The 72,089-nt window shown below is 28.7% G+C and overlaps 2 protein-coding genes across 2 annotated transcripts in view; both read left to right on the top strand.

Moving 5' to 3' along the window:
- LOC123291311 overlaps positions 1 to 6,757 on the top strand; it is a 7,834-nt gene extending 1,077 nt beyond the window's left edge. Inside the window, exons 3-4 of the mRNA XM_044871617.1 lie at positions 1 to 161; positions 6,539 to 6,757. The exon at positions 1 to 161 is cut by the window's left edge and continues 64 nt beyond it. Coding sequence (XP_044727552.1) covers positions 1 to 161; positions 6,539 to 6,757 — 380 coding nt within the window. The remainder of the gene's footprint in view (positions 162 to 6,538) is intronic.
- A 38,094-nt stretch (positions 6,758 to 44,851) lies between these two features.
- On the top strand, positions 44,852 to 66,220 carry LOC123291295. Its single transcript, XM_044871615.1, has 6 exons — positions 44,852 to 44,882; positions 46,798 to 46,931; positions 46,992 to 47,263; positions 57,196 to 57,569; positions 57,736 to 57,860; positions 65,895 to 66,220. The coding sequence occupies exons 1-6, from the start codon at positions 44,852 to 44,854 to the stop codon at positions 66,090 to 66,092; spliced, it is 1,134 nt and encodes a 377-aa protein (XP_044727550.1). The 3' UTR covers positions 66,093 to 66,220.
- The last annotated feature ends 5,869 nt before the right edge of the window (positions 66,221 to 72,089 follow it).

Genomic DNA, 72,089 nt, shown 5'->3' with positions numbered 1-72,089 from the left:
TTGGCTTATCAATCAAAGCTGCACAAGCTTTAGAAGGTAGAGGTAAAAAAAATAATATGGGACCATTATTGGCTGCTGGTATGATGAAAGTTGGTTTAATTGGTGCTCTTGCATTCAAAGCTTTAGTATTACTTGTTGGAAAGGCTTTGATCGTCAGCAAGGTAAATTAATTTTTTAATGAAATAATCCATCAATTTTTTTCAGATTTTAATTCTTTTTGAGATAAATTATAGCTGCTTTTAACTTAATTTTAAAGACTTAATGAGAATAAATAAATTTTTACACTCGAAATACAATAAAGACAGTCGACGATCATTTAAGCATATTCTAAAATGTATAATGGGATATTTGATGCTTATAACCTTTAAGGTTTTGATTTAACTCTATCGAAATTTATCAAATCACTTTAAAAATGAACAAGCTAGGCGATTTCAAAAGCTATCATAAAAAATTTTCTATTTAAATAATTCATAAATTGATAAAATAATATCATTTTAATGATTTTCGTCATGTTTAAAGATTTTTGATTTAAAACACAGAAAATATTTGAAATACTATTTTAATTTAGTTAAATTTCCTAAACCAAACTACTTAAATAGGCCTGGTTTGCTTGTGAGATGGGTTGAGAGTATGGATGTCACAATTTAAAACATTTATACTTCTTTTATATAGATAACTTTTTGCGTATGTGGAAATTAAAATTAAAATTTTGATTTAGATAATAAGAAAAAGTTCTTCATTAACCTGCAAAGGTAGTTTTTACAAACAAAAAGCAGAGAAATACTTTTAGACAATTTATTATTTCAAAATTTTTATTGAATTTTTTATTCTTTAATTATGGTATATCTTTTCATTCATAGTTAAAAAAAAAAAATAAATAAATAAATAAACTTAAAAAAACTTTTACATAATAGAGAACAGAGGGAGAGACCTTTTTTTATGTCTAATAATAATTTGTTTGTATAAAAACTGTATAGAATATTAATTACGTTGTATTGCGTATCTTTCTGATGCTATTAGAAAACATAGAAGGTGCTTAATGAAACTGTTTTGGGTTCCGTACCCGAAGGGTAGCCATTGGAACCCTATTGCTTGGATTCCGTTGTCCGCCTGAATTTTTATACATGGTTTTTCACTCTATTTGTCCATTGTTGACGTTTGAGAGTTATCCATTCTGAATTCAGAATACTTGCCGGGAAACGATAAAATTTCACTCTTTTATTTTGGTTTTTGTTTTTATATATGGCATATTGAAACAGCCACGGAAAAAGCAAGATACTTTTAAAGAAGACCCTGAGAAAAATTATTTCAAAAATATTAAAAAACAAGTGAAAAGAAACAATTGACTGAGTTAATTGCTGAAATACCATGCATTGTCAGTGTTGATTTCTTTATCACACAACACATACATACATGTCACACAAACATAACTGATATTCATACTATAAAATTTCCGCCTAATTGGCGCCCTCACGGGTAAACAGTGATGTTTACAAAAAAAATCTCTAACGGTTTACAAGATGGGTCCTACAGACCCAAGACCCAATTGGCCTATGATGCTCATTTACGAACTCGACCTCACTTTTTACGTCCTGAATACGCTCTAAAAATTTTCATTTAATTTTTTCATTCAATTTCAGGTCGATATCTTTTTTCGCTTTTGAGTTATCGTGTCCACAAACGGTCGGACGGACGAACAACCGGAAATGGACTAATTAGGTGATTCTATGAACACCTATAGCAAAATTTCGTGCATGGCATCAATATTTTTAAGCGTTACAAACTTGGGACTAAACTTAGTATACCTTGCATATTACATATATGCATGGTATAATAATTAATTTAACAAATTAGTTATTGTCTTGTATACCACTTATCAGCACTTTGTTTTACATTTTTCTTGGCAGGTGGCATCAAAGTCATTTTTCTTAATCTCTATAGTACTTAGTTTTATATCTTGTATAATGGTACGGAACCCTTCGTGTGCTAGTCCGACTCGCAACCGTTTTTTTAAGGACATACAATTACAAAGTTTTGTTGGAATAAACAATTCTGATTCATTCATTGAATAAATAAATGAATGATTACTTGTTCCGTAAATATGGAAATGAATTAAAATACTAATGATAAAAAAAATTACATGTATTGAAAAAAGTGAATATTTTAATTTTTTAAATGCCTGTAATTTAAACAACAGATCAAGCTTGTTGTAAGTTTGGAAAATAAGATTGAAATTGCTCTGCTATGGGTAAAGTACGGAAGCCTGAATGGTTCATGATCAATTTATGAAAAAGTGGCGCTACACTAGCTTTTTTTTAAATGTGAATGTGATAATTATTTGCCCGGATTTTAAAATACATAATATGATAATGTTTATAATTTGTATTATGTAGTTAGTTAAAAAAATTTATAAGTATTATTTAAAAAATATATTGTTTTAATTAGCATTTTTGCTAAGAAGATTAAAATAAGATTCGCTAGATGGCAGAACTAAGGAGACACAAATATTTTGGTTTCCTATATTTTGATTTCCTGCCATCTAGCGGATCTTTTTTTAATCTTCTGAGGAAAAAAGCTAATTAAAGTATTATATTTTTTAAATAATACCACATTTGTTTCCATAACCACAAGTCACAATTGCACTTTTTGAAAGTTGGTTTTATACTTGTGGGTAGTACACATTTAAAAAAAAGCTAGTGTAGCACCACTTTTTACCACCGTAATAAAGAGCTGATACTAAAACTTTTCTAATAAAATTTAATAAACCTGCAATTTTTTTGAATTAGTAACCCGTAAAAATGAGAAAACATTGCTTATGAAAGCAGCTTAAAAGTTCATTATTTGACCACTTGATTCAGTATGTAATAGACGAACTGGACTAATTGCCTGTTCTCTTTTTTTTCGAATATGGAATAAGTTCTATATCGTTTACGTTTGTATGCGTAACAACGAAAATTTAATTGCCATTTGAGTACGGCTAATTCACTTGTCCTAAATAGTTGTTAATCCGTAATAAAACATATAAACTAAAATATTAAGTTTTAGTGTTGTCAAGAAGGACCCAATTTTAAGGATTCCACGAAGATTGGTTATTCCTAAAATGACTTCTTAATCAAATCTTGTTTGTTGAAAAATAATTAATTTAGCTTACGGAAACACTTTGAGCTGATTCTGCTCATTTTTCTTAACTAAATGTTTGGAGGAGATAAAGAATTACGAAAACCAGTGGTTGTTTGCATCAATCAGTATCGAATAAAATGGTCATAATATAGTATAATTATGTCTTTTTTTTATCTCTTCTAAGACTCATACCTACCATTGATGACGTTCTGTTTTTTAATTGACCAACATTTAGAGGAAGATATTTCTAAAAATCATGATGTTCCAACATCAATGGAACATTTAGTGGTTAAATGAATTGAACCTATGTATTATGCTCATTATTTAGGCTGGTTGCCAAAAAAACTCTTTGTCGATCCTTATAGATTCCCTAATTTGCATGACAAAAAAAACTCTATATCTTTGATGCCAATTTTGAACATTGGCAGTGGATAATCCATTTACTACCAGCGCTATTTGAAAAAATTTTACTGGGTTTTTTAAAGCTTAGCATCTACATCCTCAATAAAATCGGAGGTAGTAACATTCCAACACTACTTTGGAAAAGTACAACTTATTAACAAAGCATAGGGAGTTGGTATTGACTGTGATTTTTTTAAATTTATTCAATTAATGAATTTATAATTTTTTACAATATTTGCTAACCATTATTTACTTTTCACAACAAAATTAGAAACGGGTGTGTTCTAATGGATAAATTATTTTTTAATTTGTCCTATATGAATATGTTTATGTCAAGGGTAAGGGGTCATGGCTCCAATGTACGCTTCATACAAATCAATATATTTCTTCAACAAAATTAGAGTTGTTATAATTTAGAATAATACTCGAATAAAATTGAAAATAAATGTTCTCAAAAAAATAAAATTTTCTTAAATAAAAATTCAATAGTAATAAAGTGTAGTTAATAGTTATAGTATACTACAAAAATTAATTAATGATCGAAAATACAGAGTGAGTTTTTAAAAAGTTTTCAACCTTATATTTCGAAAACGGAATGAAAAATAATTAAAAGCAAGAACACGTATTGGTTTATTTTTAAGGAATACGAAAATACAGTATTCAGTATTTTTGTACAGGAACGCCTTGGAAAAATTTGTTTTTTTAAACTGAACAAAGAATTTTTTTCATGCAAAAAAGGAATTTATTTAAACATTTTTTCTCATAGTTCTCAACTTTTGGCATCTGATTTCAGATATTTTCAGGTTAAAAAGGCTCCACCAACACAATTTTTAAACATCAAACTCTCAAATAAGAATTTTTTACGGATTCTTATTTTTTATTGAAAAACAAATAACTTTTGGTTGAAAAATTTTGGTTAAATACTATTATTACAGTTTTTTACCTTAAAAAACCGTAAAAGTTTTTTTTTTTTGCAGCAAAGAACATGAATCGAAAAAAGTTGATCCCTAATGGCCATGAAGGCGTCCTGAGTAAAAAAAACTATTTGCTGTATTTTGATTTCCTCTAAAAAGAGATATGATACATTTTTTCAAGTTTTTTGATTTACAATTTCTTTTCGAAATAAAAGGCGGTAATATATTAAAAAATTAAATGCGTGCCAAATAAACAGGATTTTTGCAATGAATAGAATAAATACGGTTTTCGTTTTAGAAAATATAATTGGCGTTCATTTCAAGCCTAAACCAAAAATCATTCTTTTGAAAACTATTGTTTAGTTTCAAATGATAAAGAAACGCCACTTGCAGCCAAATTATATCGATTATATTCATTTCTCACTAAAGACGATTCCTAGAAAGGTTCGCTAGGGACACTCATCTGTCTCTCCCTAATATCTCGAAAAAGGATGTTAGTCATTTATTGGCCAATGTATTATTCCTGCCCGAAATATCGAATTGCGTAAAGCCGGAAAAAAGGCTGTCGTAAAGAACCATTTTTCAGATCCGTAAATATTTGAATTTCGATTTTTCAAATTTTTTAACTTTAGATATTTTACATTTCACATTAACTAAAATTTTATTTTCATACCATCCTGCCCCAACCAAAACTTATTTTACACCGATTATTTAGTGCTAAATACCAAATGGGTGTAGTAATCATTAATTTTATGCCTTTCTATATTGTCCATGAAGAATTTAATTAAATTTTGTAATTATTTTACTATAACTTGCTACAACAAGAAATATTACATTAAATATTAATCTACTAATACTTAGTTGAAGTTTACCAAAAGTTATTTGATCTTTCGGCAAGGTCACGTCAAAATAGAAATAATTTCTGTTGAATGCTTCAATTCATAGTTCAAATTTTACTCGAAACTAATAAAATCTTTTACTATAAACTAGTTTTCCAATTTCAATAGAGTCAACTATTTGCGTAAAGACGACAGCTTACATATTATTTCTGTTACGTGGGTTGCCGTTGTAAAGAAAGTGTGAACATATATACATACATACCAACATAAATTCTTTGAAATGTCTAACAGAAATAGGAATACATATTAATATTTCAATGAAATATAGAGAACGGTGGAAAAGATGAATTTGAGTAGGTATATAATGATTTTAGCACACTGAATATGAAAATTTGTAGGTGTCTCAGGATATATTAGTCATTATCACTTTATTATACCATGTATATGAAATATACCAAGGTATACGAAGCTTAGTCCCAAGTTTGTAACGCTTAAAAATATTGATACTATGAACAAAATTTTGATATGTGTTCATAAAGTCACCTAATTAGTCCATTTCCGGTTATCTATCTGTCTGTCTGTCTGTCGTCTGTCGTCTGTACGTCTGTCATCACGTTAACTCAAAAACGAAAAGAGATATCAAGCTGAAATTTTTATAACGTGCTGAGGACGTAAAAAGTGAGGTCGAATTCGTAAATGAGCAACATAGGTCAATTGAGTCTTGGGTCGATAGGACCCATCTTGTAAACCGTTAGAGATAGTACAAAAGTTTAAATATAAAAAAATGTTCCTTATCAAAAAATAAACAATTTTTGTTTGAAACATTTTTTCTCGTAAACACCACTGTTTACCCGTGAGAGCGCAAATTATGCGCAAATTGTATAGTATGTATTATATGAGAATATCAGTTATGTATGTGTAATGTGATAGAGTAATCAACACTGCCTATACTTGGTATTTCAACAATTAACTCAGTCAATTGTTTGTTTTCACTTGTTTTTATTCAATTCAGTCTCATTTATACATCTAATAAATAAAAATAGACAGCTTTTAGATCTGCCCTTTGAATCTACCATGGCATAGTTAGCTCTTAAAAAACATTAACAGAAACAACTTTGCTCCAAAAATTCATTGAAATATTTTACACATTTTTGTCAAAGTCGATAAAATTATATATGTGTAGTGTATATATATATAAATATTTGCTGAAACAAAGACTCTTACATAAATAAAAAAGAAATAAAATGTGTTTTTTTTTTTCAGATCGCTTTATTATTGGCAACAATCATTGGATTGAAAAAACTTTTCTCCCAAGAGAAGAAACATGTGACCTATGAAGTAGTATCACATCCACATCACACTCATTCCCACGTCGAATCAAGTGGACATGATAGCTATGGTGGTGGTTGGGGTAGAAGTTTATCAGAAAATGCACAAGATATGGCATATAAAGCACAAAAACCACAAACTGTTTCAGCGTAAATAACTAAAAAAATTTTGCTTTAAATTATTAAAATATTTATTTATCTCTTAATTAATAATTTATTTAAAATGTCGTCTTTTTTTATTTATTACGAAAAATATTTAAAATCAAAGCTTAAAATCTTTTTTTGTCCGTGTGTACAAAGAATTTGGACACTGATCTCAAATCATTTAACACAAAGTTTTTTCGTTTTCCAAACCAACAATACAGTAACAATTTAGTTTTTTAATATAATAGCAGTCAATAATTTTATGGGTTTTAGAATGTTTAAGCTTGTGTAGTTTGGGGAAATCTTGCCTTAATTAATTTTCGAATTACCCATATTGTATTAACCGAATTTATTAACCGAAATAAGACTGTGATATTTTTAAGGAGAGCTTTCTTCCAAAAAAATAATCACTGGTAAGTCAAAATGTTTTAAAATTTATAATTTAAATGTACAAATACACATATGAATGGCTCCTTAAATACAAGCCTCAATTAGTTTTTCCTTACTAACCGTAGTTAATTCTTTAAGGATATTGTAAATATAAGACGTATTTACTATTCTGATCTCTTCTCCAAAATTAAAAATTTTACCTTCGATTTTAACTGGCAATGCTAGTTTCTGAACTAATTTTACCTATTTTAACACTATGACGACATGACATACACAGAACTTTACGAACAAAACTCAGGGCTGTAATAATAAAATTATTTTATAAATAATATTATGTAATTTTCTTACTGAAAAACTTAAAAATCATTATATTTTCTCATGTACTAAGTATGTATAAGTTGTTTTTGTTAACTTTTTTGTATCTTATAAGTGCTGTAAGAATATCGCTTTAATAAATAAAAAACACCATTTATAGAAATGAATTTTGTAAATTTGTCATTTTTGCTTTATTTTTAAGTTTTATTTACTATAGTATTATTTTTTCGATATGCCAATTTCGAAGCTTGAATTTTCAATTGTCGTATAAACTTAATGCCTGATTCAGGTCCAGATAACATAACAGTCCAGAGAGTTAAAATCGGTCGAGTTAAAATTTTTATAATACTTATTTACGATACTAGTGAAATAATAGTATTATTAACGTAGGCCTGCGAAATTTGCACGACGAGTGCGTAGCACGAGCGAAGACAATCGCAGATGTACGTTAGTAATGCATTTTCACTCGTTTGTCGTACAAAACTTTATCTACGCCTCTAAAATGTGAAAATAAACTTAATTATTATTTAAAATTTGTCTTAAGTTTTTGAAAAAATAGAACATTAAGTTTCTATAAACTTGTTGTTAGTTTAGATTTTGACAGTAATTTGGAGTGTGGAAATGAATTTATAACTGCACTTGTATCGTAATGAATTAATTACCACACTCCAAATTACTGTCAAAATGTAAACTAACAAGTTAAGCAAATTAAACTAACATTACTGCACTATGGCGATAATGAACTATTTTTCCCACTCATACTGAGAACTGAAAAATAGTTCTTATCTCACGGGCGTAGATAAAACTATTTATACATGCCAATAAAATTTACTTTTTAATTGCCTACAAACCTTGAAAATTGAAAAAATTGTAAAAGTTTCATCTACACCCTAAGGTAAAAAATTACTAGTAAGAAATTCGTTATATGTTTATATTTTCAATTATAGAAAATTATACTTTGGTATTGTATATTAGAATATTGGTACAATTCTATTATTTGGACCTGAAGTTATTGTATCGAAATTTTTCCGAGTATTGCACCAGATTGCATTATTTTAAATTTTATAATTGGTGAGTTGACAGGGTTATATTAAAACGTCTTAGATCGGGTAAATAATTCTTCTTGGTAAGATTCGATTGATTGATTGTATAGCATAACATGGTCCAATTTAACTTATTAACAATATTTTTAGATTTAAGGTAGTTGCCCTGCTATAGGCAAAGTTCTTCGCAATCTCAATTTTTTCTTTCGCCAAGCACAACACAATTCTCGCCACCCATTTCTATTCTCGGCTAGATGTATCCAACTTTCGATTCCCTGTTCTCTGAAATATTTTTTTGCAAATCTTACCTTCATTGGCCTTCCTACAGTATTCACTATAATCAGCCCTTTTTTTTCAATTTTTGTAGCGACCTAGTTATTCTTATTTATCATTGATCTTATACAAATTCAATTATATCCATGGATACCATCTGCATATACTACTCTAAATGTTTTTGCATTTTTCCAAGAAAGTGGTGGCAGTAACTGGACTACTTTTAAAATTGGCAACATGAATATTTATACACTTGGATGATTCTATGAGTAAAGATCATGCAAATTTTTTGCAACCGGGCTGCGTTTAGCTCTGCTTTGATAACACTATGTAAATACATATGAATTTTTCAAATTACATGCTAAAGGGTTAGTATCACCTACCACAATTAGACTTTGTTCTTACACTGTAAATGTGGATGTTAACACGAGATAAAGAAAGTCGTATAAATTATTAAAGCCATAAAATGATTTATCTCTCATTCAGACGATCCATCTTTCGAAGTTTATCGCTATTCCAGTAAAAATAATAAATCATTTTGAAAACAATAATAATGAATTTATTGTGTTAAAATATAATTTTATTATAAAATCAAGTTCAAAAATTTACTACATAAATTTATCCAAATAAATAAATAACAAAAATAAATAAATAAATAAATAATTTTCAATACAAAATTTCAATAACTTATTTGTGACTAGGAATGTAATTTACTAATAATAATTACGGAAGAGAAAAAAATAATAGTAACGAATATTTCTAAGTATGAAACGTAGGTAGAAAGTGTCCCATTTTAATTTTCTCGAATTAATATTTCTTCAATAAAGCGTTTTTGAAAAAAATGACCCGAATAAAAGTTCTACTTGGATGAGGAAATCTTAAAGAGTTATTCTTCTTTAAAACTGTATTGCTTTTGCAAAAGTTGAATGTACGAAGTAAAACATAAAACAAACTAACAACTTCTACTTTAAATTTATTTTTAATAGCCACCTAGACTATGCAGGATATCGAATGAGAATACAAGTAACGATAATTTTTCTTTATCTCCTGTGATTTTGACAAATGTGTTGCATTCTAAACACAGCTATGAAAGTCAAGGTCAAATTTAAGGTTTTCGTAAAATGTCCTCCTCAATGTAGAGCTACTTTTATTAGACTCATTTTTCGTAAAAACAGTAGAAGAAACGCTCAGCGGAGATTGAATTATAATAACTACATTATAGAATCTTTGTTTTATGTCCGCAAATCTTTCCGATAATTGTATACTGGATGCGACTTAGGAACAAACGGTCGGCGGCGTATGTTATCTCTACGTTTTGCAGCGGCCGCTACAGCCGATGCACTCGCTGATGTATTTTGTGCGACAGCATCATATGCTGCCTGACCACTTGAAAATTGACCACTTAAATCGGAGCTGGCTGCCTCTTGTCCACTTAAGCCGTAGTTAGCATATGCGTCGTAAGCTGTTGTTCCATGACTGTAGGCTGCTGAAAATTATAATATATATATTTTAGACATTTCAAGTACTTAACGAGTATTTATCGCCATTTCTTCTCCTATTTATTATATATGTGAAAGTATGTTTGTTTGTTTGTTTGTAACGCTTTTACGCAAAAACTTTTGAATGAATTTGATTGAAACTGTAAATCACTCTATTGTAATGAAACTCGAATATAGCTCATACATCAGAGTAAGGCATAATCTTGTCTTGATAGCTTCGGTGTCTAGATACACAAAAATTTTTAAGATTTTCTTCTACTGTACTAGAGCCTTAGGCACTATCAAAAAAAAAAATTGGATTCCAACTTGCAGTTATTTTGATCGGCAAAGTGTATTGATACAACTATTTACCATATGAAAATAAACGTACGCAGCCACATTTTAAGGATCCAGAGGTGGACACAGACTTAATAAAATATCTAAATTATAACTAGTTATATGGTAAAGTGTACCAATCACATAAATTCAAATAAATACAATACATACATTACATACTATAAAATTAAAAAACAAAAAACCCGTCGAGTAAAAAATCGCAATTTAAAAAGGATGAAACAAGAAAATGTTATCATCTGACATATTAACCCATACCTATAACTTTCCACATAGCTTTTAACCTACTTATCAAAATTAGACAAATGAGGCATCGTTAGGAGCGTCTTGATCGTCCGCTGGTTATAAGCTATGTACGACACATTAAATTAAATGTGGCGCCATCTAGAGGTCATAAAGTCATGAACTCAAATTAATTTAATAATACCGTGTTGAGTATATATCGTTATACTTTATCGCGAAAGCAATTTGCAATACATAGGAATATTTCCTTTTTCCGCAAGTAAAAAATCGCAATTTAAAAAGGATGAAACAAGAAAATGTTATCATCTGACATATTAACCCATACCTATAACTTTCCACATAGCTTTTAACCTACTTATCAAAATTAGACAAATGAGGCATCGTTAGGAGCGTCTTGATCGTCCGCTGGTTATAAGCTATGTACGACACATTAAATTAAATGTGGCGCCATCTAGAGGTCATAAAGTCATGAACTCAAATTAATTTAATAATACCGTGTTGAGTATATATCGTGATACTTTATCGCGAAAGCAATTTGCAATACATAGGAATATTTCCTTTTTCCGCAAGTATGGCTGACTTTGTTATCCTTTCCGTACATAGAAGTTAATATATCAACTGTAACCATTTAAAACATGTCAAATCCACTAAGATCAGAGGTTGTGGTAACTGCTGTTGACATTTTCCAATTCGAATTAGATAAATTGAACTTCAAAATATTATATAACTCATCAATGTAATACGTCTCAGTTTATAGATTTTCATAAAATATTTCTAAGGTTAGGTTAGAATTGACAACACAATAATTTAAAAATAGGTTCTGTTATAAATCCATTACATCGTGGAGAAAAGCCATGTCATGAGATGTTTATATTTTTCTATACTATTTATATTGGCACATATATATTTCTGTTCTCAGTAGCGTATGTTCTTTACATAGAAGAAAAACATAGTAACAAGCTTATAGACAGTAAACGGATAATGAAGCTAAATTTTTTTGGCAGTTATTTGGACGGTTGTTAAGGACGGTTGTAAGGGCTATTTGGTAATGAAGAAAATTCAGCTTTTAAACGTATTAACGAAACTTATGCTAAATCAAAAATGGTTTTATGGAAGTTTTGATAATGCTGATCAAAAGTTCTTATGGACTCAACCTTCAAAAACACTCTCCTTCCGAGCTTTGGCCTTTATGTGCAAGAAATTTTTCAAACGAGAAAAATAGTTATCAAAAGACACATAACATTCATGACTCGACTATGTTGAAAATAGGGAAATATAGAATTTTGGCCCTTTGAAAGGCTCTCTCTCGGAAAAGGTTCTCAGAGGATCGGAAGGGAAGGGTTTTTGAAGGTTGAGTCCATAAAAACTTTTGATCAGTATGATCAAAACTACCTTAATCCAAATTTTTCAAAAAATTTTAACTGAAACCAAAAATATATGTATTGTGTTTTTTTTTTATTAATTATTGAAATTTATTATTTATTATTGTTACGCCATGGAGCTAATTAAAGAACATTGCAGACTTAATATAAAGGGATGAGATACAAAAATAGCAACATTAATAGGATCCCAACTTAAATAAAACCCCTAATAAGCTTATAAATTGTAAAAGTTGGGTATTCAGTCGCTGTGAAAAACTTGTTTCTTTTTTTTCAGATTTTATTTAACGCAGCCGGGTTTTCGATTTTTTAAGTTTTTTGCTTTTTATTGATTTTTTTTTGTTAATACTAGATAGATCTTTTTAGATTAGATTAAATTTTTGTCCTAAATAATTTTTCAATTCCACGATACGTTTTCATTTTACGCCACTGTTTGGCATGTATTTCTATTTTTATGTTAGTCTATTACATTTTTTATAATATTTGATATTATTGACTTTGAATGTTTTCTATTCATTTGTGCGACTAACTTTTATGATGCCGAAGAATGAGAAACTTGGTTTCGCTCTGTTGTGGATATAATGAAAAAAGCGATACTTATACCATCATATAACAATAATATATACAGGATGGTGGTATAGTTAGTAAATAAGCTCTTCAAATAATTGTATTGTAAGCCGGAAAATGTTCTATTTTTGAATGTATACCCTGCGTCACAAAATATGTACGTGTTTTACTGTTCTAAGTGATATTACTATATGATATGTTATATAGCTATATCACTTAGAATAGAAAAACTCGTGTACATTGGAATTGGATTGGAACGCAGAGTATAGTAGAGATAACCCGAGATAAAGTTTTTTTTTTGAAATGAGGGAACACTTCTTTAGGCACGTTGAGCATTTTTTGGCTGAACAAAAACCATGGAACTCGCGTTATCGTTACCCACACATACTACATTGAAAACAACGGTTATTACCAGAGATTAACCTTGGATGATTGACCTTTTGAAAAAAGTAAGTGTTGTTGCTTTTTTTTTATTAAAAATAGTTTTTTATACACACGTTAATAATTTCAACAGAAATTTTCATAATTGAATTATGTAGTTGCTCAGTTTAATGTGTACAACTTCATATTTTTAGTTATACGTCCAAGCAAAATAAATGTACCACACATAATTTTGTCTCCATGATTTCTTCCAAAGTAGATCAACTACAATCATTATCACCCTGTACGTACCTTCCTAAAGTATATAAATATAGCAAACAGAAAACACTACATAAAGTCTTATAAAGTCAAAATAAAAAATAAAAAATTTACATAGAATAATGAGTTAGTAATATTATTTTTTTCTGGAAGAAATATTATTCGAAAAGAAGAAAATGATGTTTGATATAGAAAAAAACAAACGTGTTTTACATTACTAATATTACTTTTTTATTTAAATTTTTATGTTTGTTTTGTCGCGTTTTTGTGAAAAAAATGTTTAAATGTTTTGTGTTCAACTCATTTGGAGTTTTGAACGAACATATATATATATATATATATATATATATATATATATATATATATATATAAATATATATATATATATATATATATATATATATATATATATATATATATATATATATATGTATATGTATATACAGAGCTAATTTACTAGGCGGCTGAAAGTTAGGGTTTTGGACAAAGTCATTCATTTTTTTACGTGCCATATCCAAGAATATGAACTTTTGTTGGAAAAATTGATTTGAAAGTTGATTAGAATCCGTAGATATATAATAGAAAAACAAGCACCATAAAATTTACGTGAGATTCTATTAAAGTTTTTCTCTACCTCTTAGTAGGAGATAATGTGATGTGCTCCACTTCGTTTATAGCTAGCTTTTCCATGTGGGACACCTGGTATATGCAGGATGTTTCATATCTTAATGCCCTAATCAAAATTGATTATTTCTTAGAGCACTCTAAATGAAAAAGTCGATGCACACATGGCCTTAATTCAATCATTGTAAGGTTATAGAGAACACTCAATAACAACGCTTAATTCCATGAAATAAAACTCAAATTTGTGTAACAAATGTTTTAATCACCATTTTTCTTCTAATGAGCTTATTTTTTTAATGTTTTAAACGTTGTTATACAAAAGTTATACAATGTTCTTAATTTGTTAGATTACTAGGATAAAAGAATCTCAAAAAGTTGATGGCCGGGAAAGAACTTTTCAAACAATATGTTCACATCATAAGAAAGGATTGTAAGGATTTCTACTTAAACAATCGAGTGACCCTCGCTTGACTAGAAAACCGTCCACTTATATAAACCCTGATTTCGGAAATGAATTTGTCCCTCCAAATGATTAAACTTTTGAGCGAAGCCTTAAAAAAAATTCTTGGCACATTTAAAAAGGAACACTCTGTAGATTCAAAGATTGGAACTATTAATTCCTTTCACCAAGCTTTAACCTTTTGTTGCAATCAAAGAGAGTACCTTCGCCAGATTTATCTATAATACCCACTTGAAAAGATTTTAACTATCACAATAAAATAAATAATAAAACAGAGATATAATTCAATACAATTTGTGTATTCTAATAAATACACAAACCTAAAATATTATTCTATTGTAATGTTATAAGCCTGTAGAAGTGTAGAGTGTAAGCCATGCATGGGCAAACGTGGCTTAGAGAAGTCCCTCAGACTTCTGTAACTAACAGACGACAACATTTTTGTTCTACCTATCTCACTACTATTAGAGAAAATGAGGTACGTAGAAGAGTCATATACCCGCCTCGCTTCCTCCTCTATGACCAATGCGGACTTGGATAAAGAGACCCACAATAAAGTTTATGGCACACAATAAAGTTATAACAATGGTGACTTCGACTTACAATAACTCGCCCATGCCTGGTAAACTGTAGAGTTTAGACCATGCATGGGCAAATGTGACTTAGAGAAGTTCCTAACACTTCTGTAACTAAATAACGAGCAAGACAGCGACAACCTAACCAGTGTCAACCAATAATACGACTAAGACAGGGAGACAACATTTTTTTTTCTACCTATCCCATTACAATTAGAGAAACTGAGATATGTAGAAGGTTCGTATACCCATCTCGCTTCCTCCTCTATGAGCAATGCGGTCTTGGATAAAGGAACATTCAATAAAGTTTATGGCACTCAATAAAATTATAACAATGGTGACTTTGACTTAAAATAACTCGCCCATACCTGGTGTAGACGGTAGAGCAGTATAAATTGTTGTAACCGCAAGGATAATAGTTATTTATTAACCATTATTATTCATATAAATGTTGTCTAATCATACAATCCTTTTCATATTTCACCAATATTTTATGAGTGGCATTAAATTATTATTTTATTAAGTAGAATTGAAGACAAAAGATTCATTTATAAACTTAAAGATGCTACCAAGAAACTTCGTTTCGTGTTTAAATGCTTATAAATTAAATCAAATGTCTATAAATAAAATATTGTAGTATTAAAATCCCCAAAGATTTTGTACCCTATGTATAGTGCGTTTTGTTAACTTCATCTAAATTTTGTAAAATTTAGACCCAGGATTTCAAACGAAGTTGAAACTCAATAAAACTATAAACTAAAGGTTAGTCTGAAACTGTTTACTGTAAGCAAGAGTTTGAACAGTTACTAGGGGTATTTCATATTTGAAGTAAAATTTTTACCCCCTGTATACACGAAAATTATCAGAGAATATTAAGTAGTCCCAAGTTTGTAACGCTTAGAAATATTATAACCGTTTCTAAGCCATTAACAAAATTTTGGTATAGCATATATCATCATAAAATCATATTCATAAAATCACCTAATAAGTCTATTCCCATTTATCCATCTGCCCGTGAACACGATAAATCTAAAATGAAAAGAGATATCGGGATGAAATTTTTAAAGCACGCTTAGATCGTAAAAAGAACTTTGAGTTTATGTTAATGAGCGATAAATGTATTCAATTTGAGTCATAGGTTCGACGAACTCATCTTGTAAACCATAATAGATAGAAAAGTTAAAGGTTAAAAATCTGCCATACACTTTTACTCTTTCAGATATGGTTGATTATTTATTTATAGAATTTTTGTATCGCGTATTTTTTTATACTATTTTCTAAATCGCAAAAAGTGTTATTTTTGAAGATAATAATTTTTAAATAGATTTACCCATCGAATGAAATAAAATTCCTAAATCGGTTTTCTAACTGAAACAAATAAATGTTCTAAGGGGCTGTTCACAAAATAAGTCACGCAACAATTCGCCTTTTACTCCCTGTCCTCCTCCCTTTTTATCACGGTACACCATATTTCTTGTAGGCCCCAGCAAATACAATGTTTACAATTTCTAGACCACCCTATAAATAATAAAATAATTTTACCACAAAGAAAGCTTTGCCAAAAATTTAAAAGAAAATGGAACCGAACTGCGAACAATATTTTTTCTTGAAGCTCTCCTGGCTTCTATTTCGTACTCCATTACGGTATGCAATAACCCTTATTTTCCTTGTTGTGTGAAATATTTTATGAATCGTCCCTTAATATAAAAAAAATATATAATTACCAGCAGCCTCCGGTGCCATATCCAAATTATAACTGGACATCAAATAATTTGATGCATGTTGACCACTATGCTTCATTACCACTTTATGTTCTAACAATTTTTTCAAAGCAAATGCACCAGTTACTAAAAGTGCTATTTTAGCTGCCAGCAATGCTTTAAATGTTAACAATGCAACAGAAGCAATGGCTACCACTAGTGTACTTGCAGCTTTGAAACCTAATATCATTGGTAATAAAATTTTTGCACTCTTTCGATCACGTGCTGTAAAATAAAAGATAATTTTTGTTGATTCAATTAAATTTTCATTTAACACCATTATTTGGGACAGTACAGAGAATTTGATAATTATTTTTAATTTAATTGAATGATACGGTTAACGTAGCGTGACCAAGTCATAGAAAAATATTTATTTTAGATTAAATACACGACGTAGTAATTGAATTATTGTGCTGCAAAGTTAAAAAAAAAGTTTATGGGATATTAGGTACCATAATTTGTCACTAAAATAATATATGTGGCTTGTATTATTTTAAACTAATTCGAATTAAATTTGTTTTTTGCTTTTAAATCAAAATTTGTCAAAAAGAAAGTTTATTAAATTGAGTCGAATTTAGAAATCAGGATATAATGCTCAACGCTATAATGCTCAATGGTATTACAATTGGTACACAATGAGTGTTTTGGATTTAGCATACAAATAATATTCCAGGTAAATCGTCACAGAGAAAATACAATAAGTTTGTACAGAATGATTTTCGGCATGTATTCCAAATATACGAAAAATCTTAAAGCTCTTCATAAAAGTGTTCCAAGAATACACAGTAAGCCATGGGCGTACCAAAATGAGATCAAGGTCGCTTTCTTGGTAAGTTGTAGGAGTATATATCACCCTCCCGTTTATTTTATTCTCCCTATAATTTTTAGGCCGAGATTTGCCGATTTTTCCCCCTCAAAGCCTAAATTTTGAGTTCTCCTGAGGTCAAAAGCTGGGTACATCCATACAAAATTCTATCTGCTTAAATCTAGGTACTAAACTTTCATCTGTTGCAGTTGAATTAGCAAGCATTCTTTAGTTCAAAAAGGATGCAATTTAAAATCTGATTTGATATTTACAGGTCAAAATTATGAGTGATAATGACTACTGCAGAGAAAAGGGCGTTTTATAAAAACGTAGAAACACAAAAGTAGAAATTGCTCGGTATAGTATAATCGTATTATTTATTATTAGCCTGGTCAATAATTTCAAATTGGTGAAATATAGTAATAATAGTCGTAAAAATACGTGCGATAGCTTGTGGCATTCAAAATTATGTCTAGACAACAGTGCCAGAAGCGTTTTTCAGCAAATTGAAAAGTTACAAACAACTAAAGATGAAAAACAGATATCTTGTTTTTCGCCAATAATTCGTAAACTATTAATATGAAATGTTTATTATCCTTCACAAGATCACGTCAAAAAAGTTAGTTATAGCCAAAAGAGCCAAATAATTTTACGCCAATTTTTAATTTTTTTTTTTTTTTTTTTACAATAAAAACGAAAATTCGATAAAATTTTTATATTATTCAATTAAATTTTTATATTATATTATTCGAAAAATTAACTTTAAGACAAATTTCCAACACTACTACATAATTTTTTCAAATTTTTATATTAATAATTAATATCTAAAAAAATTATTTAGTGTGAGATAATCGTTTTTGATGTTATTACAACAATCTAAATATGACGCAAAAATACCTATTTTCAGTGTTAAATTAAAATTAAAAATAATGGAGATAGACTTCCGAGAGTCGGAGTTTTTTATTGGAAATTTCTTCTTCTTAAATAATTTTTTTTTCGATTTCATAAATATTAATAAAGTTTATGAGATTATGGCAAAAAACGAAATATCTTTTTTCCATCTTTAATTGCTTAAAGCTTTTGTAATATTTGATGGGCTGAAAAACGCTTTTGGCATATTTTTCTAGATAATATTCCGAATTCAACGAGCTATCGCAGGTATTTTTACTTCCCTTATGTCTATATTTCACCAATTTGAACTTGTTGACCAGACTGTATAAACGAATACCTGGAAACAATCAACTTTATCATTTATGTCGTATATTTAATATATTTTAGACTCTAGAATTTTTTGGTAAATAAACGGAAGAAGACCGAATAAGAGAAATATCCTACTAAATGTAAATTAAATACTAACTGATCGAATAATACATCAATTAGTATCTAGATTTTCTTATAAACTTAAAAATTCGTTACATAGATTATATCTGACTTAGTTTTGTAAATTTTTATAATTAAAAATCTTAAATTTTCATGATTACGTATCGTAAAAAATTTTTGAATGTCTACTCATCAGGCAAAATAAAATAGCCCTTTTACTTAAAGCACAAGATGATATTTAAATTCAAACTAAATCTCTAAACAACTAGATTACGTACATGAACTAAGTTTCTCAGAGCGATATCGATTAAACTTTTTTTAAGTAAAACTTACAGCGTCCGTTATGAACTTCGGGCATAAACACTGCTAATTCCATTTTATCCGGTTCCTCATCACTGCGACCAAAACGTAATTTCATCAAACCAAAATCTAATTTTAATGCATGCGAGGATAAATAATCTGATACACCAAACATTCGTCCAGTTTGATTTAATTCTGAATCATTTTGATGCTTTGGGGAAGTAGTTTCGTATGATGTGGAAGACGATGGTGCTGGTATTTGTGTTTTTTCCACTTGTACACTTAGACCATTTAATATTTCCACTGGTTTAAATTGTTCTAAATCTGATAACATTGAATTAAAATTTTGATCACTTTGTTTTTCACTAATATGTGCCGCTACTAAATTAATTACTGCCATCAAATAAATCGTGGATTTTATTGAAAAATACATCGTTAAATTAATTTTCAAAATTTACGAAATAAAAAAATTATATTTGCTTTTTAAGATTAGTGAGATTTATAAAATGAGTTTTTTTATTGGTAATTTAATTTAATTGCCGTCCATACATTTTTCGAACAAATAAAACTTTTTTGATACTTTATTTTAGAAAAAAAATTGATGCTGAACCAAAGAATATATAGTATGAACTGATAAAATTTTCAATGGAAGTACGATTTTTATCCCCTTAACTATGATTGCTTCTTGTTTCATTTGGATGGTTAACCCTGAACACGCTTCGAATGTTTACAATATCTAATTCTCTTCAAAAGTGTAAATCACATGCAATGTGCAATTTTAGAGTATTTAAGTTTTATAGTCGATGCCAGTTAAAAATAATTTTCAATTTTCATGGTTTGAATGGCAATTGCTCAATCATAATAAAAATTATTAGTTAGTAAATTTTTACTGATACCGTTCGTTCCTAATCGAAGAAAAACCTGCCGTACATTATTTTAAATCAATAAAGTAAAGATATATTAATATTTTATGATGTATTAATGTTTTAAATAATCGAAAAAAGGTCAATTCTTGTGTCGCCATGTCCGATCAAAGGCTCTTGGTCTTCATGGCAATTTTTCGAGACAGTTGGGAAGAGCTTTTCAATAGGAAACACATCAAACGTCTAGATCAGGAAGAAACAATGTCTAATGTTGCTTATGATGAGTTGCGGGTCTCAAACTCAAGTTGACCTAGCGAATTATTTAAGGTCTTTTGCGGTAATAATATGAATACTTGATAATTGTTAATTCAAAGCTATAGATTAAGTATTTCGATATTTTAAATGAATTGTAAGTTAGCTGAAGTGTTATTATTTGTTTTTGGATACTTTGAATGCCTAAGGCCTGTCAAATGATATAATATTTAATTAAAATTCAGGAACTCCTTTTTTCCCACAAGTTTAATCGCTTGTAAAATTGATGGAAAATGTATATTTCACTTGCTTTTAAAGAAACTATAATCCCTCACACGGAGTCGATCTAAATGTATGCTCACTGAAATTAACGCTAGGTATGCACAAATTTATAAAAGATACCATTTTAATTAACACAGAGTATAGAAAATATTTTCTAACAAAACATAATGTAGGTACTTTATAAAATGTTGAATGAATAAGTTAGACGAGCGGAATAATTGATTTAATTCTACATGTACTGTGTATACAAGGCACGGTACACAGATAGCACTATACAAGCTCCTATAATATAAACCGCATATTTATTATAGGGAAACTGGGAACAATGGTAACAATAATCATTTTTATTGGACTATTATTCTTGCGGATAACTGAAAGTACGGATAACTGAATTATAAATATATACTTATTTTATTTTTAAAGTATTTATCGTTTTTTGTGACACTTTTTTATTCAAGCCTTATGAAAGTTAACCAAATGGGATTCATCAAATGTATACAATTTCCAAATATTAAGCAAATAAGCCAGCCATCGACAGACTTGCGGTGTATCCTGTACATGAAATTAATACTCATTCTTAGATGGTGGCAAGAAACCTATTGCGTAACAAAAGCGTTAAACTTCGTCCGTTGTATTAACAAAGCCATCACTTGAATATTCCTGATATTGTTTATTCATTATTTGTTTTAATTGATCATCATAATGCCAGCATAACGTTAAAATTTATAATAGGCAAGAAATATATTTATGAAGTTTTCGGGTATCTTACTATCCAGAACGTTTCTGTTAGAGCGATTTTCTAGGGACTATACGACTATGATATTTATAGGCTATTATCAAAAATGGAAGTGCTTACAAACAAACGAGCATAAAATGACTTACTGAAATTGAGAGATACTATAGAGAGAAAAATTATCATATTTTATTACCTGGTTTACCCTATGATATGCATTTACTAAGTACAGATCTGAAGTATTATTATCAAGGACCTTATGCCAGAAAGTAACATCTGAAAATTTGATGATTTTGATATTTTTTTACAATATAGTGCATTTGATTTGTTAAAGAGTACATTATGTAAAAATTTGTATAGACATAGTAGAAATATTTACTGAGATATCGAATGTCAAACAATTTAATGGTATATATTAGTCGTATTTAGAGGTATACATACCTTTTGATTCCGACACTAAATGCTATTTAAATCACCAAACATCCCCGTGAGCCGTTCCTCTTAAAGAACAACATTTTTCTGATATTGCTTAAATTGTTTTATGTATTAAACTGATAAACCATCTAAATGCTATCTATATCAGCAAACATCCTTTGGAGCCGCACCTCTTAAAGAACAAAATTTTTCTGAATCTATTGCTTAAGTTTTCAAATTTTGTTTTATGAATTAAAGTGATATTTTCCTGGTAGTCAAAATCACGCCCGTTTCAAAAGACATTGCGAATTGTTGAACGTACCTTTTTTAGGAGTAATTTTGTGCGCTGATTACGATTTTTTTTGGTCATTTTGCTTCCAGAACTGAGGGAAAAAAGATATGGCCATTTTTAAGCATGGAATTTGAATTAAACATGGAAATTTCGGTTTTCTTGAGCCTATATTTTAACAGAGGGCTCAGTTCAAGGCGATTTTTTTTATGCCGAGTGAAAAAGTAGGAAATTTATACAGATCTTCAAAGTTGTTACATACTTGCTCTTCTGGCATGAGGCCCTAGATTCGCATCTGTTATACGATAGTCAATTCTTAAGCAAAGAAACTTTTGTTTCTATACACAAACATGTGTTATCTCTTTACATATTTCAAACGTCTATATGTGTCTATTCATTTTCGAGAAAAAGCGACTGTATCATGCATGTGTAGTTAGAAAACTTACAGTACATTGTATGTCTAGTATTAACTTTTGCAATTGTAGATAAGAAAATAAACAGTAGAAGTTAAACATACAATGCAAAATATTTAATTATATAGATTGTCCCCATAGGCATAGTAACTCTAAAAAACGGAAGATACAAGTAGAAAAAGAGAGGTGTTGTGGAACACCCGGTAGGAACTCTGTTTCTTTCGTACAAATAACTATCAGTAATTGATTATAGAAGATATTGGTTTTCTGGCACGTTACCTTTCTCTCTCAATACTTTGCATTTCTGTGCGTTCGTAATTCTGAAAATTTAAATTATTATTTTCAGAAGTCAAATACTTCTTTTATTGTTTAAATAATTAAAAATTATAGCTATAGCTATGAGACATTTGCAGTTAACCTGTATAATTACCGTATATATTTATCCCTGTTTAAGAATTATTCTCGTTTTATTATTGTCGTAACTTTTCGTAAACATTTTATATGAATATATGTATGTGCTTCAAACGCAAACAAATATCGTATATAATCATTCTTATCGTGTTGGTTGAATTTTAATTTGATATTTTATATCAAATAAACAGAAACTTAATAAGAGATTACTTTTTGAGCCAACAATAATAAATTAGGGTTGTATAAATAAAGGTATGTATTTCCATTGAGACAATCTTAGAAACTTTTTGATAATAAAAATCAATTTAAGTCTCTTTAAATATATATTTGCAATGAATTAAACAATTATTACAAATTGAATTTTGTGATTTATTACTTGAAAAACAACTATAATTCTAAATTATTCTTAGAACATACACGATAAATTTAATTTACTTATACTCCAAACTATTTATTTTTAACATGGTATTGGGGATATCATAAATGCGAGACCTATATAAACATGATTATTATGGAATATTTTGTGTTAGTAAGGGGCAAGACGAAAATTTTCTACTAATCGATCCGGTAATGTCTAACCTGATACTGGAGCTATGGGGTCGGATAATAAGACTAACTGTTGGGCATAAGTGACCAGAATTAAAAAAATTGTCAATTTTCAAGGCTAAATATCTTGTAAAAGACGGATTCACTAGCTTGATGCAGGAAAAAAATTTTTATCTAGTTCCCAGCTATAAAGCCTAACTGTCGAGGTTGGAAATCAAACTAGAATGGTGTATAAAATTCACCACCTACTATAAGTAATTTTTTCCAGAACTGAGCAAGAAGATTCAAACAGCACTTCGATAAGTACACAGTTCAATCTTTAACCATCGACACAATAATGTATTGCGATGAAAGGGTTTAATTAAGAAATAATATAATTTCATTGGATTATTTTCTATTAGAGATAAAATATTTTGATTCGTAATCTGAATGTAAACTTTTGTGCTCTTTATAGTTCCGTAGTTAAAACTATGGATATATCCCTTTGAGTTCAAAATTAAGGTCGGGAGTTTTAAGTTTTTCTTTTAAATACAACTTTTGTATGTGTTAATTTTTCATGCCCTCCAATGTTAATTGTGAATTGACTTTGATATGATTTCCTAATTTAAAAATGTTTCTCTAATAAAGAATACTTAATAAATTTTTATAAAGAAAAGCTACTGATTAACCGAAGAGCCCGTTCCCAACACTTTTCATTCGCATTCCTTTCAAGGCATATGTTGACATAATTATATTTATAATATTTATAATAGGTAGGTATGTTGAGCACCTACTTAGAAGATTACTTAAAAACTAATAAGACTTTAAGAAGTAAAATTAATGGAATTTTAATGAGCTAGATGTACAATATATGTTGTTGTTACTGGAAGTAATTACACTTCTATACTGTAAGGATAATCAGTCTATAGTCTATACACTACAAGAATTACTTCATTGTAAAAATAATATGTCCCTACCAACAAGTAGCAAGAGTTTTTAAAAGCAAAGAGATGATATTTTTAAATAGAACATTTAATTTTACACATAGCAAAAGTTTTTCTCTACGTGTTTAAAGTTTTATAGAAAGCTTAAAAGCTTTAATATTACTCGAGAGACATTATAAATTTTTTGTTATTGTTATATGTACGAAATATATAATATGGTGCATAAACTAAAAATTATTGTTGGATTTAGTTGAAAGGAAAGAAAAATATCTGTTTACATTTTACCTTTGTGTACACGAAAAATACAGGAATTTTCAGTTAAAAAATATGTTAAAGTTTAAAATGGAGAGGCACGCTGCCCAAAAACATTTTATTTTATTTTAGAACATAAATGCGAAACGTGTATTCAGAACCTAATATAAGTGTAATATACAGCTTGTTCTATTGTTGACTGCAGAAATCCAGCTTACCAAAATAAGCTCATCAAGAGCTACAAAAAACTCTTTTCAATTTTGTATCTGAGGCCTAATTAAGGAGACACGGGTATGGCAAAAATTGATAAATTTGTTCATTCCCTGACTATCATTCGATAACCAGTAGCCAATGATAATCAATAGAGCTTAGTAATTTCATTTAATAATAATAAACTATGGAAGGGATTCTAAAAAAAAATATAAAATGATTTATTTGGATTTGGTCAAATTATCCCACTTTTTATATTTTTGTTATATTATTATGAGTATAAACATTATAATATTGTACGTCAAAATCAAACTACGCCACAATAAGCTTGGTTAATAATTACGTCCAATTATACAATGTTTACTTAGAGTAATTTTTTTTTCTTACAAAAATATAATAAAAAACTACTAAGGTAATTTTTCATGTATTCGAAACGTCCACTTCTAACACCAAGAAAATAGATACAATATTTTACAAAATCTGGTTCTCATTTCAAACCTATGACTCTTGCAACGCTTATGCCTATCGTTTTCGGATGGTTTTTTATTCCAATTTTAGTTTAAATAGATATGCCGTTCAACTTTCTCTGAGAAAATAAATCATTTTGATATACCCTTATCATACAGTCTATTGTACAAAATTCATAAATAATATATTTTGTGAGCAGTACTAGAAGTCTGGCATATTTTTAAGTTTTTATGAATTTATTTATTCAATATATACTTAAACATAATTACAGGAAAATAAATAACATTTTATTTACTTATAAAAAATTCATGATTATCACGTTTGTTTTACCATTTTGTTGGACAATGAATGTTTCAAGTTTATTCCTTGGTGATTTCAATATTATGTGAAGTTTTTAACAATAAATAATTATTACACCATGCTAGAGAAACCTGAGGTTTATCAAAAACCTATCTACTGGATATCATAAAGTATGTTTCAGGTGATTAATAGATTTTTTCAGTCATATATTATAGTAATGTGCAGGAATATTTTAATAACATTTGTCGAAAACATTCGAAAAAATTTTTACAAAATATTTTTTGCTGTCGAATATTTAATTAAGTTGTATTTTGATCCAAGTGTTGTCGAATCGCATTCTCTTTTATTTTATTTATCTTTTTTACGACGCTTGTATAGAATTATTTTAAACTTAAGACCAATAAGTATTTTTTTTTACTTAATAGAGGTTTTATTATGATTTGGGTATTTACAAAATTTTTATACCATGTATATGAAATATACCAAGGTGTACTAAGTTTAGTCCCAAGTTTGTAACACTTAAAAATATTGATGCTGTGAACAAAATTTTGGTATAGGTGTTCATAAATTCACCTAATTAGTCCATTTCCGGTTGTCTGTGTGTCTGTCGTCTGCCTGTCATCACAATTACTCAAAACCGAAAAGATATATCAAAATGAAATTTTCATAGCGTGCTTAGGACGTAAAAAGTAAGGTCGAGTTCTTAAATGAGCAACATAGATCAATTGATTAAAGAAAGAACAAAAGTTAAAATGTAAAAAATGTATCTTATAAAAAAATTAACAAATTTTATTTGAAGCATTTTTCGTAAGCACTTTTCGGTTCTCACTGTTTACCCGTGACATGTATGAGTGTGTAATGTGACAGAGTAATCAACACTGTCTATGCATAGTATTTCAACAATTAACTCAGTCAATTGTTTGTTATTACTTGTTAAATTAATTTTATGTTTATTGTTTTGATAATGATGAATATGAATATAAAAAAATTCGCTTTGGCTAAGCAGTTTTAGTATAGCTTTCAATTTATATCAATAAAGAAGAAATTAAAAGCATATATTAAATTTTTATACAAACAAATTATGGAGGTTCGCTATTGGCTTTCAAAATAATACCATTTTTTTGAAAATCATTATAATGACATATTGATACGTAAAATGATCACTGTTATAATTTCAAATCGATATACTACACCGTTTATGAGAAATATTTTCAAGGTTTGTTCTTATTTTAAATGGGTTTCAATTTTTAAATAACTTAATCAATTGATCAAATGATTTTCAAATACTAACTTAATCATTATTTCTGAATTATTTTGCAGTTGTATATGTGTGAATTGAATATATGTATTGCAAAAATGCTTTAGTATAGTCAGTCCTACACTATTGATCACATAGTGCATGAATATAGCAGCATGTTTTTATGGACTTGAATAGAGATAGTGTACTCCCTTAATTAAAACACAGGATCACAGAACAAAGTATCAATTTTCAGTCAGATATGATTAAACATGTAAAGACTTGTAATGAAGTACCTATCCCTTGAGTGCACTTTTATTTTAATTTACAAGTTTTAAATACTGGTATGTTATAAACTAAAATAACAAAATGTAAGTAAAGCTTGTGCTTTTATCACGTGCATGAGATGAAATAAATAAAAATTTTCACTCAGTGCTTATTACCAATTGACAAGCGTAATTGAATTTTCTATTTACCCAGAGAATAAAATATAAAAAAATTTGTGAAAAGTGGAGATTTGCCTCTACTACTGTGGGTCCCGTTCTATGTGGAGACTCAGGCTGTAATACTGAACAGTAGTTCCACATTGACAACTATAACTGTCACACTTTTCTGAAATGGCATTTGTAAGAAATTATCAACTATCTCCGCAGTATAATTTATCTATCTACGTATTTATTCAATTCGGTTTTTACTATTTACAAAAGATCCCGTAAAAACCACACTATTTGCAAAGTAAATTACGCAAACACGATCAAATTTTGATTTTGTATTGTCCTTTTACGTAATGGATCATTAGAAGGTATTCTGATAACCATAGATCAATGATTAATTATATATTTATTAACTTTGATCCTAAAAGTTGGCACGAATACTTTTTTTCATATGTTCACTAGTTGTTCTGAACTTTTTAAGAACTGAGTTTAATTTCATGAAAATTCAGCAAGCAATTCGCGTTGTTCTAATAATGCAGCAGTACCTAAACTGTAACAGATTTGTATCTTTATTATAATTTAAAATGAAAGCAAATATTTTGGTACGGCACCCTCAAAATCATGATGAGGAAAAAAAACGTGGTTTAGTATATAATAAAACGAGTACAACGTATGTGGTTTTTCCTCTTGTTTAAGGTTTCCCTGTATATGTTCATACGAAGAATTACATCATACATAATTTATAAGAAATGGCGTCAAGGGAATATTCAAATGAAAGGAATTTAATTCGTTGCTAAAATGCGCAATGCTAATGGTGTTCTATTGAAAAAGTTGTATTAACACAAAACATTAGGAAACAATTCAAAACTAAGCTAAAAGTTAATCCAATATTTTAATGGATACAAAATTTCAAAACGAACTTAAAATATGTTTGGTACCTTAAGTTTTCAGGAATATCGTTACAAACTCTGGAATTTGAAAGTATAATGAAATAGTTGCCGCTAACTGTTGAACTTGTTTCTTTCTTTTAAAATTTTATTTAACGCAGTCGGGTTTTTTATTTTTTTAATTATTTATTTTATTTTAAAATTTTTGGTGTAACAGCACTAAAAAAATCCTCTTATTATACTATATTAAAACTTAAAAAAGCCAATTTATTATTCCTAATGAAATTCAACCGTATAACTTATTTAAATTTTTGTAATCCCCTTCAAATTTCTTTTATTTTGATTCCATGCTCAAAAGGTAGGTTTAGATAATATTTATATTATCACATTACTATTTGGTCTTAAAATCCGCCTTTTTTTTCAAGCACTTGTCTAAGAACACTTAGAGTTTTGAGACAAATAAAATGATACCTTAAATGTTGAAATCCATTGAGCCGTTTGGAAGATACGAGGTAATGAAACCACTCCTTGACAGTCGGGTAAAAAAGGCTGTCAATCTTTTGGCCAATCCAAGATTTAGCCTATATACGAATGGTATCCGAACTCGAACATTTCACTCTAGAGATGAACATCATACTCTAGAGACATAATTTATTTCCATTATTTTTCCATAACATTTTTTCGAAGAAAAAAATTTTAGTCATTGTAGTAATAAAAGTATAAACAATAAATGCTTAAATTTTACAATTCAATAAAAAAATTTCCAAAATAGTAACTCAAATTATGGAATACGTTTTCGAACCTTTTCCAAATAATCATTTTCAAGCTTAACCGATTTTGTCTTACTGTTTTTTACATAAATAACAACGTGTAAGACCATCAACATGCTTCCATAAAAGAATTGAAATAAAACAAAAAGAAAAATTTTCTTGTAATATCATCTACCTGCGGAATTAATTAAGTTGAAAACTTATACAGAATGTATTATAATGAACATGGTTTTTGATTTTTGAATACTCACTTTGACGAATAATATGAAAAGAATTGCTGAATTACAAGAATTATAAGAACTGATGAACTATGGTCTGTATAACCATTACAGTGTCATCTTAGAAAAGTATGCTTTCGGGATCAACTTAAAAAAATGAGCAAAGCGTATGTGAAAAAGATTATTATAAGGGATTTTCGGGAGATAAAATATAAAGAAACAACATCCTATTATATACAGTACTATTATATAAAAAGTTTGGTAAAAAGGCTTTGTCCCTTATAAACGTATCATATTTGAAACATTTTATGTTTATGGAGTACTACTATCAAAACCTTTTCTTAATCATAAGGCTGAAAATTTAGATGGAGGCAAAACTATTTTTTCCTTGGGCGCTTAGGTTTCGGATAATATTCACGTGACGAAAAAATGTTACAGTATATTTTTATTTTCTTTTTTAAATTGCACCGGAAATCATCAACTAAGCCCCCGATTGACTAACAAATATCGACACTTTTTCAGATTTCTATATATTTTTCAGATTTCTATATCGAATGGCATAAAAGTAAGAGAGAAGTTTGCATTTTTTGGAGGTTCGTTTATAGTGATATGTTGATTTAAGAAATTAATTGAAACTTTTTAATCTTTGAAAGAAAAATTAAACTATATGCTATTTTCAAAATTGAACCACATAAAAACGTTTGAACAAAAAAAAAAACCGACTTCAAAAAAAAACTACCCCAAAACAAATTAATATGCACTAAAAAGTAAAAATTTAAGATATTATGAAGTTATAATTATTGTTATTTTTGGAGTCGGTGCAATGCAAGGAAACAACTGTGACAGAACAATTTTCTACATTAACTTGGCTGACACCGACTCCAAAAATAACAATAATTGTAACTACATTATATGATCGTTATTTTTGTACTTTTTAGTGTATATTAATTTATTTGTTCATATTTGATGATGGAGGCCTAAAAATGAGAAATTACAAATGACAATTTCTTTGGGAATTGCGTTGAGGAAGGATAAATGATATTCGGGCAAAAGTGGGTGAGCGAGATGTGCATAAGTGAGAAAACTCTACAAAAGAGTTTAGTTGACAGGCCTCCTCATTTTTACTCTCTTAAACGTCTAAAAGTGAGGAACAGGAATATCTAAGAAAAAGTAGTTTTTTCCTCGTGGAGCTCTATAACTTAGACTGCTACTTGCCGGTATCTCTCTAAGCTATAGTCAAGCGTTTTTATTGAAACATATGGTATTTATGATCCATTCTTTGATTTCGTGAAACCAACTAGTATTGTTTTACCTAAGACTTAAAAATTATCCCTTAATCTGGTAATACCATTTGTCTTGTTTCGATATTTCGTTCTAAAAAACGGGTGTTCAAGAACTTTGGCACAAAATTTTGACAATGATCTGGAAGAGGTTCTGAACATAGAGTAAATAACCACCCTCGCTAAGTATCTTAAATATAAAACTGCGATTTTAGAGAGGCTAAAAGTTTGAGAACAACACCATGGACTTGAGATCTCCGTGTGAGTGTCAGCACTTTAGCACACCGATTCTTTATACGAACTATATCCGTGCACCTAAAACTCCCTGTAAACGTAGGCAATAAATAAAATGTATATGACAATGTTTTTTTTCACCCAATTAAGATAAATTTTTTTCTGTATCCCGCATATAGCCTTGAGAGTATCTACCTACTAACAACTAGAGAATGTATATTTACACGTTAGGGTATACTTGAAAACCTTTTGTCATCGAAATGTATTTTCCTTTTTCGTCGATCCTTCTTGTGTGTTGAGAGTCACCGTAGCGTTGATGAGATGTTAGTTTATGTAGAAAATATTGTCTGATATATTAATCCACATTGTTTGGTCACATAATTACCTTTATCATTTTAATGTTAGCGTAAGTTTTAGGGACACATTCCATCATCATCTTTTTTTGTATATATTAGATTTTATCCATATAAAAAGCTTTTCTTTAACTTTACTTTAATGGGATTTTTTTTAGGGTAATAATGATGTATATCTTTCCTCATAATGATAAATTTATAACACAATATTATATGCTTTTAAAAGTTTTTATTTCGAATTTAATCGTAAACTTTTTTATCGTTTGTAGTCGTAAAAATCATCAATGCATGACCGTAAAAAATGCATGAAAATAAAATTTAATTTATTTTTTATAATTTCGCTCAATATGAGCCAGCTTAATATCTTTCTTTACTCCTAGGAATCTGCGAAAGATTTATATTTATATATCCCTTTTATGTTCTGTTCTAGTTCAAGTTCATTCAAATTAAGAACTTTGAATTTAAAATCCAATCTTGTGTAATGTCGATCTTAGCTTGTTTTGTTTATACTTCTTTTTTGAGACGCCCTAAGTTTCGAAAACTTTAAAATTGTGTTAGTTTTTAAATTTAAAACATTTTCTGATGAAATGAAGATTGGTTGCCATGGCACGAATGTCGAGTGGCAGACAAAAAAGGATGACAGAAAAATTTACGGTTACCGAATATTTTCATTAATACGACTATCACAAATACGACTTGATAAATAAAAACATTTGATCGCAAAGAGCGTGGGGTGCCAAATTTCAATTATTGTGAATATTTTATAGACAGATATTGATAAAAGTAAAGTCATGAAGAAATAAAAGCACCCCATTTTCACGATAAAAAGCTTTTTTTGAATTTAATGAAATTATTATCTACGTTTTAGTTCAGATAGATACAAAAGCGTGGTTTTTAGTTTCTTTAAACTTTCATTTATTTAGTTTTTATTAGTCTTTTTAGATTATTTTTTATTTATCAAAAATTCAGTATAATATATTCAGTATAAATAAGAATATTTTCAAATATGGAAATCCATTCCAGAAAATCCTGATCAGGATAATCACTTAAACATATTAAATTATTGTATCATCCATACTTGATAATTATGCCAAATTTCGTGTTAGTCTGACGTTTTGAAGGGGCTCAAAATCATGTTCGAAGTTTCCGTTACATATTAACATACCTATAAAGCGTGTTAAAAATGTAAATATTTTAGCCATCGTACCCCGATGTATAGATAGTGTCGGGTTTTTATTGAACGCTAGTATACTTATTTACACAGGTTAAAATATTATCATTCTAAAAGATTCCGATATAACAACAGTTCAACTGAAAATTTTTATCACACTCAAAATACGTTCCGTGAAATAAAGGGTGTTTATCATTTATAATTACCCTTGATTTAATATTATTCAGAATTTATTTACCCTGTTTTATCAAGGATATTTGTTCATTTTATATCCAGAATTTATATTTAATTAAGTGTATTATTTTTTGACACTGAACATCAGCTTTAGATGATAGGTATTATAAATAGAACTTATAATAGTCAATCAAAATCTTCAAGGTAGGTACACCTACACACATATATCTCAAAATTAATATAATTCTTTCGAAGGTGAACTTGATGATTGAAATGGAAATCTTCGGGGATTGGTATACATTTGGTATATATGAGATATTTAATACATTTTTTAGGACAAAGAAATTAACTAAATTTCTTAGAAATTATATCTGAAACAAAAACATCGCCCAAAACACGTTTTTCGTCATTTGTAAACTCATAGGTCTCTCAAAAAATTCTTTATAATTTAATTTTAATTTTCAATTTAACAAATTTAATTTTTACCTAGTGCTAAAAGTTTTTTTTTTTTTCATATTGTCACGTAAAATTTAACCATGCATGGCAAAGTTTACAAATTTAATAACGTCTTAAAATATAATTTTGATTAATAAGAGCCAACCCATTTGGTTAAAAAGCAAAAAATTTCATCCGTGGTATGTTTATGGTAGCACGTTCGATTACCACCGACACAACGAGACTTAATTTAATATAATAGTTGGGCTGGTTTAGTGGTATATGCAAGGAGGAAATGTACCTTATTCATCAAAATTATTGAACATATTGTCATTCAGCCTATTTATCTACCTACATAGACCCTTTATATCTGAGTTTTGAATTCCTCCGTTATCATGGAGGATGTTGCGATGAAGCAATGGAAAATCGGTATTCAGAAATTTCAAGTTTAGATTTTTTAAACGGGTGAAGATTTTTTTAAAGTTTGGAACGTGTTACGTTGCTTTGACCTGGAAAGATTTTATTTCTGAAAGATTAATAAATTGTTATTACTAGACATCACATCCACTCTTAATATATGGCTCTGCTAAACAAAAAATAAGAAAATATTCTCGGCGTTCGCTCAACATTTAACGCATACACACTATTAATATGATTAGGAAAAAATATATCCATATTTAAAATATTTACACGAATGCATTTTTATGCATAAATTGATTTATTAATTGTAAAAAAAATTATTGTTGAAATACAAATATCGGATAAGTGTGTTTAATCTATATAAGATGCGTTCATTGACGATAGTGTCCTAATTCTGATTAAAATCATTCTTCTCATCATTTCTATTTTAGTTTTAAGATGTATATGTATACTAGAGTGATACCCACCCGCTTCGCTGGTTTTAAAATTAAAGAATATTGCTCTCGCTTATCCCCTTTCTATAACACTCGAATGAATGGTAATGATTGTTTTACACAGGTAAATTATATGTATGGTTTTCAATTTGTTTAAATGTATAATTGTCGTAATTATTCATTGAGTATTTTTACAGAAATCTGTAATTTATGATAATTGTTAAATTAAATTAATTTGTAAATTTTTTTTTAAATATATCTTTATAAATTATATCTCATGTGTTATTCTGAAGTACGAGCGATATTTCTGTACAGTTTCGCTAGTTTTAGCCTGAAAGCGTAACAAACAAACTAACAAACAAACAAGCAAACATGCTTACTTTCGCATTTATAATATATAGAGATGTAGATAATATGGTAAAACTGTTGTCACTTAAAATACAAATTTTTGTTATTTGAGAACCGATTTCATAACATTTTCTTCTTCTTTATTTAATTATTTCAAGAGTTTAATCCGAAAACTAGAAACAAAATTCGGTTTAATATTTACAAATATTTATAACTAGGCTTTTGTTGTATATTTTAGTTAATGTACACTACTGAATCCTAATAAGAGTAAAATCAGGATTTATTTTAATAATCGGTTAATTAATAATTGTAATTTTAAATATTAATAATATTTAATATATATAATTTTACACTTTAGTTAGCATCTAGGAATTGCATTCTAGTTATCATAAAAAAAATATATATGCATTTAAGAAAATAAATAAAATATCTAATTCATGCATCTGTATGTATTGTCTATACTCTTACAGGAAGAAGAGTACAATTTCATCTGAGTAGGCGGTATTCTACAAGAAGTTTTAACAAGCAATGTTATGGAATATAGACTTTCTGATAAATCTTTCAAATGTATAGTAAGATTCTATAGTAGTTCGTGGAAATACTAAAGCTGTGACTGAGATTTTAATAAGTCGCTTAGAATACTGAGATAAAAGCTCATTTCAAAATACACATCTAAATTATGAAAATCATATGAACAAAAAGCAAAATATTCATTTTGCTGTTTAATTTAAGCTAATTTTAGGTATCCAAAGTCAATATCATTTAAAAAATATATTTATAAGAGTTATGATTAACCATTAATTAAATTATGCCTAAGCAAAACAAACAAGAAAATATTCAATATGCAAAAGCCTTTGACATATAAATATTTAAAACATCATCAACATTTTTAAGAAAACCAAATTGTTAATTAAATTTTGTTAACTAAATATTATGTGTTTGAACACAACCAATAATAATCTACCATATTGTTTGTTATTTGATGTTCTACGTGCATGTGCCTACATTCAGTTTATGAAACTGTTTTTAATTGAAAGATATGAGAAAAATAGTTAATTCCAAATAGAATGAGCTTTTTATGCCAGGTCTTTGCGGAACTTAATAAAAATATAATGAAAGATAATGCTTTAGTTTCATCCAATCAGAAGAGGGTATCTATTATCTTAGATACCAACCTACCAAAACCCACTAATTACATCATGCCACTTATCTTAACATGAAAACGCATGGATTGACATCCCCTGAATTCCCCAACAAGTTTTTTTTTACTTTTCGAACAAAACTGAATCAATTCTTGCAGTTCCATATTACAAGTTCGAAAAAATTCAAAAATTTTCATCGTATTTGCTACTGTCACAGATATACAGCACGCGCACCGATTGACTTTACATAAGGAATAAGTTTTTACTGTAGTTTTTCGAAAAAAAGTCATTAAAAAATTGTTTTGAAATTTAAAACAAGGCGGTCCAAATTTAGTAAAACATTCGAAATTTTTATTTAACTTCTCCTAAACCAATTAAAACCATTAAAGAAAATCCATGATTGGCATATCTGGACTGAGTGGACACCAACAAATCGTACCAATCCTTCTAATCCAATTTTCGCCAAACTAGTTGAAATAATAATAAATGTCAATATATTTATTTATAATTTTGTTTTGATTGTAAATGACTTTCTCTAAGGAAATTTTCATGTTTTCCTTAATTTTGACCACCTAGAACATTTCATTAAATTTTTTTGTAAAATTTTATAGTTAACTAAGTAGGACTCTTCGAACGATGGATCGATATACCAGGAAAATTTAAGCACATAATAAATCTCATATTGTACTTCTTGGTTGTAATAATGCTAGAGACTATTATGCTATATAAATTGCTTTCCCTTTATAAGCACTACAAATTATGCTTTCCAAGTATAAGCCTTAAGATATGTCTTCATTGAAATGTGGTTTGTATATTCTTGTTATAGTACAGTGATTTGTGATATACATTTATTTTTATTATTTTCTGCTTGTTTACTAAATTTTGTATAGGTACAAATTTAAACATCAAAATCGATTTACGATTATAATTAATGTTTACGATACAATGGCGTAAACTATAAAGATAAACAAATTGTCGAGCTATTTCAGAGTACCTAAAGAGGTTTGAGAGTATGATATATTAAAAGGAAGTGTGGCATTTTGGGATTTGAGGTTTCTCTAAAATATGGCTTTTTGGGAAAGAAGGGGACACCAAGGAGAGAGCGATTTTCATCACAACAATCGTGCCCGCAATCGCAATGGGTATTTTGTTTTTTTGATTTTTTTAAATATTTTTTTTCTTGGTAGACAGTTGTGTACAGTACGTAGTCTACCAATGGTCACAATTGTGTGAAGGTCAAGCTGTAGGCCGTCGAACTAAGGCTAAAGAATAGATGCCGGTTGTAATACAGCTATTGCAGAGCCTTTTTTTTGCTGCTATAATCCCATTCTATTTGACGTTCCTCAATTATCTGAGATCGATACCCTGCAAAGAGATCGCTGTATGGTGGACGATACACGATATTTTCTCCATTGAGTGCCCCTTCTTTAGCTAATAAATCCACAGTTTCGTTTCCTCGTACACCAATATGGGATGGACACCATATAAAAGAAACATAATAATTTTGATTAGTAATTTTGTAGATTACTAATGTAATTTTGATTAGTAATTCAGAAAAGTTAATGGTGTGTACCATGCTGGTCATGACCAATTTGTTTCCTTTAATTCTTGTATAACCAGAACATTCCCTCCTTATGGTAAACGTACTATGGTCTGTACTATAATGTATTATGATATATTGTTTATTACGTATTGTATATTAGTATTTATTTAATAATACGTCTAAAACGTGCTCTAAACGTCTAATAATCATGATATGAACAATATGAATGCTTTTGTACGAAAAAGGTTATTAAGCAATATATAATACAAGAATCACGAACGTACTTCGGAAAATGTATCTCTTTCTCTCAAAAGAAGAACAAAGGACTTTTCCTACATAAATGAATGATTGAGCGATTTTTTTTTTAACTTAGAGAGAAGAAAACCAGTGTAAACTTTAATTGAAAAATAATTTAGTTTGGTTATTACTTACTTTATTCGTTAATCTAAATTTGGCAAATTCTTTTAATCTTTGTTACAAAGATAACAAAAATATTTTGTTTCCCTATTCAAAATTCGATAGTTTCTACCTCAAACATTGTACAAATAAAAAAAAAAAAAAAAACAAAAACTAAAAGTTTTGTTTTAACATGATGTCAGTGATCGTTTACCGTTTTCTGCTTGAAGACTTTCATTTTATCGGTAAAGGTATACATTTTCACTTATAGCACTTTGAACTTATTATTTATAGCATCCTTTAGAAAACTAGAAAAAGAATTAATTGAAAAATATGCAAATTGTTTTTTTAACCTTCTGATGGAAAGTAATCGTTTTCACATTGAAAATCGAAATAAAATGTCTAACGTAGGGTAACCATTTCAATAAATTGGCAGGGAAATTAGAGAAATCCTACGAAATTATGAACAAACGAGGGAGGTGATGGCAAATTTAATGAAAGTTAGAACACAATAATTCACTTCACATCACGATCACTTCTCTCTTTTGTTCAAAATTTTGTTGGTTTTAATTTTTTAAAGCAAAACGGTCTATCTACGGGTGAAATAATTTTTTTAATCAGTTAAGTTTTCAGTTGATCTATTCTAATGTATCCATAAACTTTTGTTGAGGGTTAAATTTTCAAAAATCCTTTTTAAATAATCACTTATAGTGTCACATAGTGTAAAGAATCCTTCACGCATATTTTCACATTCACAGTGTGGTAGTTCAGTTAATTATTCTTTTTCTTCCTAGTCCAGTTAATTATTCTTTTCTTTTCCGGTGTAATTATTCTTTTATATGCTAGTCCAGTTAATTATTCTTTTATATACATATACATTTTCCCAACCGACTGAACTTAATATATAATAAAATAAAAAACTGGAGTCTTTGATTTACCATTTTCAAGATATATATTAGTAATATTAGTACCCGAATGTTAAGGAGTGGTTATGTTTTCCGCGTGTATCTTGTATGTATGTATACTTGTATGTAAATTTCCTTTAGACCACCTGATTACTTACCATATATTAATACTTGATAATCAATACCTACAGCCTCATCAAATTAGAAAGAGCTTATGAAAATAGCAAATTCATTAAATCACATTACTTTTCTTTAAGTTCAAAAAAAATTTGTAAGCCGGCAAACTGCGTACCAAATAACAGTCGATTATTCACTTTAAACTTATTCTGCTATTCGGGACACCGGGTAAGCTAATAGGATAAAAAAGATACTAACGTCACTCAATTGTTTTGGTTCCCCAGAGCCCGTCTACTAACACTTAAACTTCATGGTATGGTATTAAAGTTCAAATTGACTTATGGAATATTATAAAAAAAGATGTCTTGGAATATTATAAAATAATTAGTGAGATCGGTTCAGCTGCTCTCGAGATTTGCGCTTAGCAACATATGCAGCAATTAATTTTTATATTATAATGAATATGCTATTAGTTCAATAACTTGCAGGCCATGAAAATGTATTTTATCCCGAGAACCACGCATCCTATTAAAATCAAATTTTTGAATAAATTATGTTACCGTTTTACCGTCGCGTGAGAATTTAAATTGTGGCGTGGCCATTACATGCAGGATATAAAAAGGAGTAAGAGAATGTAATATGCAAAAGTAATAAATTATTGTAAATTTATTTGAAGTAGTTTTGTATAAAAGTTATTTTTTATTAAAAAACTAGCTAATAATATCAAAGCTCTTGTTTTTGTAAATAAATAAAATATATTAAAATTTTTTTATTTGAATTGAAAATGTTTCAACAGACCACTACTACAATGATTCATTTTTACCTAAATGTATTACCCGCAACTGTTTATATTAAAATGCTATGTGAACTGCATATCTATAGGTAGGTATACTCAAAATTCAGTATAAATTAATTCAAAAGGTTTTTTTTTTTTTAAATTTTATCTTTCTTAATTCTTTATATGGCAGCTTCAGAATGGTATCCTTAAAATTTACAAATTTATTTTTACACTGAAAACCCATTGAAAATAAAGTTGTTTTGTACCCCAAAACTAAAGTAAATGTTCTATGCTTTAGACGCTTTGATAAATGAAAAAGATGTAACACCAAGACCAAGGATGAAGCCCAAGATGTCATTAGGACCTCGGATTGAATCTTGACCGTCAAGCTCAGTTTAAGTTAATTTAACTCAGATAATTTCGTTACAGGTAAGAGAGGCAGGCCACTCTAAATATATATTCTTTATTTGACATAAAAAATCAATAAATTATAAATAAGTACAGAAAAAAAATGAACTAGCTTAAATCTAAATGTGAGACAAAAGTAAATATAGCTATAATTGTAATAATAGAAATAATAATAATATAACAAAAAAAGGAAAACAGTCATTCGAATATGGAAATGGAAACATAGACGGTTTCAGTTGGCACAAGCCTCCCTTTTATTAAGTAATGTATAAAGTATGCTACCACTGGCTTTATTTTCTCATGTTCAGACACAATCAGGATATTCGCACTATTCGAAAGTACATAGAAAATTTGAAATTTAGAAAAAAAGTTAAAGTCCGATGATTTGCCTGAATTGTACGAGCTGTTAAAATTTTTCAGAAAAATTCCTTTTTCTCAAAAGTTGAAGCTAGAAATCACCCGTTTTTATTATCATAATATACACCTTTCCAGAATTTCATAATTAAATTTCTTCATTTTTCGAGCAGTTATCAGAGAAAGCTGAAAATAAGTAATTAGAGGGATTTTCTTAAAATTTTGAGGTTGTTGTAATGTACAGACTTCGATAGGAGGCAAGGTCGATGCAGTTTTTCTTAGTAAATAAGTTTTTGTTATTCGTCTCAATCGGATCAATAAAAGCAGAAATGTTGAAAAACACATCACCAAAGAAAAAAATTTTGAGATAAGCAGAAGTTCGCGCGGATCGTTCCAGAACCGGAAAACACTTTTTCTGTATTTTTTAAAACAAAAGAAACCTATTAAAAAACAGTTAGCATTTGCAAAAATTTATCGAATGTTTTATCAAAATCCGGTAGATTCATTCAACTATATAAAATTATTTTGAAATGAAAAATTCCATCAATATTTTCTTTATGCGAAAATAGGTTTTGAATTCAATGCTAATGAGTCAACATCCAGTTTAGGATATTTTTAAAAATTTTTGATAAATGTATTTATTTCTTTCAAAAATATAAGTTTTTATGAATTTTTTTATGAAGATTGTTTTAGTTTTAATCGGAGAGAATTTGTTTACCTCCGAAACGGTATCTTTAGCTGGCAGATATTTGAGATTACACCACAAGATTTGTACATAAGTTGTTAATTAGATCAATGTTAAAATTATTTATTTATTATCAAACAAATTAAAGTATCGCATTGTGTTTATATATTTTAGTTACATCCTGTAAGTATAATTTATATTATTCCATAACTATAACACCTTATATAATGCAGGATAAAATTAATATAATTATTATTAATATTACAATAGCTTAGTAAACAATAAATAAATACACAAACCAATATGATTGGTTATACAGGGTGCCTGGGAAAGGCTTCATCAAAGCACCACCAGATGTAGTAATGGCTAAATTAGTCGGTTTATGCAAACTTGCATTAGTACCACATTGGTTCGTTTGGACTAGGTGGTCCTCAAGCTGAAATTTTGACATATCTTTTCACAGTTAACTCCATTAGAATTAAGTTTGTCATCAACTCATTGGCAAATGCTTTTAGTTTACAATACTCTTTTTAGTTTACAAGAATTGATGTGTTATATATAGATTCAGTAAATTGAATTGTGTAATATTCAATAAACAGCAATTTATAAAAAAAAAAAAAAACTAATGAACCAAATAATTGACTGAGTTAAGTGTTGAAATACCATGTACAAGCAATGTTGATGACGCAATCGTTTGTTTTCTTACTCAGTACTTTTTTACTATACAATTTTTTGAATCTAAATTCAACACTGTCAATCTGTTCCATTCATGACCGTAGAAAAACGGGGTGTTTGAAATCTAAAATGCCACGTTCTACGCCAATGAATTGTTTGGCCTATAAAAGAAATTTGAACATACCTACCGAATATCAGAAACATAGTATTCCATGTTTGAATCCAAGTTAAAAAAACGAGATTAAAATTTTTACTTTAGACCTACTATAGCAACTAAACAAAGCAACTTGATACCAAAGCTAATTTAACTTAATCGATTTACAATGAACTGTCCTATATCTGATAGAACTTAGTGCAGACATTTTAGAGACACCCTGTAATTTGAATTTTAAAGCTCACTGACAATATTAAACAATAATACCTTCCTAGGTATTTATTTTAAATGTAGGGTAGATGGGGTAGATACTAACTACCTACTATATTGATGTAAATATTTGATAAGCATTCAATTTATACACTGAATAGTATTATGAGCTTTTCATATTATTGTCGTTAGCACCATGTTAGCGCCTACTCAGAGTTCATAATATATTGAAAGTATGAATCCAGGCGGAGTATGATTTTAACAAGAAATCTATATTTATATTTCCCATGATTGGTGTAACAAATAATTTATTGTTGTCTCTCTGAATTAAAATAGGTTTGTTTCTCTGAATTAATAATTCAAGTTGATGAAATATAGAAATACTGGTCGTAAAAATACATGCTAGAAGCGTTTTTCAACATATAAAAATTGCAGAAGTTATAGACAGTTAAAGAAAAAAAGGATATATTTCGTTTTTCAAAAATATTTCATAAAATATTAATATTTAAGAAATATTTAAAAAAAGATTCTTAAAGAAGAGGAAGTTAATTTATCGCTGAAAATAGGTCTTTTTGCGTAATTTTTAGATTGTTGTAATATGGTCAAAAACGACCATATCTTACTTAATAATTTGTATAACGTATCAAATATTAATTAAAAATTTGAAAACTTGAAAGAAAATATTACAGTTGGAAATTTATCTTCAAGTTAATTTTTTTGTTTACTTTGCTTATAATAATAACATATGGTAATAGAAGTTTTTATTTAAAATTTCCTTTTCTTTAAGAATCTTTTTTTAAATTTTTTAAATATTAATAGTTGAAAAACGAAAATACCTTTATTCTTTCATCTTTAACTATTTATTTCTTTTGCAATTTTTGTATGTGTTAAAAAACGCTTCTATCACGTTTTTCTACACATCATTCCGAATCCAACGAGCTACGTCACACGTATTTTTACAACCAGTATTTCTATATTTCACCAATTTGAACTTGTCGACTAGACTATTGATACGAAAAGTTTTTGACATATCTCTATCGTTAAAGAAACAAGTCTCTTAGAATAATTGTTAGTGCACTTGAGCTTCATCCGTATATAAATGCAATTCACATATTTCTTACGGTACCTATACTCCGCGTCACAAAATTGAGCACGAGTTTTATTATTTTAATTGATATTAATATATGATATGTTTAGCTATATCACTTAGAATGGTGCACATTTTGTGACGCAGAGATACACACATTTTTTTTCGATTTAGGTTAAAAAATACGAAAAATTTTTATGGAACCTTTTTAAAGAGAATTTGTTTTAAATGACGAACTATTTTTGTGTTTCCAATAGTTTTGGAGACATTTATCAATAAATATTTAGCGGACAGAAAATATCTAAATTTTTTGAGCTGGGCTCGCTATAGAGGTGTTAAGTACTTTACTTTATTTTCTATTCATTTTTTTTACAAGCCCGTTGAAAATGATTATAGGGTAATAATATAATAGGATAATCATTCCTGATATTTAAGCTACATACCACCTATATATATTATACTTCAAGATAAGGGAATTTATTTACAATTTTCATTGGTACCATACAAACAATTAAAGCAAAAAGTATTATAGACAGACGAATATTATAATAATTATTGTCACACTAATCCAAATATTTGCTTCTTTTTTGATTATTTCATTTTATTATATTTTTATTTAATTTGTCTGTACATTCGAATAGTCACTCACTAATTAAATTGTTAATTTAATAAACTAAAAAACAGTATAATCCAATTGTGTAGAGCAAAGATCTACAAGTGCTCACTTTAATATTAAATCAGTATATATTTTGAGCTCAAAAGGTACGTGAAGAAAAAGGAAACAATTTATTCTCATTTTATTTTTTAATCGACTTTGTAGCATCAAAATTGCTTGAAATATGTCACATTAGACCTTGAGTACCTTTTTTATATTATTAATATCTAAGCTGATATGCGCGAAACCATAAATTTTATAGATGCTGATTGTGGTTAACTCAAAAACCGTATATTCAATCGAAAATGTGTGATATCACTATCAAGCTCTAAAAATAGAATGAAATTTGATTGATTGTTGATTAGAAAAAATAATATTATTCGAAATATGACTCATTAAATGAATCATTTATGACTTTACGCATCTCAACCTTTATATGTATAACATAAAACATATATACATGGTATGTAAATACAAGCCAATTTTGTTGCTAGAAAGTCGAATAAAACACGAAAATATGCATAATAACGCCAGCTACAATAACATCTAAACATCTATTTTTTTTATTAAATTGCAGAATTCCAATCTAAATATTTAGACCATTTATTTGCAATGGACGCCATCCAAGTGAGTGATGCCCTTTTGTAACATTCACTTTTAGTTTTCACTGAATTATTAATCAGCTACGTCAATCAAAAATAAATGTCTTTTAAAAATTATTTTAAACTTGAGTGTTTCTATTGTTTTTGCTGGTTTATATTTGTTTTGCCTAGCATATTATTACATTCATTTATTTGTTTGATCTTTGACCCTAAAATACCAGGGTTCAAAATACTAAATCATAAAAATATTCAAATAATATTTTATATTCTGTTGTAAAACGATGAAAGGTCTTCAAAACTAAATTATACTGCAATAAAAGCTTACTAAAAATAATAACTGATGAATTGAGCATAATTATCTCCTATTTAATACACTTTATTACACATTTATGAGAGTTAATAAGCTTCACCGAATTTAATGAAACTCATTTTGTTTTTATAAAATTTTAATCGTATTAATAATAATTAGCAATTATAAAATAAATGTCAAAGGATTATATAGCACACATTTAAAAAATTATTGTTCTTAATATTAAATTATCTATAACATAGAATTTATATAATAAATTGTAGGTGTTTCACTCGAATTTTATTAGTATCAATCAAGATTTGTCACATGAAAGAAAATCTATAAATAAAGTCATAAATTTTGAAAAAAAGTGTTAAGTGTAAAATATACAGAAATATAACAAAATAATAAGATGAAATAATTTGTTTGAAATAAGTATAACTTTCCAAAAACCATTGAAAAATAACATTAAAAGAAAGAAAAATTAAAAAGTATTCTAATATAAACAAAAAATATTGAAAATATATCTAAAACCAAGTTTATTGAAATAACGTAAAATTTAAAATGTTTACAAATAAATGATAAACATAAACTTAAAATAGAAATAAAAAAAATAGTAGAAAAAATTAACAACAAAAAAAAAGAAGAAAAGTGCATAAACAGAATAGGAAAAATTAAAATAAAATTATGTTTTTCATTTAAATTAAAAACTTTTAGTAAGGTAGCGAACTTTTTCAAAAGTGAACAATAATGAAGACGACTTTGTTATTTTTAATAGTTTTAATTTTACTTTTGGATGTTTGTCTTAGTAAACGTCATAACGAGAAAATGTTAATGGTTGTACCTGAAAAATCTGCAAGTAAGTCGTTATTTTCATACAAATTTTCACTTTTATGGCTTTTGGTGTTGGAATGCACAATATTGAATCAAAGTTAATTCAATAGCAGAAGAAACATTTTCTTCAAACAAACTGCGGTCGCCTTGGCTCCCTTCAACATTAATTAATTATCTAATAAAATTGTCTTCTTTTTTTCATTGAATATTTTTGATTTCGATCTCTGGTTTCTAAAACGTTGTTTAAAAACATTCGTTATTTTTAAATGTTCCATAATAGTCTCATATTTCCGTTTGTCCTGTCATTTTCTAAACATTATTGTGTCTTCTGAATTAATATCTGATATTCTTAGCCATTTTAGAACATTTTTAAACATTCTATAACTTCAAGAATCTAGAACTGTCAAAAATATTACATTTTAAAGCCAAATACCTGCACTTCTAAATGGAATCATGACACCAAAGTAAACTCGACATGTATAATTCGAAGCTATAAGGGAAGTGAAAGACCCAAGATTTACACTAGCACACACGGATAAAGCATGTATCCAAATAAAATGAAATTTAAAACAAGGGTACTTGCTTTTAAGAAGAATAAAAGCTCTTTAACGTCAATAGTAATAGTTAGGAAACTTCCCCCACGTCGTTGATCAATTACTGAATTAAACTCATTTAGTTCAACACTTTTTTGTATTAGTACTTTAGTATGGGTTGTCTATTAGAGAAACAGAATGTTTGAAGTAAATGAGACGTGATTTATCAAAAATTATATAAAAATAAAAGCGAAAAATAATATATTGTGGAAAATATATTCTTGTGAACAATAGATAATACTTTTTAAAGTACTAAGTACTCAAAGAAATGAACAATAACCATTAAAACAAGAAGTTAGAAAATAGTCGGAAATGATTCTTGTGAAAAATAAATGATCGTGCAATTTTGTTAAGTACCTACATAAACGTTTCTCTTAATTTTTAGTTTTTTTTTCTAAAATTTATAATTGTAACTTTCTTCTTTTAGGAATATCAAAGACTCAAATACTCAATTTTTGAGGCTAATACTTAGTGAATGCCATTAAAAAGGCATTTTGATAGAGTAAATATATGCCCGGATACGGCTCTCTTCGGAGCTACAGACTTCAGAACTTAGAGAATGTCTCTAAATTTTTACCGAAGCTGATCCATTTTTGAAAAAATGTTTCAACCAAAATTTGTTGTTATTTTGATGTTATGATTGTCCTTACTTAAAGATGGCAATTATTTTCGAATAAATTAAATCTTTCTATATAGAATCGTCTTTTGGCTAATGAATCTGTAATCGTCTTACATATATCATGCCGAATCCATTATTTTCCGAATTTTTTGTTTTACATGAAAGCAATAATAATTCTCTCAATTAAATATGGAGTACTATTTGTCGATAAAAACGAAAGTATGCACGTGGTACACTTCTGGTGGTTTTCAAATTATCTTACTAACGGAATTAATCATGTATTTTAAAGCTATTATTTTTGTGGTTAAATAACTTCATCATAGATGTGACAAAAATATAAAACAACACTTTTTGAAGCGTTTTTGAAGTACAAATAGCCACGTAAAATAGTGGTGAGTACATTTAATATCCGTGAGCAACATAGGTCAAGTGGGTCTTGGAACCGTAGGACCCATTTTGTAAACTGGTAGAGACAGAACAAAAGTTTAAATATAAAAAATGTTCCTTATATAAAAATAAACAACTTTTGTTTGAAACATTTTTTCGTAAACATCATTGTTTACCCGCGAGGGCGCAAATTGTATAAGATGTATTATATGGGAATATCAGTTATGCATGTGTGACATGTATGTATGTGTAATGTGAGAGTGTAATCAACACTGTCTATTCATGGTATTTCAACAATTAACTCAGTCAATTGTTTGTTTTCACTGGTTTTTTGCTTTCAGGTACAATTGAGGATATGATGGCTCCAATTATGATGGGAATACTTCTAAAATTATTAGCAATGATACCAATGGTGTTAGTTAAAATTGGTTTCTTTGCCATAACATCATTATTAGGCAGTATAATTTCATTAGTGGTATCTGTTGGTGGAATGCTTAAAAATGCATTATTTCCTGATAAAAAACAAATGAGCCAGGATATGATGATGATGATGCCACCACCGAACATGATGGATATGACGATGAAACCGTATCATATGCAGCCAGAACCAGAAATAATGCATAAAAGTCCATTTTCAGATCCATCACCGTTCAAAACAAAATTCCAAAAATTTGTTGATACTAAGCGGGATTTAATAAATAATTTATTTGGTAACGATGAAGATGATCAAAAAACAAGTTCGTCACATCATATTTACCGAATTCATAATGGCCATCATGAAGGACAGCACAGTAGATCGAATGATAAGTAGAAAATTTTGTAAATTCGTTACTAATTTTACTTTTTAATAAATTTATTTATTTATTCGTCAAAATCATTTCGTGTAATTATATTATGTTCCTCCTCAATTAAATATTTATTTGTCTCATAGTAAAATCTCAATAACTGAAATTCCTTATAACTCCAACTTTTAATACCCTTCCCTAATTTACATTTTAAATTCAATGCTACCGGGCTATAATGCTAATTGCTTTTGTAATTCCCAGCAAAATTAAAGCTATAATTTGTATTTAAATCAGTAGTTGTTAAAAAAAGGATGAATCATTTGACTATAGACGTTTTCATTTTAAAAAGTGATTACCTCTTGTTTCGGACAGTGCGTTAAAAAACTAATGCGATAAAATCATTATTGTTTCGGACACACAGTGATAAGTTGGACAAAGCCACAATATATTTGTTATTCAAATATATTGTGTCTTTGTCCAACTTATCACTGTGTGTCCGAAACAATAATGAAACGTAATTGAAATGAAAAGGTCTAGTTTGAGTAATAGTATTTGAAAAATTGTTTGAAAAATCGAAGAAAAGATATTTTAAGAATTTAGAATTTGCAAAACATTTGAATGTGATTTGAATATTCAATTTCATTATCTTTCCTGACAACCGTACATATTAATAATTTATACTAATTAAGTTACTATACTAAATAAATCATTTTAAAAATAATTAAAATATGTTAGTTAAAATATAAAATCAAATTAAATTTACTCAGAAATGCTTTTCTGACAAGAAAATTACACTTTTATGGTCTTAATAGTTTTAATAATTAAAACTATCAAAGATTAGATAGGTCACTACAATATTTATTAAATTGGATATTAATTAAAACAATTTTTCTAAAAAGTAATTTCACTGATTAAATAAAATATTCGAAACCATTTATAGTGAATTTTAATCAGATTGAACTGATAAAATCAATTCATTAACCGCATGGCAGCTTAAAGTTAGCCTTCAGTCATAGGACACATATATTTTTATTTTATTACAAACATTTATTAAACTTAAAATGTTGGCATGTTTGTTTATTCGCGTTACATATTGAAACTGAATATTGTATCGGTTATTTTCCTGAAATTTATTCGTTAGGTTATCCAGAACTTAATTATGCAATCACATTTTGCTTGGAATTACTTAGTGGATTTGAAATGGACACAATTATTTAGTGAATTTGAATTACTTTTTCGAGTCAGAGTCAGTTACAAGACCTTTATCCCAGCTGAGAGTTTTACCCCCCCCCCTTTATAGATAAGGATGCTTTTAAATTGCAATGAAAGCTTTCTCGATCCAATGATTTCTGACGTCGCTCTCTGTACCTTTTCTCACACTCGCCTTTGTCTTTGCCTCGGGCAGGTGAGGCTACATTTATCACAATTTGAACAAGAAATTTGGTAGATACCCGATATCTGAGAGTCCGGAATTAGATCCTTGTCTTGACTCAAGACGTACTGTAATTTTGGTGATGCTAAACCATCTTTAACTCCAAACTTGTTCAAAATTCTGCCAATATTGCTATTGCTTTGTTAGTTAAATATAACAATAGCCCACTTCCTCTTTTCGGAAACTTTCTCACAAGAGGTTGCATCCCTAATTCCTTTACGCCATTGACATTTTTGGAGTAAAAATTCTGCAACATCGTTTGAGTAAGCATTAAAAACAGCAACTTTTTTAATATATGTGATTCCTGAAGAATTTGGAAAGTGGAATGTTTATTAATGTGTTAATTAGAGAATTAAATATTAATCTATTAATAAGAGAATGAAAAACTGCAATTTATTAGGTGATATGATGTATCTATCAATATCAGTTGATTTTCTATAAATATCAAAACGAATTTGTTTTTGTGAAGAGTAATAATTAAAAGATCTAAAAATTGTAAAGTACCATTCGATACTAACTCGGTGGTGAAATTTATATTTTCTTGTCCGTTGGTGTTTTCACGAATTATGATATATTTAATTTGGAACTATCATAAACCCCGGGATCTCATAATTTTTTTTCTACCTCGTTTCGCAATGAGATTGACGCAACTCGTTAAAGTCTCCTTATCGTCTTTAATCATTTTTTGAATCGAATCTTATTCAATTATTTGACACGGTTCTTTCTCCATTTTTTGTACACTGCTGAAATAATCAGCTTTATGTAAAACTACTAATAATTTACCATTATCAGCTTTTGTGTACAAAATATCCTTTACCTACTTTCAAATTCTTCACATCATGAACATTCTTATATAATTCACATACTTTTGTGTTCAACTTAATAGAAATCGACTATTTTTACCAAAAAATCTATTTGTGAACCAATTATTTTGTGTGAAAAAATGACCTGTTACTTTGAGGCATGAAATTATTTGAACAAAATAACAAAATGTATTTATTTACTGTCACAGTACTTAATAAATAAAATAGTTTTGATACACTCATTTTTATTCAATATTTAAAATCAACTTAAACCTGGATATTTATGATACTAGTAAAATGAGAAATTACAGTAATTAATATTGAAAATTGTTTAATTTTCATAAACAAGAATATTAATAACAATCGACAAGTTATGTTTATAGAAAATAAAAGCCCTTTAGCAATATTTAAAGTTAGAAAATTATACTGTATTTGCATGAAGATTCTCAAATATTATATAAACATAATATGCAAAATGTTTATGTTTTATATGGAGAGATAACTTTAATAACAAATTGTGCCAAGTATTTCAGAGGCCGACGAAGAAATTCGAGTGTTTCAAGTTTTTAAGGAAAGGTATTGAAATCAGACCACGCTCTTTCTCTTGAAATTTATTCATGCCAAACGATGCATTTAACGTGCGTTTAAGCAAATAATAAAACTTGGACTGTAATCGAAATACCACACGGGGAAAGGGTTTCAATACGTCTGTTATATGTAGCCTCTTGCCTGCGTGCAATAAAATAACGTCAGACGAAATACGTCGGAAAAAAGGAATTATGATTGATCCACGATTGGTTTTCTTGCGACAGCGTTAGTTTGGTGAAAAGACCAATGCTTTCTGCCTAATTGTTTTGCGTCCCATTATAATACTTCAGAAATTTTACCATCAATATTCATAAACCAATTAATAGCGCTACGGTATTTTATATATTATTAATACATAAAATTAGAAAAGTTAAAGAACTTTATTAATAAAATTTACTGAAACGAATTTTTAATACACAAATCAAATTTGTTTTCAGTTACGAATGTCAATTTACTCAATCTAAATGACAATTAATAAATAAAATAAAAATACATTATTATTTTCAAACCTTTAATTTCCTTACATAGTTTGTCTAACATAGTTTTTTAACTTCCCAGTGGGATAGTTATTGTAATGGGTCCGATCTTGCAAATTGAAAATTTTGACATATCTCTACGTTTCAAGGCCTTTAGAGTCGAATAGTATGGTTTTTAAAAGGATGTCCGTGCGTGCTCATGTATATATGTATGTATGTTCGGATTCAATTTTTGTCTCGCTTATCTCGAGAACCAATGATGATATTGACATGGGACCAATTTCATTTAACGCATAATTATGTAACCTGATTAAATTTTGAGCAAAATCGGTCAAGGCGTTTTTTGTACCGAATGAAAAATTGTATGATTGTCATTATTATCACTTACCATTTATGTAGTTTAACGTCATCGGGGGTGCAGGGGGCGAAGACCCCACCGGGGTTGCAAGGGGCGAAGCCCCTGCGTGACGTAGCCCCTCAAATTAAAAAAAAATTGTTTACAAAAAATAAATAAAAAAAACGATATAAAATATTAAAACACATGATATTTTTTTATCCTTTCCACTGGGAAGTTAGTCGTGTGGACCTTTCGAGTCGCACCTAAACCGCTTTTTATAGAAATCATCCGTCAAGTGTGTGACGGTGTCACTCTGTAAAGAAACACCTGTAAAATATTAGTAACTTAGGTTAAGTAATATCACCTACCTACAAGTAATTCGATTAAAAATCTACACTAAAAAAAAAAAATGATGAAAAAGATGAAAAAAGAAAGAACTTATGTTTTTTAATTTTTGTATTTTCAGTGAAATTAATCTCATTATACAATGTACAGCACCCTGAAACCATTTTTATTGGGTATTGATATTAGAGTCAATTGATACAGAATAATCAACTAAAGGTTTATTATAGAACATTAGGTATACCGGATAACAGTATAACTGGTATAACTCTTCGAATGTATAAATAATTTAATTATATACTTTATTTTTGTATTTAATTCAATCAATAGGTTAATTACTATTATTAATATTATTACTATAATTACATTTGATGTTTGTACAAATAATTTTATCCTCAGGGAAGCGATGTCATGTTTACTAAAATCAAAAACATAATTTGATTACTAATAGTAAAAATTACAAAAAATTCGTGGCGTAGGAGTTGCGTTAGCTAAGCGATTAAACATTACACATTTTCCTTAAAATCGAATATTGCATTTTTAGTTTTCCAAGAAATTTTACTTCAAAAACTAAGCGTCTAGAAAAAAATCACTAAATATTTTTATTTTGAAAAAAATAAAAAATAAAATTTGTATTTACGCACCCTCCAACCCCTTGTTTACTAGTCCCAAAAATTAATACTTCAGCAAGGTTACATTCTGGAGTCGTATCGTATTCTCTATCCAGTTTTGTGTAGTGATACAAGTATTTCCTCGAGGAGGTTCTGCTAGTATATTCCTCTTATGAACTCGACGGTTAATTTTTGAAAAAATTCGATACATTTTCTAACTATTTTAACCCGCTGATTCCGAATTGGGATTATTGTTACATTTTCAAGAATCATCAATTCTATATAACAAGTTTATATAAACAAATGAAATTTATTCACATTTGCGATCTGACTACCTTATTTTTGTTCAACAGGTAATAATTTAAAAAAACTATTTCATATTTATACAACGGTAGGATGGCAAATACGAGAAACCAAGTATAATTTGATTGTATTTATACCTTAACAAATAATAATGAACTTGAATCAGAGGGCACTTTGATGTTGATTATTCATTAATTATTCATGAACAAGAAAATAATAATTACGTTAATGTGCAAAATTAATTATTGTATTAGGTATATGAATTAGATCGTTACAAGAATAATTACCAACGAGCCTTGATACTAATTTTTTGGAAAGGTCATTAAAATAAAATTATTAATGCGAGGCATGAAATTTAAAGATATAAAATCCAGATAAATTTATAAGATAAAAAATAAAATTACTATTTTAAACCGTTCTAAAAATGATTTTAAATAATTCATAACATATCTAATTATAACTATATTTTATCCGATCAAATTAAACATCCGAAGGTACAAAAATTCGCATCAAGCCCCAAGTTAGTATGATTGTTCAAAACTCCATCATAAATGAAACCTAAAAAGTCCTCATCGATCCGATACTGTGACAAAAATTTACTCCGGGTCAAAGGTCACAATATAGGGTTTCTCGAAATTTTCAGCAAAACGACAAATTTTATCATCAAAAATTGTAGATCAGAAAATTAAATATAAAAATATCTTTACACTTTTGTTTCTATGAATCACCGTTTCTGAGATATAGCGTTTCAAAAAGCTAGAAGAGATTATAGCATCATAATATGTATAATCACGCCACGAATCATTTACATCACAGAAGTTGTAATACAAGTAAAAATATTTTGCTATCGGTCAGTTTAGCTTACATTTTATAAAATTTTTACTGGCATATATCCGCTGGGTGCGTATTCATGATAAGGACAATCAAATCGACGCCAGCGCTTGCAGTGGATAATTTTGGCGTAAAATGTGACTGTTATGAACTAATTTTCAATTCTTTACATGTAAATGATATAGTATCTAAATGTCAAATTAAAATTATTGAAAAACACCAATTAGTTATACTTGTTGTATTTGAAATTGTGAAAATTTCCATTTTGTCCTTCCATAGAATCATATGACGATTACAACTCTTCCAACTATTTGAATCGTTACACAGAAACGGTGGCTCTTAAGAAAGAAGTTGAGACATTTTTTATATTTAAAAATTTGATTTAGAATTTTCATGTGAACTTATTTAATGGAAAACTTTTGAAAATGGTTTTGCGACCATTTTTCTCCAGGTATCGGATCGATGAGGACTTTTTAGTTTTATTTTTTGACGGTGTTTTGAACAATCCTACCAACGTTGACCTTGGTGCGAGTTTTTGTACATTCACTGCTATTTTTTTGTTTAATTTGACCGGATAATTTATAAATAAAAAAATGAATATAATTGTTTTATGAAAATCATATCCAGAGACACATTAATTATTTATAATATTTTTCCTTTATTGCACATTAATTATTATCGAAAATTAGTTATTAGTAAACCTTAAATTTTACAGTATTCTTTTTTATCACCTGTCTCAGAAGGAGAACAATGCTTTTTTTAAATATGTGTTTATGTATGCATATTTTCGTCACGTCCTTTAACCTAAACAACTTGGTGGATTTTGAGTGTGTTTTTATAGAAAATTATTCGGAAGTCACAAAACGGAGTGTATTGCTGTTTGTTGAAACATATTTCCTAACTGTAACATTTCTTTTTTAGTTGTCATAATCGCTTTGTTCGAATTAACGAGTCAGCTACTTCGATACATGATACAATTCACCGGAGAATCAATACGAATTAAAACTCCGTAATAAAGCTTAATAACCTGCGGGACTCCTACTGTACTGTACCGTAGGAAAACTCGCTTAATGACAAATGTAAAAAGAATGATCTGATTTAGGAAGTGTGTTGCAAGTGTGTCCCACCCAGGCCAAATTATCCTATTAGGATTTTTGTTGCTTTTGCATTTATAGAAGTAGTTGGTTTTTAATCTCACATTTAGGAAAAATAGTCACTCCTCTAGTGCGTTCTACAAAAGAAAGGCCACCCCTTGTTAATTCAACCCGAGTAAACTAAACCCAATTCAAGATAGGCTTCCTCAACCCAAAATTTTTATTTTGAATAACATATTGGTATTAATAATCAACTTTCTGGAATGGGCATTATTATTTATTCGGAAATAAGAAAACCCGACATTTACGCTTTCAACTGATCTCAGTGAGCGAAGTAGCACTAGTAAAAAAGCTTTTAAAAAATATCTTTGATGTCGAGATAATCTAGAAGAACACTTAGCTTGATCTTATCGAAGAAATAAAAAAAATGTTCAAAAATATTTTCGATTTCCCTTTATTTTCCCCAAAAGAATTCTGCATAAAAATCCGATGGCAAGAAACAGAATGCACTTGACATTCATTACACCTATATTTTTCTAGATCATAAAAAAAAATTTAACAAAAATAAATTGAAAAATTTAATCACCATTAACAATAAAAGTAAATAATAAAATATAATGGAAAAAAATGAACGCGACCATTACAATTATAACTTCTTGTTGTTTGGTGTATTTTTTTTCTATTTCTTTTACCACAGAATCTGCAACCATGCCGATGTTCCTAACTCTGTCTCTTTTTTTCATTAAAAAAAAATTGGGGCACTTTGATTGCTACAGTGGAACGAAAAACCACTATAGTAAAACTACGTTAAGTTACAGTGGTCATCTTTTAGAACAATTTGTAGCAGTGCATGCCTATGGCTATAAAGTTAGCAGAGATAAACAGATTAACATAAATATTGCACGTTGATTAGCCACTGTTACGTCAGAGGTTAGTTTTAGATTTACAAGGATCGATTTACTTCAACTGTGCGTCGGAGAAATGTGCCCTTCCGAGAACGAATGAGTTGTTTTGCATCCTCAAATTAGACTAAGATTATACTACAATGCCATATTATGAGATGATTAATTTTAATATTTTAAAAGAAGAAAGTGCTTTTATGACTCGAAATCAGAATATTTAAGTATATTTTTGACTAACGATAATACCCTATTATGATAACAATCGAATAACTTGTGAAAAACGGTTTTGTTTTAAAAAACGTCAAAGCACGTGTCCAATACTTTTTTAAATCTATACATATAATGAAATATTTTAATACAAATTTAGATTCTTCATCTTAACAAAATACTAATTTTTACCCAAAACATTTTTCGATTAGCGTTTATTAACAATATGATTAAAACAATTTGTTTCGTATTTAATAAAAATTAGATTTCGATTCGTTTTTACTCACTAATACATACTTTATTTTGGAATTCCACAATTAATATTTTATGAATTTGATAAAATAAGTTATTTTTTCCACAATTAGCTATTGTAGGAAGCCTTGAGGAAACTCATAAAACAGATAACGACAAATTGAAAATACTTTTGGAAAAATTAACCTCTCAAAAAAATATTTTTGTAAAATTTATTATTTTAGTTTAATTTGAATTTTCTGAAAAGGTTGGGCTACAATTTATTAGTTTTCGGTAATTTAAACTATTGCATAAATAATTATGTTATCTTAACATGGCCTTGCTAACTTTTGTTTATACAGTACCTAAGTAAAATGTAGTGATAAATTCTTATATTGATAATAACTGTAATAATAACAAAATTACAATTATGTAGTTAGTACACCATTTTAAAAGAGAAAGGTATGTAATGTTTGTATTAATTACAATCAAAATAAAATGAGATAGATATAACACAGGTAAGGTATGATGATGATGGCTTTTAAATGAAGAAAAATCATTTAATACACTTGCCATTTTTACTTACTGCAATTTATATTTTAAATTATAATATAAACCCTATTTTAGCCATTCGCGGTATTGTTACAAGTGAAGTTAACAAAATTTTAAACCCCCGACCAATGGGATTTAATTCATGTAAACCGATTTATGGAAACTTAGCTATAAAATGTTCTCAATAAAATCGGTTCGACCGTTTAGGGGCTACGACGCTACTGAGAAACACGTAGACGCACAGATAAACACTTTAAACTTATAACACTCCTTCTTAAATCAATATCAAAGTGATGGTCAAGGACATCAGATGAGATGAAAAGGATACTTAGAGAGCTTTCATTTTTTGAGACCCATTTTTTGAAATATTTTAATTAAAATTGAATTATTTGAGTTGACTTTGTTCCTTTGAATTATTGTTTTGAATTACCTAATTATTTTACCATTTCACTTTTGGAAATAAATTGAGCCAAGTTTATTTGACCATTCATTTCCATAGTAATTATTTATATGTTAAAATTATATATCATGCCTTTTCCAAACTGAATTGACTTTGAAGATCATCGCCAATTTTTTAGTTTTTTTCGGGATTGTTACCCTAATCTCGCACTTGAAACGAAGCTTAGAAAACTCTCCGTTAAATTACCTTTCAATTGAAACCAAAAAAATTAAAATCGGTTCATCCGTTTAGGCGCTACGATGAAAGTCTAGTATTTAATCATCCTTGGTGAGTAATTTAGTTTTTCATCACTAACTTCGAATAAAATTAAAATAAAATTGTTCAAAGAAGCAATTACCCTCAAAACCCTCTTTGCATCCATTCTTTTCTCTTGGTTCAGTCTCATTTGAGTTCGCATTACTAAAATTCTCTAGACAGCAATCCGCCACTGTTTACCAAATCTAATTTTTTTTTGTAAAAATAATAATAGTAGAATGTAATTCTGTTATTTAAAACCTAAAACTGCTACATATACAATAGCATTGCGACTCTTATCGCTCCACTAAATTTTATGCCAATCTTTCTATCTCTACTAAAAAATAAAAAAAAATTAATAACTATTTAAAATAAAGCATAACGCGAAATTATTTTACACTACAAAATAATTAAGTTTTGCTATATAAACCAAAACGAATTTCTTACAAATTCAGTTTTAACAAATATTTTGTAACAATAACTTTAATAACAATGTTAATAAAAATATTTTATTGTTTATTATTGGTATCAATAATTAATTGTGATGTTAGAAATGAACAAAAATTACGAGAAAATGGTGAACGTTTAGATGATTGTGTGAAAAATCCATTGCAATGTCAAGGATTAGGATTAGCAAAAAATATAGTGAATTCAGTGTCGGCGACCAAACCAACTGAGGATATTAGTTTAGGGGATGGGATAGACATTGTCCCATCCACGGATAAGTCTAATGTATTAGCTGCTGGGGCAAGAAGTATGCTACCTGGTGAGACGGTACCTAGTGAAGACGGAGTATTAAATACAATTCAAAATTATTTAACTGGCCATGAAATTCGATTTAAGTTAAACGGTTTATTACCAACTAGTGAAGGTATGAAATCATCATTTAGCAGTTCGTTGTTGGAAGGTTTAACTAGTGGAATTGGTAACTTTAAGCGTTTAGTCCAGTGTAGACTGTAATAGATTTTTAACCATACACACATCCTTCTATAAAGGATCCTTTATACAATATGGTATTAAATCCCTTACAGTCTAAGCTTGGTTGGTTTTGACGATGTTTATTAACCATTGGCCCTTTTTTCTTTTAACAGAATCTGCCAGAGGTAAAAAGGATAAAGGAGGCGGTATGCTCTTGGTTATGGCTATGATGATGGGAAAAATGATGATGACTATGGGTTTTGGAGGTATTGGCTTATTGACAATGAAAGCTCTTATGGTAAGTGTTAGACTGAATCTCCAACTTTATACAGATTGTGATTTAAAGTGCTTGAAAGTCAAAAAATGAGTTGTATAGAAAAAAAAACATAGAAGTACATCTAAAGCAGGAATTCTATTCAACCTGGGCTTCAGGTTCGATGACAAGCTCACTCTTCTTTATAACTGATAATAGATATAGGGATCTAGGAATTAATTTGTTCCTTATTAAAAAGATAACATTTTTTGATAGAAATATTTTTTCAAAAACCTCTTAGTTTATGCAGAAACTAAATGCAAAATTTTACCCAAACTTATGTTGTTCTCCTGTGGAATCCAGGTGCTTTTTTGTTCAAGTTGTTTACTTGTTTTTTTTGTCTTTTGTAAAAAGTGTTTGTTTGGCGAATTCAATAACGTAAGATAAGATCCTTTGACCCTTATATTTTTAGATTGAAGCATTTTATCCATTAAACTTATTTTTCGAATTTATGACAAATTACCTCCATGGTTAGGATACTTTAGGTTAGAGTGGCTGTCCTGGGGTGGGACACACTGAGACCATAGGGTCCGTTGTGATACCGTAAAAGGGCTGGCCCATCCCCGGCCACTACTTCATGAACCATTTGGAGCTGTTTAAGAACAGCAGGAGGGCTATCACGTCGACTGGCTTTAGGTCGGAGAGGACGTCAAAGAGAGGCTGGCTCAAGTAAGTCCATCTCCTCATGACAAGAGCTGGACAGTGACAGAGAAGATGAGACATTGTCTCCTCCTCGTCACCACTGTGACAGCTCCTGCAGTAGTCGTGATACACTGCCAGGCCTAAGCGTTCCTCCATACATAGGATTACTTTTTTTATCATTACACATGTTTCGACTATTTGTTTAAACCAAAACACAGGCTATACAACATAAAAATAGTACACTAATATCAAAATTCGGTTAATTAGTGATCATGTTGGATATAACTCTGTTTCAAAATAATCCAAAATTAGGGGCAAATCCTTATTGTACGACTATAGGCGAAAAAACTATGGGTATACATTATTACAACTGGGTTTTCAATATATGTATGTATATTTGTTTGCTATGTACGATCAGTTTTTTTTTTTAACAAATATCTGCTTAGTGTTGTTGATAACCTAAACCTTTAGAAACGTATCGAATTATTTAAAAAACATCTAGACTTTTTAACCAAAGTGTAAAATTGAAAACAACACATAAAGATAATAAAATACATTACTATCATTCGACAAAATAGGAATATTATTTCAAATTTCGAATTAAAAGTAATAAATTGACATTTTTATTTTTACATGTACAGTCCTTTAACCTTCAGGACCTGCAGACTTGTCTTAAGAACAAAAAATGTTTATTGAAAAATATTTTAAAGTTTTTGTATGTGCTGTATTTCGAATAGCTGTTATTTGAAGATTTTACTCGAATGATTCCAGCTGTCAATAATTTATTAGTCGAAAATACAAATACTTTGTTATACCAATTCATAAAAATATTCTATATACAAAGTGTAAAATATATGAGCAGATATAAAAATATTCTAAGTATTTAATATATGAGCAGTATTTTACAAACATCGGTGAGAATTACATGTGATGAGTACACTTATAATGTTTTAATTTAAAATATTTTAAAGCGAGTATGTTCTAGAAAAAATATTTGATAATAGTAATAAAAAAATATCCGTACCGAAACGGAAGTATATGCATATTTTACTCTTAATTTAATTATTCGTTTACGTTTATTTTCAAAGTAAAATATAAAAAACTATTTCAAAATACCAAATATCTTTACTGAAGAGTATTTCAAACACAATTATACCGTGAAAGTACTTGAGTAGTGTCTTTTAAATACTTTTACTCAAATACTTGAAAATTTAAGAAAGATCATAAATTGAGCAATCCATATTTGTTGTCCCTTTGGTATTATGCCGACAATTATTGCTACAAAGAAATAGTTTTTAAGAGAACACAACTTCGAAGTATCTCCTTGATTGTTTGAGATGGAAGCTTCGGCAATCAGTTAATGTTATACGACGCTCAACAAAGTAAGGTCAAATACCATAAACATACAAACGTCGAGCTATTGCAATCAAAATTCAACGAATGCTTAGTTTTAGGAGATGTAAATGTGCGATCTTTCCCTTGCCGATTTTTTTTGTGAGGCTTTTCAAAGAGCAAAGTTTACTTAAATACATCGGTTACCATCCATGAGCACAATATTATTTCCGTTAAAAATTTCATTACAGCGACAATGCAAAAAGTAATCAAAAAACTTAATTATCTAATTTAACCATAATTTTGAGAGTACTTGGACAGATCCTACATATTCGTCCAAAAGAAAATAGCAGACGCTGTATAAAATTCATTTTGAATAGATGTAAATTGTAAATTTACCTAATCGATTTCAGTGAATTAAAAATTTAAAACATCAATTTTCAATTTTTCGAATTATATGGGCGTAAAAAATGGTCTCAGATTTTTCTGAGCTATGGATCATTTAGGTTGATAGCAAATATTTTCTTCGTTTGTAACTGAAGCAATAAATAAGGCATTAAGAAAATAGACAGGAAAATGTATTATTATTCCAAATAATCTCATATTATGATTCCCTCTATCACGAAACTATGTTAAACTGACTTGAAATTGATGAAATCGGTTGAGGTTGACAATTTTTTCCTTCAAATATATCAAATGTTATAAGTTGTTCACGACTTCGCTTCATTTCGATAAACTGGTAGATCAGGCTTAGAGTTTTTGCCCTTGAAATACAACTATTTTGCATTTGAGCTGAGCTAATGACATTATCTTGATTTGAACAGACTTTAAAATCTGTCTAATCAAAACAGACGACATGTATCTTTTGTTATTCGTTATATTTATTAAGCTTACTCCCTGTGTTCCTTTCATACAAAGGACCTATTGTCGGTAAAAAAATTTGGTTTGCCTATTAATTAGAATAAGCAATAAAGTAATTCTTGAAAATATTAAATAAAAAAAACCTATTGATTTTACTGGATTGCCAAATCTGAGGTTATAGCAAGGTGTGGTTGTACCTAAGCAAGAGTCACAAGCATTCACATTATTTTACTGAATTTAATGAATCAATTAGTTATTTTAATTGACACCCAACTGCGTAAATGTGGAACACAATTTTTCTGATTTTTCACAAAATTAATTAGCTCATAAATGTTATTATTATTTCAGTTAAATTAACTAAACAAATCAAACACCCGTGGAATCAATATGGTTTTATATTTTAATTAATTGTAAATTTAATTGAAAATAAATTACTCAATTCAAAACATTAATAATGATTTTATTAATGTACAGTGGCGCACATATTATTTCACTGCAAGTATTAAATTTTTATTGGTCCTAAAGTATATTTCAAGTCAAAACAAGAATTCTGAGATCTTATGTTTGTGGAATTTGTAAAAATAGAATTTTCGCAAATTGATTTTGAAACGGAGCCGTTTGAAGTAATGAATTTGAGCTTTTCAATATCGTTTGTTTATTGAAACCAATTTCTAAATTGAGTTTTTCGAGTAAATATAATCCAAGAATTCCATAAGTTACATCATCGATGATAAATACTAGATCATTGCTGAATTCAAGGTGAATTTTGAATGTACCAAATGTCTCAAATTTAGTTTTGTCGGTAAATTTTGTATGTTTAACGGTTTAATAAAGTAGCGTGAAACTAAATAAATCATAGATTCAAAATCGGTAGCTTTGGCGAACTCACATTATTTAGTAGGTAAAGTCTAGAAAGTAATAAAATTTATAAAAAAATAGGAAATTTTCCTGCTAATTTTAGCATACTTTAGACACAAATTTATTTAACCCATACCTACGATGGCATTCGAAACAAAGGAAATTCTAATAAATTTGAATCCGTTCATCGTAAAACGACAGGTTGGAAAGCAATGCAAAATGTTTGCAAGGGAGTATGTAATAAAAAACTCTTGTGCAACTCATCTACAACGTTTTTTAACGTTCATTATATTATTCACTAGCATAAATCATACAGAATCGGATGGAGACATTGATAATTTTTATATATGTTAAAAAAAATGTCTATAAATGTATTGTGTAAATGTATTCTATAAATGTATCTCTTCTCAAATTTTATGGAACAAAAAAACAAATTTTAATTAGAGTAGCCAAATTGTAAGTTGGAAAAGAAATTCATTTGTTTTTGAAAATAATTTGTTTTTATTTATTTCTCTGGGAACTAATTTTTTTTTTTTTGTGATTAATTAACTGTCGTGAAGCTGCCAATTAATTTGATAATAAATCACTTTACCAAATCTTGACCTCAGCATAGGTTAGGTTATGCTCTATTGGATGTCCACGGAATTTGGTTAGGCTTGAAAAAAGCATAATCAGAATTCATCAAAAAACTTGGACTTTTGATACTAGTCTTACAATATTTTACTAAAAGTCCGGTTTTCTATACAAATAAATTAAATGGAAGTGCCTATTTGTAATAACAGCTTTTTACTTAATGGATATGAATGTTTTTCGGTTCACAGTATACCAAAAATTTGATATATGTCTCTGTTTGTTACGATAAATTTTCAAAACTGCTCGATTGATTTTGACGGGACTTCCATTCAAGATATAGCTGATGTTATAAGCTACTTTTATTTTAAATGATCATATTGAGGGGAAGAAGCAGGTGAAATTAGGCTTTTCAAGAAAAGCAAAACCTTGTTTTCACCTCTTCAATGTTATCAAATCTTATTGGTATGAAAACAGGCAAAATAAACTAACAGATTGCACTTCTTTACCAAATGGAACCCTTTACTGAGCAACAGCAACGTGTTGCCGGGTACAGCTAGTCCATAATAAATTTCATTTACACAACGATAATTTTCAAATTAGTTTTCAATTATATTTATTGTATAAGTATTATCGAAGATAATAAATGAGAACTCAAGGATATTTCGAAATACATTTCGATTTTTGCCCCAATTTCCTAGATCAGTTTTTTGTATTTTATAAATACGTATTTCGATTACCAAGTAGTCATCATCAGTATGAACTAGCTACTCGTAATTACTCTTATTACTCTTATGTTACTCGTTGCTAATTTGATGCACGCAACCAATCCTAAGTTTTTCCAAATAAAATATTTTTACTGTACTAAAGTGCAGTCCGCCACCAAATTAGCAACGAGTAACATACATAATAAGAGTAATTAACCTGGTGATGACTAGTTGGTAGTCGAAATACGTGTTTATAAAATACAAAAAACTGGAAATTGGGGCAAAAATCGAAATTTATATTTATAGTAGTAATCGAGTATGTATTCGACGAACGTTTTAGAATATTTTCTGGTTAATTGGGATTTCAAGTAAAATATTTACAAATTTGATTATAAAAGAAAAGCTTATTACAATTTTGCGTACAATTAATTGTAACATTCTTTACAATTATCAAATACACATAGAAAATCATTTAACTATAAATATAGAGAATTTATTAAAACAATGAAATATGTAACATTAATTACTTTTGAAATTCCACACACAATCTGCTATAGTTTTAGTTAATAATAAAACGCTATTTATAATTTAATTCTATCATAATTTATATGATATAGAAAGTTTGACATAGGTTGCCTTAAAAAGGTTTATTTGATACTATAGTACTGCATGTACAGGAAGGGGATAATACAAAGCGATGCGATGCATACCAATCATTTAAAACAATCAAAGCTACAATATATAATTAAATTCTGCGGAGTTTCTTCATATCGTACATCGGTAGAAGCACATATATCATACTAGCTGTTACCCGCCCGCTTTGCGTGGCGTAAAATATACCCGCTTTGCTGGCCAACATCCCCACTTGCACCCCTCCCTCCACATTTCCTTGCGTTGGATAACAGTTTTGTAATGTACACGTCATGCTCTTTTATTTGATACCCCACTTAGGTATATTTGTAAATATTCGATATTTCCTTCCCACTTTCTCGCTACACCTTTCTACCCTCCGAAGGTTAAAAAAATTTCTAAATGTAATTTAAAACATTCTGACCAAGTTTTGAACTATTAAAAGCCATAATTGAAAAATATGAATTTTTTATTCATGAACACCCCCGCAACCCCCCTTGTGGGTGAAATTTCGTAAAATCCGTTCTTAGCTGACCTCTACTTGGCAAAAGGAATATTCCTGCCAATTTTCAAGTCTCTAGGTCTTATAGTTCCAGAGATATCGTGATGAGTGACTATCTATCTATCTATCTATCTATCTATTTCTATAGAAAGTCTCCTATATATATATAGATTCAGGGGTGAGACAGCCACTTTAAATTCAAATTCAAATAAATAAGAGGAACATTCTATCGATAGCAAAACCTATCGAACAGCACCGATTCCAAAAATTATTTTTACTACGTTCATTTTAAAATTGAAGGAGTTTCATATTAACCCCCCCACCACCAACTACTCCAACAAGAAACAGTGAAAATTTATAAAATTTATAAAATCTTTTTTAAACACATGTTTTTGGTACTAAAATGCATATTTCGGCATACTTTATCACATCCGTGATTATTGACTATCTTCGTGAACACCCAATATAAGTAATAAATTGTGACATAATATACAGGATGTTCTATTTTTGACTGCAGAACTATTGCCTCCTGAAAGAGCTGAGGAAAAAAAGAAGGTAATGTCTTTACCAAATTCGAACCCAAGGCCTAATTTATGACATAATTATCCTACTGTTATTATAATCAATTGATAAAAAATACAAGCAGAGGGTGTATTTTATCATAGTGGAAGGAGTCTCTAAATGCAAAATTACTACAAAAAAAAAAAAACCACTATAAAACAAAATCTTATAGATCGTATCAACTAATAACTTCAACACAATATACATAGTGTGGTTTATCTGTTAGTATGTGTATCTTAGCATCTATTTATTTAAACGGTATATGGTCCGTTTTAATAAATAGATGCTTAAGGTATGTGATATTCGCACGATAGGCGCAATCGCAATACTTAATTTAAAAAGGAAAAGGGTGTAATAATACTTTGTTTTATGGGTTAGTTTTTAAAATAATATAAGTAGCCAAATAGATTTTTTTTGCATTTAGAGACTCCTTCCACTATGATAAAACACACCCTCTGTTTAAGTAATGTTTTATTGTAAAAGTAGGATAATTATCTCATCCTCAGATCCAAATTTGGTAAAGGACATTTTCTTTTTTTTCTCAGCTTTTTTTGGAGGCAATAGTTCTGCAGTCAATAATAGAACACCCTGTGTATGTACACGCCGAGTTGACGAATCAACTATTCCTTCGTGGCAGTTTTTCTTCTTATTCCATGACATTGATTGAAATTTATCGTTACAAGTTAACTTGAAACTTGTTTATAAAAATATTGAAAGTACCTATTTTTGTTTTATAAAGAAACAATATACTAAAAAAAACAGTCAAGAAACTTGTATGCACGTCTTGGCAATGAACTTGATCTCTTCAAACCGTAAAAAGAAATAATATGTTTCTACTAAATAACCTTGACTTTATATAGAATTTATCATGGTTCGTTGGATATACTGTATCAGTCAGATTTCTTTATAACGGTGAACTGAATTATTAAAATATCTCCTACCAAGTTATTGGCTTTGCTTTCTCTCACCTCACATTTTCTAATCACGATTTGACGATTCAAAATATATCTCGTACTGCCATCTATTGTTCTTTTGTTTTTCAAAATAACACGTAAAAATCACCGTAGAGGGCATCGGTAGTTATAGATCTTAATTCGAGCTACCAAACTTTTAAATACTTTTGTATAGGCAATGAATGCTGACGTATAATGCATACAAGTTGCATGCTCTTTAGTTCGTATTGATAATTTTGATATTATTTTAATACAATTAATTAAAAACATGGGAATAATTCTTATAAAATAATATAAAATAAGCTATCTAACTATCTCTAAATCAGAATCATTTCCTTCAACACTTACTAAATCCGGATTTTCCCTTAATATGGAGTGTTAATTTCTTTTTTTTTATTTACAGGTCTCTGCACTCGCTTTAATGTTATCAACCATCTTAGGTATAAAGAAATTAGCCTCATCCGGTCATGAAGAAAGTGGTCATCAAGTAATTTATGCTGGACATCATGATGGCCATCATAGAAAACGACGATCAACATTTGATAATCAAATCCCATTACCTTATCGTGGATGGGTTGAATATATTAAACAGTTACAGTAATTTGATTGATGAGGACACAACCATTTTTCACATTTCTACACACACTACAATGTAGTGGGTGTAGTGTGTTTTTATTTATTTTTTTTTGACTCCTTACGTATTGACGCAACTAATTGACACAACGAGACTTTATACCGACGACTGGACTAAATGACTCCTCTAAAGTTTTTTCTTTATTTTATTTATTTATTTATTTATATTGTTCCAAAAAAAAAAAAAAAGATTCTTTGTTATAATAAAATGTTATCGAAAAGCTTTAAAATTTTAATTTTCCCCAAAATATTCCTTAATCTTAGCTTGGCCTTTAAAAGGTTAGTTTATGACCAAATATATTTGTCTTTTTGATAGATTATCTTTTATAAAACTTTATATTATTCAAATCAAAATCGTTAAAATTTTGACCCATTGCATTACAATTCAATCTGTGGTCAAATTAATGAAAGTGCATTTAGCTTAATTTAATATAAAATAAAAAGCCGGAACTAAAATGTAATTGTATAATTATTTCCCTCGAAGGAAAACCAGAAATTAGTATATAAGTGTGACAGTGTGCGCATTGTCCATTTTTAATTATAAAAAATAAAAAATCTAGTTCATTATACAGAAAAAAAGGTGCAGTATTCCAGATAAACACAATAAAAAGATGCTGTATTTAAAACAAGAAATTATTAATTCAAAAAAATTATAATCTTTTAATAAAAATTGAACAGATGATCGCATCAAATAAATATTATATATGTCCGTCTATCTATCTGTTGCGTCCACGCAACTCACGATCTAGTGGCCTGGATCCCACCATTTAATTTTTTTTTAAATAAATTACTGATATATTTGGAAAAACTTCTCTCTTGATGTTGATAAAAATATAATATTTAGACCTACTTTGTTGAATACCGGTTATAATAAATGTTATTGGACTCTTGGAAAGTGGTTCTACATTCTCTTCTCCACTTCCACCTTACCTTGGACTTGATCATCGTTGATGTGGATGGCGCTCTCAACTGCTTGTTTAGAGGAGAAATGTATCGGGGTTACTAGGTCAATGTACCTACTACACCTGCTGTTTTTATAAACATGCACACATTGCCTTCCCTTAAATATTTTTGTCTTTCTTCAACTAGATATTGGAATTGTATTTTTTGCTTTGTTAAAGATATTTTTTTTTCGACGCGTGAATGGCTGGACTGCGGTGTGTAATTTTTGTTTAAAGGTAGGTACATATATACTCTTGTCCATAACTCGTTGGATGTTGTGCGATGGCCTCTTTAAATATTGAATATTATGTTTTTTGAGAGTGATTAATTTATATTTATTTCTTTTATAAATAATTTTTTTTTAATTCTTTGTACCAATAATTAAAATAATTTTTATTTTTTTGATTAACAAAATAAAAATATTTTTGTGTTTTTGGTCCAAAACTTCTTTTAGGCGTACTTTAGATCAAAATCGGCATTGAGAGAGTCTTACAACGGAAATTTTAACATTTGGAATAACTTGGTGTCTATATATACTAGACTCGAAAATATAAATAATATTATGCAAACTTGAAATCGCTTCGTGTTACAATTAACTATAAATACAAAAATTGTAATATTTTTGAAATGATGAATCTAATGCTTAGTGATCTTTCCCCAAACATAATCACTGATTTGTCATTTCATTTCGGTGCTTATATCATTCTTAGTTTCCAGCCACCCACACTTTTACAAAAATCATACAACGTGGTATGGATACAAAGAGTATAATCACGAAAATAGAAAACATAAATTATGGGGAGAACGCAGGAAACTGGTGCCATCCTCCACAGTTTCTACTTCTATTTCCAAATTATTCTATGAATTAAATATTCTGTTGTAGAGATCTCACATAACAGAGCTGGCTCCAAAATACTTCAGAAAGGTTATGTGTTTCAGTTTTAGTCGAAAAATAAGAGTAGTTAGTGTCCAAGGATAACATAATTTAAAGTACCATTCATGTTCTATATTTTTTGTTTTTGTAAAGGTGTTAGTATTACTAATTTGGTGTTTTCAAAACAAAATCAGTGATATCACCATCTCCAAAATTCCTAACAAACAAGTGAAAACAAACAATTGACTGAGTTAATTGTTGAAATACCATGTATAGTCAGTGTTGATTTCTTTATCACATTACATATACCAACATGTGACACATACATAACTGATAATCAAGTATAGTACATATTATAAAATTTCCGCCCTAATTGTCGCCCTCACGGGTAAACAGTGATGTTTACGAAAAAATGTTTCAAACAAAAGTTGTTTAATTGTAATTGTTGTTTAGTTGATATGGAACATTTTTACATTTAAACTTTTGTTCTATCTCTAACGGCTTAGAAGATGGGTACTACGGACCCACGACCCAATTGACCCATGTTGCTCATTTAAGAACTTGACCTCACTTTTTACGTCCTAAGCACGCTGTAAAAATTTCAGCTTGATATCTTTTTTCGTTTTTGAGTTATCGTGTCCACAGACGGACGGACGGACGGACAACCGGAAATGGATTAATTAGGTGATTTTATGAACACCTATACCAATTTTTTTTTTGTAGCATCAATATTTTTAGGCGTTACAAACTTGGGACTAAACTTATAATACTATGTATATTTCATATATACATGGTATAAAAATCTAAATGTCAAAATCTAAAAATTTTATTAAATGCATATCATATGGACAGGGTGTTACGTGTCAATATCATTTATAGGAGGAATGAAATATTGTATTCTCCTTTTTTTGTAAGGAGATGTCTTTATGGTAAAACATTTGATTGTCTCTATCGCAAAAAAGCAACTTTTGTTAGATTTTTTTCCAAAGTCTCAATTGGTGTCTGATGTTTTCAGGTTAAAAAGGAACTTTCCAGAATAGTCAAATTTGGAAAAGGTTTCACATCAAGATCCTATGGATCAAAAAATATTAATGAGCATATTTGTGTAACCTTGAAATGGCTAAAAATATGTTCTGAACAAAATGTAGTCTTTTTCACAAATTTGCGATAAGTAATAAGAGTTTTCTTAAGAATAAGACTTTCATAGGTTTGTGTGTTCCAAATTAAAATAACGAATTTCCTGACTACCAACTTCGTAGTTAAGGAAGAAGGATTTAAAAATTATGAGATAAAAATATCTTCCTTTATAAGCCTCATTATAATATAATAATTTATTATAAGTGTGGTAATTCAAGAAAATCCAAAATCATGATGTCATAGCAAAGTCATTAGTTTTGAGCGATATTAAAGCAACGTAAGTTTGGTATCTTAATGTAAATAAAAATAATGTCGAATTTCAATAATAAGATTATAATTATGTTAATTATTTGTCTTTTGTAATTATGCATCTTTACCTCTTATGAAAATTCCCATGTACCAACTAAAAGTAATAAATTTATTTCGTTATATATATAACTTTAAGATCGATACGTTCACTATTAAAAATGATATTTTTAATTTTCTAAAGTGTTAAATAAACATTTCCTTAAAGAATTTTTTTACTCAGCCCGTCCACACTTAAATGCAGTCTTTGTACTGTTTTCACTTTTTATGTGTATTTCGTAATTCGCCGGTCACCTTGCAGGTCCTTTTACTAGAGCTCTTTGCAACAAATTTGACTAGAAAACTATTGGCCCAAAATACAACACTGTTGGCATATCACAAATATAGAACTAGCAGTTATTGTCTCTTTTAATGTACAATACACGCCTTAAATTTTCAGTGGAGAGGAATGTATGGCAACCAATCACATTAATCATAAAAATAATGTTCATTTTTTCGAAAAAGATTACTCAAAAAATTATTATACACTTTTCAAAAAAACTTCCTCTATTAATAAATAACCGAAAATGAGTACTCGTTGCAAAATCGTTCATAAAACTTTTGTGTACCATTTGTACCATTTAAATTAATCGTCTCGAATATATTAAAAAAATTACACCCTAAAAAGTTACAGAATATCATAATATTCTATTTCTTTGTTACAGCTAAGATTATTACAAAACGAAAAAAAAATCTAGCAAAAATAAAAAAGAAAATTTATTATAATAAACATCTAAATAAATAATGAAAGCATATAATGAAATTTTTAACTCTAGAGGAGTTAAAATAAAATTTATAGTTAAGCTATCGCTGTTTATATTATATGTTTTACGTAAAAAGAGAAAAAAACCAAAATAAAAAAAAAAATTAAATTATTTAGAATATTTATTGTTGGAAGAAGAGCATTGTCGCTGTACTGTTTAGAATAGAATAATATAATAAAATTTGCAAATACGAAATACGAAATACGAAATAAAAATTTATTTTCGTCGTAAAAATTTTATACATACATTTATGTATAATTGTTAAGAATTAAATGTACAGTAAAATGTTTATTTTTATTTGGTACCTCTATATTAAGTAAAAATGGTTCTGTTGCCAACATATAGCTTATCAATTACCGTATTTTAATAGCTTCTATTAAATTAAAAATTTTAATACAAATACTTTTTAAGGGACAAGCTTATATTGTACTAAAAAGTAGAAAATAATTTTATCTATAAGTCACTCATACCCGACTATTTGTAAAAACTTGAGGTTAATTTAAAATATCAAAAATGAATCGCAACGCCTCATCTACTCCACATGCCTTATTACTTTTCGATTCATCCTTGATATTAAGCGCCTCAAGCTTTTACAAATAGTAAAGTATGAGTGACTTATAGAGAAAATTATTTTCTACTTTTTAGTACAATAAAAGCTTGTCCCTTAAAAAGTATTTTTTATTAAAATTTTTTTTATCATAATGATAACTCTGCAATCTCAGCTTAGTTTAGATATTGGATGCACCATTAAATACCATTAAATTTGCTGAAATTTTGGGTACAGCTATGCCACCGGTGCCAATTTTTAGCTGTTATCTGTAGAGAAAAAACTTTCATATGCGTAGACAAAAAATGATATCAAAGATCTTCCTCAATTTTTGCAATAGACTCGAAATACAAAATCTACAATGTACAATTTCCCGTGATTTTGGTGGTAATTTTTCTTAAAAACTGTGCATGTAAGGAAAAAATACTGTGCATAATAATTGTTAAGCATAAAATTCCAACCGTTCTGTATCTTTGATTGGACCCAATATTTTGCATTTTCGGAAAAATCGATATTTAAATAAATATATAAAAAGCACTCTTATGTTTTTTTCCGCCCTCTAGCGGTGAAAATTAGGGACCACAAAAAATTATATAAACTTACATATTAATTGAAAATTTTACGGTCTTCAACTGAGCCCCACCATGTTGAGTCGAAGCGGCCGCCACTTTTATTTCAATTAAAAGTATCTAACATTAAGAATTTGTTTTGGTATAAACCACTTATTTTCGATCAGCCTTACATGCTTCCGGAAAATCCTGTAACAAATCTGAATATTGCTATGCGATTAGGAAACACTGACCAAAACTGTGAACAGTTTTTTTGTTTCAATATTAACGTAATTCTTATAATTATGGGTCTCCATACTTTCACCAGTTTCTTCTCTTACTATTAAAAAACTTCCCATACGATATTAATGAGACTATAATTAAAATGCTTTGACAAAATTTGCTATAAAAAGCTTTTTAAAGTTTTGAAGTAGGTTTTTAGCGAACTCGATAGTTTTCTTATAATTTATTCTAAAAATCAACTAACTTCTATTTTCTTTAATATAACATCTTGAAGGTAAAAGTTTTCTACTCTTTTTTATCAAAGGAAAAAAAAGTTTTCAAATCATAAAAATAATTTTTAAAAAGTCGACAGAAAATACTCACTTTACTTCTATAATCCTTTGATAATCCAAGTTAAATCAGATTGTATGAGTTAGCGTATTCAATTTGTGAAAATCTATTGAATTCAATTTGTAAAAATATCAAAAACGGTTCAATTTTCCATACAAACAGAGTTTATTAATATTAAATGTACCCGCTACTATACTAGCTTTAACCCGCAACTACTCTTGCGTTTTTATCCTTA

This window comes from Chrysoperla carnea, chromosome 1 (assembly GCF_905475395.1).
Source record: "Chrysoperla carnea chromosome 1, inChrCarn1.1, whole genome shotgun sequence".
Taxonomy (NCBI): Eukaryota; Metazoa; Arthropoda; class Insecta; order Neuroptera; family Chrysopidae; genus Chrysoperla; species Chrysoperla carnea.
Note: the sequence above shows the minus strand (reverse complement) of the source record. Positions and strands in the feature narration are given on the sequence as shown.

Coding starts and splice junctions, on each gene's coding strand:
- LOC123291295 (XM_044871615.1), top strand. CDS start 44,852: ATGTTAATGGTTGTACCTGAAAAATCTGCAA. Junction 44,883..46,797: donor TGTACCTGAAAAATCTGCAA/GTAAGTCGTTAT, acceptor TTTTGCTTTCAG/GTACAATTGAGGATATGATG. Junction 46,932..46,991: donor GCAGTATAATTTCATTAGTG/GTATCTGTTGGT, acceptor CAAATGAGCCAG/GATATGATGATGATGATGCC.